This window comes from Vicia villosa, unplaced genomic scaffold, assembly GCF_029867415.1.
Source record: "Vicia villosa cultivar HV-30 ecotype Madison, WI unplaced genomic scaffold, Vvil1.0 ctg.001489F_1_1, whole genome shotgun sequence".
Lineage (NCBI taxonomy): Eukaryota > Viridiplantae > Streptophyta > Magnoliopsida > Fabales > Fabaceae > Vicia > Vicia villosa.
In genome coordinates, this window is record NW_026705639.1 from 177333 (window position 1) to 249421 (window position 72089).

General features: G+C 37.0%; 1 long non-coding RNA gene across 1 annotated transcript; it reads left to right on the plus strand.

Annotated features, from left to right (window-relative positions):
- Nucleotides 1-15727: 15727 nt before the first annotated feature.
- Nucleotides 15728-38898, plus strand: LOC131635459 (uncharacterized). The gene is made up of 3 exons (XR_009293822.1): nucleotides 15728-15832; nucleotides 15898-16017; nucleotides 38780-38898. It is a non-coding gene; the product is annotated as an uncharacterized LOC131635459 (long non-coding RNA).
- The last annotated feature ends 33191 nt before the right edge of the window (nucleotides 38899-72089 follow it).

The window sequence follows — 72089 nt, forward strand, 5'->3', positions numbered from 1 at the left end:
TATGATATAAATACATAAATATTTGACTTAATTGCAATTTTAGTCCCTTTGTTTTTTCTTTTTCTTGATTTTGATCCCTCTATTTTAAAAATAACTATTTTAGTCCCCTTTTTAAGTTTTCTGTGCAATTTTCGTCCTCCTATTTTGTTTTTTTCTGCAAAATTAGTCCCTATTTCTGTCTCTTTTTCAATAGAAAATTTAAAAGGGGGACCAAAATCGTGGTTTTATAAATGAGGGAACTAAAATCGAGAAAAAGACAAAATAGAGGGACCAAAGTTACAATTAAGCCTAAATATTTTAAGGATAATCCTATGTTATGATAAATTAGTAAAAGAATAAAAATATTGATAACAAAACTCCAATTTTATTCTATGATATAATTAACAAATTAATAGAGAATATAATTTTCTAATCTAAAAAAAGGAGACTTCAAATATTCTTAATCCTATGACAATGCTGAAGTTAGATAGCTATATTCTAGCTAAAAAATCTCAATAATGATCAATATTAGATAAACAACAACTTTCTTCTAAAAAAATCTATTCCAAAAATAATTGTCTTGTTCTATCATTGAAATAAAATCAAAATTTATGTTTGTTATAACTAAAAAAACTTAAATTAGACACCAATGAAACTATAAATTTGCATAATATGTAGTCTAATTTAAATTGCAAAGGAAGAACAAATCATTTACAGAATTTTCAAAATATTATCACCATGAAGGCATTGTTCATTTGTTTTCTTTTTTTTAGCATGGTCATGTTAAACCAGAACACATTGGTTGATGGAAATCCATATGACAAAATAAAAAAACCTGATAAAAGTGTATATGACAATTTCAAGAAGGTTTCAGAAGGAAATCGTCCTCCAGGCAGAGAGGAAGCAAATAAATACAATCGAGGTTGCTCCCATTTAACTAGGTGTCGTGGTTAATCTGATTAACCAAAAATTATGATAATCATGTATTTAAACGTATCTCATATAAATATATTTATATATACCAAATAATTATGAAATATTATTAAAATAAAAATGTAATTAACTAAAGTGTTTATATGACTTCTCTTTATGTTAAGTTTATGTAATTTTTAATGTGAGTAACTCTTATTTTAAATTGTTGTCTTATATGTAGTTATTTAGACATAGGGTATAGAAGTAATGCCTTGAATTATTCAAATGTAAACCCAATGGGGTGCTTAAAATAAGTCTATTATTGGCTTGATTAAAATAGGTTTGAGTTTCTATATAACTTATTTTAGTATCACTTTTTTAATATAAAAGAAAATATTTTAAGTGTTGTGGCAAGTGATTTATTTTCTTCAAGTTGATCTTCATCTTTCCCTTTTATTTATTTTTTTAATTTAGAAACAATTTTTTTTCAAATTTTATTTTCATTGCACTCTTATTCTAGAAACATGCACAAAAAAAATAACAATAACTACAATAAATTGAATCACTTATTAATTTATTATATAACAGTTTAGAAGACATAACTAAAAACATATTTTGTTTTTAACTTCTTAGTTCCTATAAATAAATTTTGGAGGAAAATTATAAATTTAACAGTGTACTCTTCTCCAAATCACAAAATCAAATCTTTTCAAACGCTAAAAAATTCTTTGTTAGAATAAAAACTAATATTTAGAACAATCTTGTCGGTGCTATGAATACCTTTACATTTTTAATAACTTAAATCATAATAATTAGCAGTGGCGACGCTAGGGCCCGGTCAGGTGGGCACTTGCCCAGACTCGGGGCCAATAGTTTTTTTTGAAGCCCATATATCTACAAAAACAAAAATTAAAAAAAAAACGTTTATGAGAAAGAAAAAAATCACAAACCCTTCGTTAAGAACACACTGCAATTGCTGACCTTCCACACTTCACCGTTGCACACAACCTCTTTCACATTTTTAAATATGGCTCTCGTATGATATTTATGCTTGAAGATTTTTTGTATTGTTGTATTTCATAGGGTGAGTTCTTTTCTTACTTTTGATTTCATTGTGGTGAGAAGTGATGAAATGGAGATTATTCTGATTTTTGTTTATTATTTGCTTATGGGTCTATGTATTTGTTGTTAGTGTTTGAAGTTAAGTATGCGAGTGAAAAGAATAGAGTTTTTGTTTTCTTTGAAAATGAAGAAAAAAAAGGGTCTGTTTTGTGTTTTCTGGTATTTGGGGATGTTGATTGAATCAAAGTTCTTCTTCTTATTGTTTTATTAACTATAATGAGAGATAAATAGAGACAGCATCCACCGCCCCAACTTGTCTTGGTGTGTGTTTTCTTTTTTTAATCTATTTTTTTATTAATTATATAATTGTTAAGAAATTAGAATTTTAGAGTAGATTTGGGCCATGGGCTATTCCATCTCTTTTAGCACCCCAATCCATTAGTTCACTTTCTTTCTTTTAATTTAGTTACTTTATTTGAGTTATTAATTTTATTTTATTAACTTTATTAAGTTACTTAATTTAGGTTAATTCAAGTTTGCTTCTCATGTCTTGACACCGAAAACTCTTTCTTCAAGTTTGATGTTGATAAGCTTGCTCTCTATGAAGACTTTTCTGATGGTGGTGATCGTGGAACAATAAGGGATCAACTAGAAATTTATGTTCTTCAAGTGAAAAGAAATGCTTCATTTTCTATTTGTGAAGATGTTCAATGTTGGGCTATGAAGATGGTTCAAACTGAGAAACATTTGGTATTTCTATTGGTTTATAAACATATTGAGTTAGCTTTGATATTACTAGTGTCGACAGCATCCGTTGAAATAGTCTTTTCAACAATGAAGATTATTAAGTCTAAATTACGCAATAAGATCAACGATGTGTGGTTCAATGACTTGATGGTATGTTACACTGAGCGGGAGATATTCAAGTCACTTGATGCTACTGATATTATTCAAACATTCACTGCAAAGAAGTCTCGGTAAGGACATTTGCCTCGTGAGTTTATTTAACACCCTATTGTAAGGTTACCTTTCATCTCTTTTATTCCTTTTGATGACTATTTATATATTATATACAATAAATTTGCGGTATTTAAAATTTTGCCCAGGCTTTATAACTTTTATGGCTTCGCCACTGATAATTAGAATAATATAAACATCTTGTTTCATAAAAATTTATAACTTATAATATGGAATCGATCAAATATGAATTTCAAAGAGACAAAAACTTAAGAAACCAAAATAATGGAAATGCAACCAAAAAATTGTATTTTAAGCTCTTTTTTTTCAAATAATTCGATCATAATATTTAAGTGTATATAAAAAGTTTGATACAATTTTGGTATATCCTTGTTATATTTTTATTTTAAGGTTAAAAGAATCATTTTTTTTGTAAAAAAAAAAAAAAAATTTAAACTATTCATACAAATTACATCTACCATATAAGAAAATACATACTTTTGGAAAGTCCACCTTTGCCCTTCTGTTTGCCTTGCCCATGTTAGTTATTTAATGCAATTCTGATCTTTTGTTGTCCTTCTTTCAACATTACTTTAATTCAAAATTCAAATTTATCACAACTCTTTCTCTCTCTCTCTCTCTCTCTCTACTATTCTTCTTCCTCTTTTTATCTTCCTTCCCTCTCTTACTTCTTCTCTTTCCCTTCCTTCTCTTTCTCTAACATTAATCTAAAGGGTTTTTGCGTTTCCAAAAGACATATGATTTCGGTGATGTGAAAATCGTTGCTCGGTGGATCTGGTACTCCTTTTTTTGCTTTTCAGGTATGTTCTGCTTTTTGGATTAACAAGTTTGATTATTTACATAACTTTTTGCGAGAGATATTGAGATTTGAAGCATATTGTGTTGTTGTAGATGAAACAACATGAAGACAAGTTCCCATGGTCTTTAAAGATAGTGTCAAGAATGATTTTGTCAAGGATGATCGTGTCCATATCTACTTTTCTTCTTCAAACATATTGATTTTTGCAAATCTATGGTTTATTTTCTTATTCAATTTGTACTCATTTCCTCTTTTGCATCCCATATTCAAATTTTTTTAAGGTTAAAATTGAAGATTTAAAGTATATTTTTTCTTTTTTAATTTAGATTATTCTTATTATTATAATAATTATTTGAAGTTGTATTTTGATATATTTGACGATTAATTATGTGTATAATTGAATGAACATGTTGTGGGGTTGCCATGCCTTTGATGTGAGATAGATGCCTTAGAAATTATAGAAATTAAGGTGTTGAGGGGGGTGTTTGACCAAAAGTGTAGAAACGTAAGGGTGCATGACTAAATATGTATAGAGATGGAGGTGTAGTGAGAATATTAGTGATGGTTATTTTATTATTGTAAAAATTAGTAGAATGATAGAATATTTATAACATATTATTGGATTAAATAATTATTTAATTGGGAAAGGTGTCTTTGGAATTCTAATTGGGGGTCTAAGAGTTTAGAAGAGAGAATAGAGAATCATTATTCTCAATCGATCGTAGAAACCAGAGAAAAGAAAGAAATAAAGAGAAGAGGAAGAATTTTGGGAAAAGAGACTAGGGCAAGAGATAAGCCATGGTCAAAGCTTGAGGAATCTTCAGACTAAGGTAAAACTTTTGTGAGTTTTATTCGCTCTTTCTCCCATTCCTTTTGGAAACAATAAAGCGCGGTGGAGACTCTGCTTAAAACAAATGAGCTAAGTCTTTTCCATGGCCTTAGTCTCACCAATTTCACCGCTACAGAAAAACGGTGACTCAGGTGGAGATACTGATCAAATTATTGGTGTATCTTTGGAAGGGTTGACCCTACCTTTGTTTTTTGTTATTGCTTTTGTTTTTGTACATATTTTTTGTCTTTTATTTTCCTATGTGAATATTTTTTACTTTTATTGGATTGTATTTGGAAAGGGCTTGATTCCCCCATGTATTCAGATAAATCCTAACCCGGATTAGAGTAAAACTTATGATATAGTCATTTTCATCTCGCGGGAGTAGTTCCAAAGAAGTCAATTTGAGATCCATCACTCAGTGCAGGCCTCTTTGGATGTAACTTTGTTGACCATGTAGTTAGGAAAGCATCGTTGCATTCAACTAGGTTGTAGAAGTTGGAGACCTAGAAACACCTTAACAAATTTTGGCCATTAGGAAGTAGTGTGGAAACTGGGTTTGGATTCAATTCTAGAATGGTTGTTACACGATACTACACTCAGATGAGGTTCTCTTGGGATATTATTTAAATGAGCATGTATGTTGCAAAGTTTATAGTCCCCAAGTTGAGCCGCTTGAGTCTGGGAACTTTTAGAACCTTGATCTGCAGGTACAAAATCACCATAGTACACACCTTTGGGATGGGTAGACTTTTGGCTCCATGCTCGTGACGTTGAACCCTTAAACCCTATATTTTTGCTATGTTTGCATTCATTCATCCATGCATTTTAAAACCATAATATCTTTCAAGAAATTAAAAGAACCCTTTTGTTTTGTAAACATTATAGGAATAGAACTTGAAAAAACAAAAACCAAGAAATATACTTTCAAGAGTTTAGAGGTGGAAGAATTGAGAAAGCTAGGGTCTTTGATTGTTGATCAAGACAAGTTCTGTAGCAAGTATGGAAGACTATTGTATCTCCTTAAGACTAAGATGGAAGAAGGGATCCTTTCTACATTGATCCAATTCTATGATGCTTTGTATCATTGCTTCACCTTTCCTGATTATCAATTTTTACCATCCTTGGAAGAATATTCAAGCATCATTGGGTTGCCTATTACTAGAAGGATTCCCTCCACTGGTTAAGAAAAAGATCCCAAGTCTCATGAAATTGCAAAGTTTATCCACTTGAGAAAGGATGAGATTGAGAAGAACACGGTTGGGTTACCTGTTGAGTTCTTGATTGACAAAGCCTTCACTTTGTCATAAGAGAGAAGAGAATATGACTTTGAGGATGTGTTTGCTCTATTGGTCTATGGGTTGTCCTTGTTTCCAAATATTGACAACTTTGTTGATATGAATGCTATTAAGATCTTTATGAAAGGAAACCCTGTTCCTACCTTGCTTAGGGACGCTTACTACTCCGTTCATCTAAGAAATTCCTATGGAGAGGGAATGGTTACTAGTTGTACTCCTTTGGTATACAAGTGGTACATCTCTCATCTGTCTGACACCCATGAGTTCTGGAGTCACAAAGAAGGACTAAAGTGGTCACACAAGATCATAACTCTTACCAACACTGATATTGTTTGGACTAACAATCACTTTTGTAGGATGAAGTCTTTGGATTGCTGTGGTGATTTCCCTAATGTGCCCCTCATTGGTATAAAAGGAGGAATCAGCTATAGCCCTGTTTTAGATCGTCGTCAATTTGGGTTTCCAATGGACAAGAAGCCAAGGAACATTTTATTGGATGGGTTCTTTCTTGAAGAAAGGGTTGAAGACAACTAATTTAGGGAAAGGATTGCTAATGCTTGGAACCCAAGCCATAGAAAGGAAATTAAAGATTGGAAGAAAAAAGGAGATCTCTCACTTGAGCCCTTTGATAGCTGGGTTGGTTCAAGAGCTGCTGAACTTAGGATGCCTATTCCCCCTGGGACATCTCTACCTACTGTTAAAAAGTCTCCTCCACCTGTTGTGTCCCATCCAACAATTGAAGACCTCCAAAAAGCTCTAAGGAAGATGAAGAAGTCAAGAGATCGTTGGAAAAAGAAGTTTGAATACTCTGAAGCTGGGTTGGGAATGATGGAAGAGTCTTATGGTGATATAATCAAATAGAAAGATGATCTTCTTTTTCTTCAAGATGGATAGCTCATGGAAAAGGATCTCACCATTGCCAAATATGAAAGAGAAAATAAGAGAAAACAAGAAGCATCATGCTTTTCTCATATAACTTGGATCAGTCCCAGCAAAATGCTTTTCTCACTCTTCAACAAACTTTGGAAGGATCATCATATAACTTGGAACTTGAAAGATCTGAAACAATATGGATTAATTTAAGAAGATGGATGGAGATCAACTCTGATATCATGAAATCCATATGTCGCCGAGACTGAAAAGAGGTTTGAATAATGGTTGAAAATGGTTAGGGACCAAATTGTAGTGTATTTCATATCCTTTTATTGGTCCCTTTAATCAATTTTATATGCAAATCACACGCTTTACTCACACAAATTGCAAAAATGAAATTATTCTCGTTGTTATGTGATTTGAGTAGATATGTCACTTTCTTTGTTAGTTTTGTAGGATTTTTGTACTTCAGGGATTGACAAAGGAGGATGCAAGCAGAGGTAGCAAGAAGGTGGCCAAGAAACCAACAAAAGAGCCATGATCAAACCAGTTCGCGCCTCGAATGTAACACCCCATATTTTCTAATTATTAATTTAATCAGAATTTAAATTATTAATTGGATTAGTCGGTATTTTGGTTGGATTTATTGGATTAAATTGAGAAATAGAGTTATTGGATCAATGTTGTGGTTAGTAAAAGAAGGGTGCTAAGGGTAGGCCTTTCTACTAAAAGATTTACTCTATTTTTCATAAAATAAGAGAAAGAAGGAAATTGGAAACCAACTAAGTGGCAAGGTTGTAATTATCTTTTAGTTGGAGGGTATTATGGACTCTAAATATTCCTTGCATGTGAACTTAAGGCCATGTTTGGTGGATAATACTACTTATCACATTTTGGGACTAGAATAGAGAGAGTGAATGAATAAAAACTTATATTCCTCTCCATCTTCTCCATTTTCGCAACTTATGGACAGCCTCCACTAAATCGGCCATAACTCTCTACTCGTAGCTCCAAATCAGGTATTTCTTGAATATTCAGATTCTACACGAAATTTCCTTCGATTTGATATATTAATTCGTGTCAGGGAAGTTCTCGATGAGAGAGATAAGCGGGTTTGAAGATTGGAGATTCTTGCTGAAAGTGAAGAAAAGAGGCTTACGGGTTTGATGGAGAAGAAGGGGAAAAGTCCATATTCTTGGCTAAGGTAAGGGGGGACTCTCCATTTAATCTCTATTATCGTGTTGTGAATGATGATATTGATTGGGAATGTTATTTAGATCAATAGGTTCCATATTTTGATTGTGTCAGTGTGATGATTGTGTATGTTAAAACCTATGATTATGAATCCCTAAAAGATTGAGTGGAATTATGTTTGGATCGAATGAAATAGACATGGATTAATAGACTATAGATGATAGATAATTACCATGTGTTTAGAAGTGCAGAAATTCTGGTTTTAGATCCAAATCGCTGGTTGTACAGGTGAAGTTGCGAGGAAGACGAATGGGTAAGTCGAAGGTTTTGAGAACTGTTGCCCATTTGCGTATGGTACGCGTATGATACGCGTATGGGGGAGGTGGTACGCGTATGGTACGCTCCTCGTTGTGCACTAAACTGTGTCTTTCTGCTGGTACGCGTATGGTACGCGTATGGGGCTTGGATGGTACGCGTATGGTCTTGTGGTACGCGTATGTGTTTGTTTTGTGTGGGTTTTTGACTCTGTCCGTATGCGTATGATACGCGTATGGCTTGTGTTTTGTGGAAAATTGGCTCTGTTGGTATGCGTATGGTACGCGTATGGCCAGCGTGACTTGCAGATTTTGCTGTTCTGTGATTTTAAGAGTTCGATGATGAGTAACTTTTAAAATGCTGATGAAGTTTGCAAGGAGGATTGCTGTGATGATGTTTTAGAAATCGAACTTCGGAGATGGGATGTGTTGCTCAAGTTATAAGAATGTTTGGAAGCGAAGAGATATGATAAGGGGCTGTTTGGAATGTGATTAATTTGAAGATGATGAGTTTTGGAGCGGAATTTCCGTAAGAAAAACGCAGGAAAGTTGCTGAACCGTTATGAAACTTCGAAAATTCATAACTGGAGTTCTGGACATCCGATTTGAGTTCCGTTTGAAGCGTCGGCAAGCTAACGAGATGAACTTTGTTATAAAAATGGTTGCAGCAGCTGTGACATAATTAATTGTGACAGTACGAAGTTGGAAAGAGGTGAAGTTGCAGTTACGCTTGTTCTTAGAACTAGACTTGTTTGTTGGTGCTGCACGGGATGTCGGTGTCAGAGTTCAACGAATTGAAGGAATAATTAGAAGGTTTGTTGAGAATTAATTTTAAGAATTGAATATACCATTTGAGGGGTTTTGGAAATATCGTTTAGAGTGTCGATGCATGGCGTCGGTGTTTCATTTACAGATAACGATGGAAAATTCATATCTTGAGTTCCGAGTGTCGGATTAATATGCCGTTTGAACCTACGAAGAGGAGAGATTATGTTATACCTTAAAAGAGAGTTATAAATAAGGTAGGGTGATCCTATAAAGATAAATTTTGAAGTCGGTTAAGGAAGCGTGAAACTTGTTGAATAGGAATGCCTACTACCGCGATTGTTTGAAACGAAATTGAGTAGAACATGTTGTTGATGAATAAGTTGATGAGATGTTCGGTAATAAATATGATTTGAGTGTCGATGTATTTTAGTGAGAAGTGAATTAGTAGAAAAGGTGGGATAAACTTTAGAACGGCTTAAGTCACATTTGTGATGCTGAAGCAACGACAAGTATAAAAGAAGAATTGTAGAAGATTTCTAACACCTATTGATGTGAGGAAGATTTTGTTGAGATTCCGAGTGGAATGATATTTGGACGCGAAAAATGTCATGGGGTTTAGAGTGAAACCAAGAGTATGAATGTTGTCGCGGTCTTTTGCTAAGATGAGGATTTTGATTTGGAACGAGATGAATAGTAATGTACGAGTATATTAGTGATTATGAAGTTGGAATTACTTAACAAGTGTATGATGCTAAGTGACTATGAAGTGGATTGTGTAAAATGTTTGGACGTTGGTGTCTCGCCGACAAGATCCAATGAGAGGGAAGTATGTGAGTTGTAAAGACTCAAAGTGAATTATTGGGCTATGATGATGTTAATGAGTTTGAGTGCAAACTCGGAAAGGGACACTATTATGTAGTAACGACGGTTTATGCTTAAATATGGTTGTCGACTATCTATTGACAAATTTAGGACTTGATCACCCTAAATCTCTTGTTGGTAGTAGATGGAATCATATAAAGGGGAGGGACTTGTTTTATTACCTTAATGGTATAATTTGTGATGGATATTAAACCGTGAGAATAGTCACTCACCATGATGTGTGAATTTATGAAGAAGTGGATATGAAAGAGTGCAACATATTGGACGATGACTCAAGACGAATAATCAAAGTCGCACAGCGAAAGTGTGATGTGGAGTAGTGTTATGGGTACTACTCGTGAGCAGCAAGGAATTAATATGTCGGGAGCCTACGTAGAGAACATGTATTAATCTATATGTTGGATTTAGAATCTAGTGGATGTAAAGATGTTGTGCTGGGGAATTAGAACTCTTTTGAATAATTTCCGAGATGATGAACATGCTATTATGGTTGTACGTGGTTGACGAGTATGCATTCGGCAAAGTTAAGACGATGAGTTGATACTATATGATGCTATAATAATTTTGTGCTGTTGAAAGATGTTATTGTAGATTTTCAGATATAATGAAGAATTATACTCTATGAAGAACGAAGTTGATTTAATTCTTAGAGAAGAAAAGGACTCAGTTTGAGCTATTCTGTGAGAAATGGTATATTGAGGCTGATGAGTGTGATTATAATTACTTGTGTGTACTCGTTCTGATGGTTAGAATGTTTAAATAGAGGAAGTAAATCAGGATTTTGTTTTGAGTGCGAGTAAGTATTGCTAAGTAGTAGATTAGTACCATGTATGATAAAGAAGGAATTCTTGGACGAATGAGTAAAGAGAGTCGGAATTGGGTAAAACTGATAAATCTAATTGGTAATGGTGATTATAACGAGTAATCAAAATAGTGCAGCAAAAGCGGAATGTAACGTGTTGGATAATTGCTTGTATGACTTGAGAGGAGTCAGATAGTTGAAATTCAATGGTATGAAGAATACGATTATTGAGTTTCTTGGAGGAAGCAGTTGGTGAAAAGTGTAAGTATTATTTTATCGCCCAGATGGAAGAGTGTGTCTAAGGTTGGTACGTTCAGTAGATGGAATTCTTTACTGCAGTGTTGATCGGGTGTGGTCATACCATGGTTGTGTAATTATATTACTTAGTTATTGGGCGTATTGTATGGGTTGTACCTCAATGTTCTATTGTTGTCAATCTTTTAGAGGTATAGCGAGTGGTACACCTTTTGATGGTCAAATGTGACGTAAGGGTTGAGATTTGGATGTATGAAACATGTTTTCTATTGGTAATATCAGATGGATTTGACCGACTGATGGAACTGTTACCTGGGAACTGGAGAGTCAGATGAAGGACTCCTATCCGGAACTCTTTGATTGAGGTATGTTTTCGAGGACGAAAACTCTTTTAGTGGGGAAGAGTTGTAACACCCCATATTTTCTAATTATTAATTTAATCGGAATTTAAATTATTAATTGGATTAGTCGGTATTTTGGTTGGATTTATTGAATTAAATTGAGAAATAGAGTTATTGGATCAGTGTTGTGGTTAGTAAAAGAGGGGTGCTAAGGGTAGGCCTTTCTACTAAAAGATTTACTCTATTTTTCATAAAATAAGAGAAAGAAGGAAATTAGAAACCAACTAAGTGGCAAGGTTGTAATTATCTTTTAGTTGGAGGGTATTATGGACTCTAAATATTCCTTGCATGTGAACTTAAGGCCATGTTTGGTGGATAATACTACTTATCACAATTTGGGACTGGAATAGAGAGAGTGAATGACTAAAAACTTATATTCCTCTCCATCTTCTCCATTTTCGCAACTTTTGGACAGCCTCCACTAAATCGGCCATAACTCTCTACTCGTAGCTCCAAATCAGGTAATTCTTTAATATTCAGATTCTACACGAAATTTCCTTCGATTTGATATATTAATTCGTGTCAGGGAAGTTCTCGATGAGAGAGATTAGCGGGTTTGAAGATTGGAGATTCTTGCTGAAAGTGAAGAAAAGAGGCTTACGGGTTTGATGGAGAAGAAGGGGAAAAGTCCATATTCTTGGCTAAGGTAAGGGGGGACTCTCCATTTAATCTCTATTATCGTGTTGTGAATGATGATATTGATTGGGAATGTTATTTAGATCAATAGGTTCCATATTTTGATTGTGTCAGTGTGATGATTGTGTATGTTAAAACCTATGATTATGAATCCCTAAAAGATTGAGTGGAATTATGTTTGGATCGAATGAAATAGACATGGATTAATAGACTATAGATGATAGATAATTACCATGTGTTTAGAAGTGCAGAAATTTTGGTTTTAGATCCAAATTGCAGGTTGTACAGGTGAAGTTGCGAGGAAGACGAATGGGTAAGTCGCAGGTTTTGAGAACTGCTGCCCATTTGCGTATGGTACGCGTATGGGGGAGGTGGTACGCTCCTCGTTATGCACTAAAATGTGTCTTTCTGCTGGTACGCGTATGGGGCTTGGCTGGTACGCGTATGGTCTTGTGGTACGCGTATGTGTCTGTTTTGTGTGGGTTTTTGACTCTGTCCGTATGCGTATGATACGCGTATGGCTTGTGTTTTGTGGAAAATTGGCTCTGTTGGTATGCGTATGGTACGCGTATGGCCAGCGTGACTTGCAGATTTTGCTGTTCTGTGATTTTAAGAGTTCGATGATGAGTAACTTTTAAAATGCTGATGAAGTTTGCAAGGAGGATTGCTGTGATGATGTTTTAGAAATCGAACTTCGGAGATGGGATGTGTTGCTCAAGTTATAAGAATGTTTGGAAGCGAAGAGATATGATAAGGGGCTGTTTGAAATGTGATTAATTTGAAGATGATGAGTTTTGGAGCGGAATTTCCGTAAGAAAAACGCAGGAAAGTTGCTGAACCGTTATGAAACTTCGAAAATTCATAACTGGAGTTCTGGACATCCGATTTGAGTTCCGTTTGAAGCGTCGGAAAGCTAACGAGATGAACTTTGTTATAAAAATGGTTGCAGCAGCTGTGACATAATTAATTGTGACAGTACGAAGTTGGAAAGAGGTGAAGTTGCAGTTACGCTTGTTCTTAGAACTAGACTTGTTTGTTGGTGCTGCACGGGATGTCAGTGTCAGAGTTCAACGAATTGAAGGAATAATTAGAAGGTTTGTTGAGAATTAATTTTAAGAATTGAATATACCATTTGAGGGGTTTTGGAAATATCGTTTAGAGTGTCGATGCATGGCGACGGTGTTTCATTTTCAGATAACGATGGAAAATTCATATCTTGAGTTCCGAGTGTCGGATTAATATGCCGTTTGAACCTACAAAGAGGAGAGATTATGTTCTACCTTAAAAGAGAGTTATAAATAAGGTAGGGTGATCCTATAAAGATAAATTTTGAAGTCGGTTAAGGAAGCGTGAAACTTGTTGAATAGGAATGCCTACTACCGCGATTGTTTGAAACGAAATTGAGTAGAACATGTTGTTGATGAATAAGTTGATGAGATGTTCGGTAATAAATATGATTTGAGTGCCGATGTATTTTAGTGAGAAGTGAATTAGTAGAAAAGGTGGGATAAACTTTAGAACGGCTTAAGTCACATTTGTGATGCTGAAGCAACGACAAGTATAAAAGAAGAATTGTAGAAGATTTCTAACACCTATTGATGTGAGGAAGACTTTGTTGAGATTTCGAGTGGAATGATATTTGGACGCGAAAAATGTCATGGGGTTTAGAGTGAAACCAAGAGTATGAATGTTGTCGCGGTCTTTTGCTAAGATGAGGATTTTGATTTGGAACGAGATGAATAGTAATGTACGAGTATATTAGTGATTATGAAGTTGGAATTACTTAACAAGTGTATGATGCTAAGTGACTATGAAGTGGATTGTGTAAAATGTTTGGACGTTGGTGTCTCGCCGACAAGATCCAATGAGAGGGAAGTATGCGAGTTGTAAAGACTCAAAGTGAATTATTGGGCTATGATGATGTTAATGAGTTTGAGTGCAAACTCGGAAAGGGACACTATTATGTAGTAACGACGGTTTATGCTTAAATATGGTTGTCGACTATCTATTGACAAATTTAGGACTTGATCACCCTAAATCTCTTGTTGGTAGTAGATGGAATCATATAAAGGGGAGGGACTTGTTTTGTTACCTTAATGGTATAATTTGTGATGGATATTAAACAGTGAGAATAATCACTCACCATGATGTGTGAATTTATGAAGAAGTGGATATGAAAGAGTGCAACATATTGGACGATGACTCAAGACAAATAATCAAAGTCGCACAACGAAAGTGTGATGTGGAGTAGTGTTATGGGTACTACTCGTGAGCAACAAGGAATTAATATGTCGGGAGCCTACGTAGAGAACATGTATTAATCTATATGTTGGATTTAGAATCTAGTGGATGTAAAGATGTTGTGCTGGGGAATTAGAACTCTTTTGAATAATTTCCGAGATGATGAACATGCTATTATGGTTGTACGTGGTTGACGAGTATGCATTCGGCAAAGTTAAAACGATAAGTTGATACTATATGATGCTATAATAATTTTGTGCTGTTGAAAGATGTTATTGTAGATTTTCAGATATAATGAAGAATTATACTCTATGAAGAACGAAGTTGATTTAATTCTTAGAGAAGAAAAGGACTCAGTTTGAGCTATTCTGTGAGAAATGGTATATTGAGGCTGATGAGTGTGATTATAATTACTTGTGTGTACTCGTTCTGATGGTTAGAATGTTTAAATAGAGGAAGTAAATCAGGATTTTGTTTTGAGTGCGAGTAAGTATTGCTAAGTAGTAGATTAGTACCATGTATGATAAAGAAGGAATTCTTGGACGAATGAGTAAAGAGAGTCGGAATTGGGTAAAACTGATAAATCTAATTGGTAATGATGATTATAACGAGTAATCAAAATAGTGCAGCAAAAGCGGAATGTAACGTGTTGGATAATTGCTTGTATGACTTGAGAGGAGTCAGATAGTTGAAATTCAATGGTATGAAGAATACGATTATTGAGTTTCTTGGAGGAAGCAGTCGGTGAAAAGTGTAAGTATTATTTTATCGCCCAGATGGAAGAGTGTGTCTAAGGTTGGTACGTTCAGTAGATGGAATTCTTTACTGCAGTGTTGATCGGGTGTGGTCATACCATGGTTGTGTAATTATATTACTTAGTTATTAGGCGTATTGTATGGGTTGTACCTCAATGTTCTATTGTTGTCAATCTTTTAGAGGTATAGCGAGTGGTACACCTTTTGATGGTCAAATGTGACGTAAGGGTTGAGATTTGGATGTATGAAACATGTTTTCTGTTGGTAATATCAGATGGATTTGACCGACTGATGGAACTGTTACCTGGGAACTGGAGAGTCAGATGAAGGACTCCTATCCGAAGCTCTTTGATTGAGGTATGTTTTCGAGGACGAAAACTCTTTTAGTGGGGAAGAGTTGTAACACCCCATATTTTCTAATTATTAATTTAATCGGAATTTAAATTATTAATTGGATTAGTCGGTATTTTGGTTGGATTTATTGAATTAAATTGAGAAATAGAGTTATTGGATCAGTGTTGTGGTTAGTAAAAGAGGGGTGCTAAGGGTAGGCCTTTCTACTAAAAGATTTACTCTATTTTTCATAAAATAAGAGAAAGAAGGAAATTAGAAACCAACTAAGTGGCAAGGTTGTAATTATCTTTTAGTTGGAGGGTATTATGGACTCTAAATATTCCTTGCATGTGAACTTAAGGCCATGTTTGGTGGATAATACTACTTATCACATTTTGGGACCGGAATAGAGAGAGTGAATGAATAAAAACTTATATTCCTCTCCATCTTCTCCATTTTCGCAACTTTTGGACAGCCTCCACTAAATCGGCCATAACTCTCTACTCGTAGCTCCAAATCAGGTAATTCTTTAAGATTCGGATTTTACACGAAATTTCCTTCGATTTGATATATTAATTCGTGCCAGGGAAGTTCTCGATGAGAGAGATAAGCGGGTTTGAAGATTGGAGATTCTTGCTGAAAGTGAAGAAAAGAGGCTTACGGGTTTGATGGAGAAGAAGGGGAAAAGTCCATATTCTTGGCTAAGGTAAGGGGTGACTCTCCATTTAATCTCTATTATCGTGTTGTGAATGATGATATTGATTGGGAATGTTATTTAGATCAATAGGTTCCATATTTTGATTGTGTCAGTGTGATGATTGTGTATGTTAAAACCTATGATTATGAATCCCTAAAAGATTGAGTGGAATTATGTTTGGATCGAATGAAATAGACATGGATTAATAGACTATAGATGATAGATAATTACCATGTGTTTAGAAGTGCAGAAATTTTGGTTTTAGATCCAAATTGCAGGTTGTACAGGTGAAGTTGCGAGGAAGACGAATGGGTAAGTCGCAGGTTTTGAGAACTGCTGCCCATTTGCGTATGGTACGCGTATGGGGGAGGTGGTACGCGTATGGTACGCTCCTCGTTGTGCACTAAAATGTGTCTTTCTGCTGGTACGCGTATGGTACGCGTATGGGGCTTGGCTGGTACGCGTATGGTCTTGTGGTACGCGTATGTGTCTGTTTTGTGTGGGTTTTTGACTCTGTCCGTATGCGTATGTGTTATACCCCAAAATTTGCCCGCATCTTTTTTTAAGAAAACTCCAATCTGAAAATTAAGAGTCTCATATAATCATGAATTTTTATTTCAACAAATATCCTGACATATGAAATACCTAGTTTTTAGAATTTTTCTTATACAGTAATTTGGCTTGCAGTTGAATTTATTCTTACGCAAACGCCAAATACTGTTTATTACTTCACACATGCTTTTTATTTATTTACAGATAAATAGTACTGACACAATTGGTACAGAGTTAAATCTTTTTGCAGGCGCAGAATCAGGAAACTCAGACTGTACTGGTAACAAGTAGATTATTATTATCTTTTGTTTCCCACTAATTTTGGTACTATATTCCATTATTTTCAAAAATCTTTTCAAATCTCTTTTTCAAAAATCAAATCCTAACTTTATTCTCTACATCTCTCTTTTTCCCAACACTATCATACACTTTCTTTCAAATCTTATTTCCACTTAAATTTTCCTTTTGTACGGAATCACATCATTCCCCAACGTCTCTATCCTTCTTTCCATTATATAAATACCTCTCATTTTTTCATAAAAATCTCACATCAAATTCTAATTCATCTCTCAAATTTCTACTTCATAATCCATCCTTTCTTCTTCCCCGACAAAATGGCAAAGCGGTGGGAAACGTGTTTTCTTATGGTCATCACCATTGCTACGGTGATCATGTCTTTCTTCTGTCTACATAGCCCGGAACACTGTGGACCTGGGATGCTTATGCTCCCAATCATCTACATGTTACTATTTGTAGCATGGGTTATCAATCGTCATTCTTAAAATTTGCCGTATTTCTTATTTCTTAAATGTACCGTTTATTCGTCGTACTGTTCAATATAGTACGTAATATTTGTACTGTCAGTATTAAATGTTGTACTATTTGTCATAATATTGCTTAATTACTCAGATAATATTTTATGTGTTTTCTGCCAGTCAAATATTCATTTTTCTGTGCATTAAATGATTTTCAGGGTTATTATCGGTAATTTTGCCCGCATACAGTAAATATTAGTTATTTATTATGTCTGTGTTTTTAACAAGTCATGTAAATAACTTTCATTTTTCACATAAAACAAAAACAACAAAAAAGAAAATTAACTTTGACTGTTGATTTTTCACTCTAACTGCTACGTCAATACCTGAACAGTCAGTCGACAGCCAAACTGCTGGCAGTACAATTCTCAGTGTTTTGTACCATCAATCAAATCAATCTTTCACAATTCAAAATTCCAAGATTTTTTTTATAGAAGTCTTCTGAATATCACGCGATTAGCAGAGACTCAACACTGCACAAAAATCAGGTACGCTTAACTGTCTCCTACATAAACAGTCCCTGACTAGGGTTTTCTTGTTTTTACAAGAGAAACAAGTTTTTGAGAGCTCAAATGGATTTCATACACATCCATATATCTCAAAGTACCATCATACAAATTTTCAAACTTCAGTTCACTCAGACGCACCGTCAGCAGCTCAAACAGTCAACAGACGACCCGTTTGACCACAAAAGTCAACAGACAGTCAAAAATGAAATTTTTTGTCAAAGTCCATATTTTGTCAAAGGATTCATCATTTGATCATTGGATGATCATAATTCATCAAGGAAAGATCAAAAATCAACAAAACCCTAAGATTCAAAATTAGGGTTTTTGCCTGAAAAGTCAACTCAACTTTGACTGATCATAACTCTCTCATCCTTCATCCAAAAAATTCAAACCAAAGCTCATTTCGAAGGAAATTCAATTATCTTTCAAATGCAATTGATCCCATGGTCATTGCATTCACCATTTGAAAAATATGACCAAAGACATTACAGGTCATTTTCAAAGTCAACAAAAAGACACTTTTTTCAAAAGGACACACAAGGAGCATCAAAAATCATTTTTACATGAGACCAAAGACATTGGTTAGAGGACTCTTTGAGGTTTCCAAAAAGGGCAATATCTCCTTCATATGACAAAAATTGAAGGATTTACACCTTGTTGAAGTTGGCTAAATTTTGGAAAATGCATAAAACCAACATTGCTCAAAAATGTATTTTTTCCAAATGGGGCCAAGTTTTCATGGTTCAAACATCATTTCCATGTTATTATGGGCCTCCCACGACCAAGACCAAGCCCATAATATTTTTCTCCATTTTTTGATTTAATTTTATCATTTAAGATTAAATTAAAAAAGGAAAAAAGGGAAGGATAAAGCATAGCTTATTTTCTAAGCTAAAGCCTCCACATGTGACTTAATTATGCAGCAAGGAAAGCCTAAGGCAAGAGGTGTGGAGATCAAGCAATGGTGGCTTAAATTTTAAGCTTGAAAAGTCAAGATTCCAACAAAGACAATTAAGGCTTCTTAGCTTAGTTTTTAAGCACTCCATGGCTTATAAATAGGCTAGCATACTCCAACAATCAAAGAGAACGAAATCATAGCCCAAGCATAGCATAGAAACATCATAATTCTCACAAAAATTTCCAAACTTTGTAATTTTCATTTTCATATTTCCAATCAATATCAATACAAAACAATCATTCAAATCATCCTTTGAGGTCATATAGAGTAAGATTGGTGCACTAAACAAGTCCCTTAATACTCTAAACACGTGTATCATAATCTTCATGCTCATAACTTCATAACTTTCGTTTTCCAAATTTTCACGTGAAACAACTTAATCTAATCTTTGATTTAAGTACCTGACATCATTTAGAGTAGATTCAATGTAGATCATGCAAGGTTTCACGCCTCTAACACCTTCCACCATTGTTGGGTGTTTAAACTTGAGAAGCTTCGAGTTACATCTTCCATGGACTTTTAGCAAAAACTAATGCCACTAATGAATTCAGAGGGTCTTAATTAGGCTATCTGGGTTGTTTGCAACCATTTATTTTCGTGTTTATGCAGGTTTAACGAAGAAGGAAATCTGGAACCAAAAGCGTTGCCAAAGCCTTGAAAAAACCGTTGCCATAGCTGTGAAGAAGATGATGAACAGTGATTGAGACCTGTTGACTTCCACGCGTGCATCCCTGGTTGGCTGGTCAATCTTCAGCGCTCTCTCCCTTGTTTCTATTCGTCCACGCATACATGGTGGGACCAGACTGACTCATTGAAAGTCTTTATGATCCCATGTGACCAGTCAATGCAAGACTACCATGTGTCTCAATATCTGAGCCTTCATATTCACTTTCCAGCTCATCCAACACACCTGACACGCCAGTACATATCATAGACCACACTTATCCACCACACCTGATCATATCCTTTTATATTTTCTATTTCTATTTTAATTTTCTTTGCAAAATTAATTAAAAATAGTTTTAAAAATCCAAAAAATACACAAAAAATATTTTTAGACTTCTAAAATAGTATATTATTTTCTGAAATAAAAATATTTTATTTTTCTTCAAAATTTCAATATTTTGCATAATTAATTAGTATATATTTATATATTTGCTTTTTAATTATTCTAACCAATAAAAAAATCATAAAAAAAATTGTTCTTAATGTTAAATATTGTTTATATATTATAAACTAATTTTGTACATATTTTGAATAATTTTCTCTTTAAGTTTTAGTTATTTGTATAATTATTTGTATAATTATGTATTAATTAACTTAATCAATTTCAAATCAATTCCAAAAATTCCAAAAAAATTAGTTTTGTTTTAAAATTAATTAACAAATATTTTGTACATATTTTAAACTTAATTTCTAGGTTTAAATCTATTTTCATCTTTTTTTTCTTCATTTTAATTTAATTAATCATGCATTAATCATAATTAAAATAAATCATAAAAAATCCAAAAACATGCCTTTTATTTTTCTTGCAATTTAAATTCCTAGATAAATGTATAGGATGTCAAATTCATGTAAATAGGCTAGTTTACATTTCCTGCACAATCGATGTAATAGCGTAGATTTACTTTCCGCACTTTACATTTCCGCATTTTAATTTCCAGCAAATATAAACTGCGTGTATGTCAAAGATAAAATTGAACCGTTAGATCACTAACTTCAAAGATAAAATATCTGAATCCAATCACAATCACACTTGCACCTTTTAAGGTAATCCCTTCTCATTCTTTTCAAAATCAAAGTCAAAATTCTACTGTTTCGAGTACAAAATCGAACCTTTTGTTTATATCCGGTGAAAGGATAGATTTTTAAAGGAAATAGGATAAAGACCTTACAACTCAAGGTAGACCTCCTAGTTTGCTTGCTCAAATCAAAACAAACAAAATTCTCATACACTGTTGTTTTTCAAAACAAAACTTTCAAAAAAGACAATACTTTGTATACATCCAAACACGGATTATTACAAAGTTAACGTTCTTTTCAAAACATCTTTCGAAAGATAAACAAGCATTTTGTATACATCCACACACGGATCATTACAAAATTCAATTTACAAAAGTATTTGAAACCACATACGAGCATTCTAAAGCAATTGAAAAGTAATCGAAAGACAAGTGAGCTAAGCAAACTTAAGAGCCCATGGATAACCATGGATACAAAGGGTGCTAACACCTTCCCTTTGTATAACCTACCCCCTTACCCAGAATTTCTTAAAGGTCTTTTTTCTGTTTCTTTTATAAACCTTTCCTTAATTGGATAAAATAAAAGGTCGGTGGCGACTCTGTGAATTTTCAAAAATGCGAAAGCATTAAGCGATAAAAAAGAGTCAGTTCACGTATCTCTCCAGAACAGAGGTATGGCCCGGGATAAAAAACGGAGGTCCACAGAACTGGCGACTCTGCTGGGGAGATACTTTCAAAAAACAAAATGTTTTCAAAAGGGGTTACCTTAAGAGAATAGGTCGATGTTTTCAATTGTTTGACTTGATTGCTCTATTTTTCAAAGGTTTGTTTGGGTATTTTGCTTGTGTGAAAGATTCTAACCCGAATCTCGAGATACCTTAAGTATATGACAATAGACCAAGGAAACTGTACGGCATGTACCGATACGGTTGATCTGGTAGTCATCATTAGTGCGATACTTTGGTTTATACTGATGTCCCTTGAAAACGATCAAGGAGTATATTAGGCTTCCGAAATGTCATTAAACACTAATTTGTCTTAGAACCTTTTTAGTTGAACTTGACTTATGGCCTATTAAGTGGCTAGCTTTGAAATTGATCGAAGTTAGTTATCCTCGAGGAATATTTTGATCGGCCGCTCGAGCGCCGTATTGAGATGTTACTTCCAAGGATCATAGAACCCGAATACTGTTCTAGGACAGGTTTTAACCAACTCAACTTCAGTGGGGAGGGTATCACCTATCAGCTCCATGCAAGCCTTTAAACCTAAGGCTATTGTTTGATTTGTTTTTGTGTGCCACATGTTTGCATCATAAGCATATCATTTTTTGCACCAAACACTTCAAGGATCAAAGAGTTTACCTTTGTTTTTGCAGGTAATGGCTCCCGCCACCAAAGATTACATCCGAATCAACATCTCAACGATACCATCTGAACTAAAAGACTTAGTGTCAGAATTCCCCAGGAATGTTCAATTCACTGAAAGGCATGGTCACCTACTCCATTTGGTTACCTCAAAATTTGAAGAAGACATGATACGGGTCCTGTTCCAGTTCTTTGACCCTGAACATCATTGCTTTACCTTTCCTGATTACCAGTTGGTACCCACTTTGGAAGAATTCTCTGAACTAATTGGATTGCCTGTTCGAAATCGATTACCTTTCACTGGTTTAGAAAGGATTCCAAAACCTGAAGTCATTGCTGCTGCTTTACATCTGCGGAAATCAGAAATCGAGTCCAATTGGGAAACAAAGAGTGGAGTTAAGGGTTTGCTTGCCAAGTTCTTGTTGGAAAAGGCTCGACTACTGCTAGAAAACAAAAGTTATCCAGCTTTTGAGGAAGTTATGGCACTTTTGATCTATGGGTTGGTTTTATTCCCAAATCCCGACCAGTTCATAAGTGTACACATCATCAACCTTTTCCTAATCCGTAACCCGGTACCAACATTGCTGGGAGACATTCTACATTCTCTACACACTCGTACCATGAAGAAACGAGGAACTCTCATGTGCTGTATACCACTACTGGCTAGGTGGTTTACATTTCATCTTCCCCGATCAGTGTTGAGAAATGAACAAAGAATGCAATGGTCTCGCAGGATTATGTCTTTGTCTCATTCAGATATCCGGTGGAACAACTTCTTTCAAAGAGACATTACTATCATTGATCATTGTGGAGAGTACCCTAATGTGCCGCTCCTTGGCATCAAAGGAGGCATCACTTACAATCCCTCTTTAGCTGTACGCCAATTCGGATATGCAAGGAGCAACGGTCCTCATGACATGATTATCCATGGCATTGTGTTTGATTACGAGAATGATTCTCATAGACACCGACGAAGGTTCATACATGCATGGGGCAGTGTCTATAGAATAGAAAGCAAAACTCTGGGGCAATGGAATTCTATTCCTATGGAACCCTACCTCAGATGGGTCCGCACTCATGCTCAGAAAATCCTTATGCCATATCCTGCTGTTCTACCTGTGACTATTGAACCAGAGGTCGAAGGATATGAACCTCAAGTTATTCTACACCCGGACATGCCAACTGACCTAGAAGAGTTGCAAAAATCTTGGGTTCAACTCAAAGAGGAAAGAGACACCTTCAAATCATACTGTCAAGACTATGAGAGAAGGATATTGGAGCTCACCGGACAGCTTCAAGAAAAACAGCAGATCAACACATTCCTGGGGGCAAAGAGAAAGCGTCCACGGGAGACCTGAAGGATCATTTATTTTATTTCTGTCTTGTAAGCCCAAATGAGGCAAAGAAAAAAGAAGCAAAAAAAAAATAATAATTGATTAACTAACGTTTGTTTCTTCTTTAACAAATCTAAACTCTAAGATCCTTGAAACATTGCACACACATTTCACTTCATGCATTGCATATCATACATTGCATTCATATACATTGCACATACATTTCATACATTGCATACACATGGCATCCAGTCATACACATTGCATAACAGGTTCACATGACGGATTTCTCATCTTCTCGCTGTTTATTTCAGTCAGAAGAGATGGAATCTGAAATGAGCATCAAGAATCTCGAAGCACAAAATGCCCAAGTTCAAGTGGCAATTCTGGAACTGGCAAAGGGGCAACAAGAACTGAAAGCCCTGATAATCAAGAAGAAAAAGAAGCCCAAAGGATCTGTAGGCTTGAGTCACCTGAAAAGGAAGATCAAAATCCCAGTCAAAAAGTTCAAAAAGCCACCGATCCCTGAAACAGTCGGTGATGATGAACAAGAAGACAATCAAAGCAACCAGGGTTCTGCTAAACCCTCTCTCTCTTTAAATGAAGAAAATGATCATTCTGGGGACGAACCGGATGATGAAAAATACCAACAGGTGGAAGACCGTATGAAAGCTATGGAGATACAAAAAATACCTGGCTTAGATTTCAATGATCTAGGGCTCATCTCGGATGTTGTTATCCCTCCAAAATTCAAAGTTCCTGTCTTTGCAAAATATGATGGAGTTTCTTGCCCGAAACTACATCTGAGATCCTATGTAAGGAAGATACAACCTCATACAACGGATAACAAGTTGTGGATTCACTTCTTCCAAGAAAGTCTGTCGGGTACACAACTCGAGTGGTACTACCAGCTGGAAAATACCAAGGTTCATACTTGGGAAGAATTAGCTGCTGCTTTTTACAAACAGTACCAATACAATGCTGATCTTGCGCCAACCCGTACTCAACTAAGGGGCATGTCTATGGGACCAAAAGAAAGTTTCAAAGGATATGCACAAAAGTGGAGAGATATGGCTGGAAGGGTTCAACCACCCTTATCTGATCGCGAACTAGTCGACATGTTCATGGGCACTTTAACTGGCCCTTTCTATAGCCATTTGCTGGGAAGCTCATCATCAGGTTTCACTGACCTGATACTGACCGGAGAACGTGTCGAAAGTGGCATTCAAAATGGAAAAATTCAAATAGGTTCCTCCTCTGGTACTACAAAAAGGCCCATCAGCGGGAGAAATGAGGTCAATGCAACACAAATTCAGAAAAGTCGCAAAAGTGAGCAGCATCAATCTGTAGGGGCAGTTCTGATCTCCGCATCTGCACCTCAAAAAGATCAACAGCCAAAATATACGCATCGACCAGATGCACCAAGAAGAAATTTCACCAGAATCAACATGCCAATCTCTCAGGCATTGCAGCACTTGCTAAAAGCAGATCTGATCACATTAAAAGGTCCTCCAAAGAATGTCAACACTTCCTCTCCAAATTATCGCCCTGATGCAACATGTGCCTACCACTCAAACTTTCCAGGACATGACGCAGATCACTGCTGGGCCCTGAAAAATAAAATACAAGATATGATAGATGCTGGGGAAATTGAGTTCGATCCTCCAGAAACTCCAAATGTCATCACAGCACCTATGCCAAAGCATGACAAAACTGTTAACGCTATCCTGGACACTGTTTACATCTATGATGTGAACGAATTATCAACTCCACTCTGCGAAGTCAAAGGAAAGCTAATCCGAGCTGGTTACTTCCCAGGATGTGACCCCGACTGCTTTTACTGCTCCTGCCTGCCCAATGGTTGTGAAAATCTGAGGATGGGAATTCAAAAATGGATGGATCGCCGTATCATTATGTTTGAGAGGCTCCCTTCTATGGACGTGCTGTGCGAAGTCTTTGCAAACGGGATGAGAATAGAGGATGCCTCAGTGATCTCCAGCTTACCATTCAAAATCTCTGCCAAGGCTCCATTCAAAATTTCTGCTACACTCAAAGTGGCATCAGTAGTCATTGCTAGTCCAACTCCATTTCCATACTCCTCAGACAAAGCTGTCCCATGGGGATATGACACTAATGTTTATGTTCATGGAATTAAGCAGGGTACCTCGACTGAAGAGACCGCAAAGTTAACTACTCCAACTGTGGGTAATATTGTGGGTACCAGCAAGATCACGAGAAGTGGAAGAATCTTTTCACCAGAAATTTCTCCAAATGTTGCTGCTGGTCCAGTCCGAGTCCCAGTTCCTAATCAAGATAACAACGCTCGAGGCAAAGAGCCACAAGTTGAACAAGTTCAAACCCCGGTGGAGATCACTGCTGAGGATCCATCAAAGCAAGAAATGGAGGAAATATTGAAAATCATCTGCAAGAGTGATTACAATATTGTTGAGCAACTGGGGCACACTGCTTCAAAAATCTCAATGCTATCTCTGCTAAAATATTCAGAAGCTCATGCCAAAGCTCTGATGAAGTTCCTGAAAGCTGCGCATGTGCCTCAAGAGATCTCAGTCGACCAATTTGAGAATTGTGTTGCCAATCTAACCGTGAGCAATGGTCTCGGTTTCTCCGATGTGGATCTAACCCCTGCTGGAAAAAATCACAACAAAGCCTTACATATCTCCATTGAATGTAATGGCACCACTCTATCTCATGTGCTAGTAGATAACGGTTCTTCTTTGAACGTGTTACCGAAAACAGTACTAGAAAAGCTTGACTTCGAAGGAATTGTGTTACAACCAAGTGATGTTGTGGTAAGAGCCTTTGACGGGTCAACCAGAACGGTATACGGAAAAGTGAATCTCCCAATCAGAGTGGGTTCTCAAATCTTCGATTCTATCTTTTACGTAATGGAAATTCACCCAGCCTACTCCTGTTTACTTGGACGTCCTTGGATACATGGGGCAAACGCTGTAACTTCTACCCTGCATCAGAAGTTAAAATATCCAGTAAAAGGAAAGATTGTCACAGTCTATGGCGAAGAGGAATATGTGGTTAGTCACCTAAGCAATTCCAAATATGTTGAGTTGGAGGACGAATTCATCGAAACTCCATGCCAATCATTTGAGGTGGTCTCCCCAGATGTCTCTACCACCAAGCATATTCCTGCTACTCCAACTACAACTATGGCTTCTCTCAAAGATGCCAAAGCCATGATTGAACAGGGTGATTGCACAGTATGGGGACAGCTTCCCGATATACCCTACAAGTCTGACAAGCTAGGCCTGGGCTATGATAGTGAAAATCAAAAGAATGATCAAGGTCCTCGTTCTGGAGGATTAATGTCACACTTCGTCAGCCAAGAAGTAAACGCTATTGAAGATGAAGGAGTGTTCTTGAACCATATCATTCAGCCATATCCAGATGAGATTCCACCCATTTCCATGGGAATGTGGGATGCTGTGGGAGAACCAAACGGCGGGTATAATTATCAGTATACCACACCTCAGAATTCTTATATTGCTATGGAAGACATTACCCCGACTGGATGGGGTGATCAAATTGGAAATGACGAAAGTTTCACAAGTCCCGTCACTGAGCAATATCAAAATACACCCAAAGAAGTATGGGACACGCTAGGAGAACCCAGCGGCAAATATGACTATATGGTGAAATATTCCGCTCCTCCGAGCTCACAAATTGCTATGGAGGACATTGTCCCAACTGGATGGGATGAACAGTACGATGACAATTTCGCTCTTGAAGAAGCCAGGGAAATACCAAATAACGAGGGTTGCTTTCTGTCACAATACACTCCTCATCAGGATGCACAAGTCTCTATTCAAAACATCATCCCGACTGCATGGGACGGCCTTATCGAGCATCTCGCTCAGCCAACAGAGATATCTCAGCCTGGGCTCTCGTATCCAGCAGAGTATATCCCTTATCCCGAAGGATCACCGGCTCATTTTCCCACTAATGAAATCAATGCTGTGGAAGATGAAGAAGACAACTACAACTGGAACAGCTGGGTACCCCCTGCTCACAACAGTGGATTGAACAACTGGAAAGCTGAGGATGTGATCTCCTTTGACCAGGAGTAAATGCCATTTCCTGTTTTCTTTGTGTATATTGTGCAAAGATAAGAATGGTTCCTGAACAATCGAACCATGAGCTTGAAAGCCGTGTGCCTTAGCACATCGGTCCTTCTATAAGGGCTTATCATATCATGATCATGTGCATTCAATAAAATCATGGGACGCTTGCATATTTAAATTTTATGATCCTTTTTCCTTCTTTCTTCGCTTTCAAATAGCTATGTTTTTTTCTTCACACACACTCACATAACTAACATGCAGATTCACATACACTCTGGATCCAGTCAACAACGATTCTGCTATTGCCCGTCATGACTTTGAAAATCCGATCTACCAAACTGAGGACGAAAGTGAGGAAGATTGTGAAGTGCCAAGAGAAATTGCAAGGCTGCTAGAACAAGAAGACAAGGCCATACAGCCTCACGAGGAGCCAATTGAGGTCATCAACTTGGGCAGCAACGAAGAAAAGAAAGAAGTCAAAATAGGGGCTGATTTAGAACACAGCATCAAGCAAAGACTGATTCAAATGCTGCGAGACTACGTCGAGATATTCGCCTGGTCCTATGAAGATATGCCAGGCCTTGACACGGACATTGTAGTTCATCGCCTGCCAATCAAAGAAGGTAGCACTCCAGTCAAACAGAAACTACGAAGGAGTAGGCCTGATATGTCAAAAAAGATCAAAGACGAGGTTGAAAAACAGTTCAATGCCGGATTCCTAAAAGTTGTAAGTTATCCTCCTTGGATAGCTAACATCGTGCCTGTACCTAAAAAAGACGGGAAAGTCAGAATGTGCGTGGACTACAGAGATCTGAACCGGGCAAGCCCCAAAGATGATTTCCCTTTACCACACATCGATGTACTGGTTGACAATACCGCACAATGCAAGGTATTCTCCTTTATGGACGGATTCTCAGGGTACAATCAAATCAAGATGGCACCCGAAGACATGGAAAAAACAACCTTCACAACACCCTGGGGAACCTTTTGTTACAAAGTAATGCCCTTTGGTCTGAAAAACGCAGGAGCAACCTATCAACGTGCAATGGTAGCGCTATTTCATGATATGATTCATCAAGAAATAGAGGTGTATGTCGATGACATGATTGCAAAATCCAACACTGAGGAAGAACATCTGGGTCATTTACACAAGTTGTTTGACAGACTCAAGAAATACAAGTTGCGACTGAACCCAAATAAGTGTACCTTTGGAGTAAGATCCGGCAAACTCTTAGGTTTCATCGTCAGCAGCAAAGGTATTGAGGTTGATCCCGCCAAGGTTAAAGCCATTCAAGAAATGCCTATACCTCGTACCGAGAAACAAGTCAGAGGATTCTTGGGACGTCTAAATTACATCGCCCGATTCATTGCCCACATGACTACTACTTGTGTGCCGATCTTCAAACTGTTGAAGAAAGATCAAGTGGAAAGGTGGAATGACAAATGCCAGTTAGCCTTTGACAAAATCAAAGAATATCTCCAAAAACCTCCAATCTTGTTGCCACCTGTGGAAGGCAGACCTCTGATAATGTACCTAACTGTGTTAGAAGACTCAATGGGGTGTGTACTAGGACAACATGACGAATCCGGCCGAAAGGAGCACGCAATCTACTATCTTAGCAAAAAGTTTACCGATTGTGAAACAAGATACTCACTACTCGAAAAAACTTGTTGTGCCTTAGCTTGGGCAGCTCGCCGGCTAAGACAGTACATGCTAAATCACACCACTTTCCTAATCTCCAAGATGGATCCCATCAAATACGTGTTCGAAAAACCTGCTCTCTCTGGAAGAATAGCGAGATGGCAAATGATCTTAACAGAATATGACATTCAATACACTTCACAAAAAGCAATCAAAGGAAGTGTGGTAGCTGATCATCTGGCTCATCAAGCAGTGGATGATTATCAAGCATTGAACTTTGACTTCCCAGACGAAGACATTATGCTAGTCAATGACTACAAACAACCAGGACCAGAAGAAGGACCCGAGCCAGGATCCCGGTGGACTATGGTTTTTGACGGAGCTTCTAATGCACTTGGCAATGGCATCGGAGCTGTGATCATTTCCCCCGCAGGAAGTTACACACCGTTTACTGCCAGATTATGCTTCAATTGCACTAACAATATAGCCGAATACGAAGCATGTATTCTGGGTCTCAAAGCTGCAATCGATCTAAGAATCAAATTCCTGGAAGTCTACGGAGACTCGGCCTTGGTAATCTACCAAGTCAAAGGGGAATGGGACACGAAGCACCCGAATCTAATTCCTTACAAAGAATATGTGCTGAGTTTGATTCCTTACTTCGAAGAAATCACTTTCGAACACATCCCACGCGAGAAAAATCAACTAGCTGATGCTTTAGCTACCATGTCATCCATGTTCAAAGTCTGGTGGGACAACGAGGCGCCTATGATCACCATTTACAGGCAAGATGAACCATCCTATTGCAATGAGATCAATACCGAAGGAACCGAGGAAAAACCATGGTTCCATGAAGTAAAAAGATATCTCGAAGCTCAGGAGTACCCTGAAGGGGCATCCATTAATGACAAAAAGTTTCTAAGGAGGTTTGCTGCCAAATTCTTTCTAAGCAATGGAACCTTATACAAACGCAACCATGACTCGACTTTACTTCGCTGTGTAAACAAGAAGGAAGCAGAACAGATCATGGAAGAAATACACAATGGTGCCTTCGGTACTCATTCCAGTGGACATACAATGGCTAAAAAGATCTTGAGAGCGGGTTATTACTGGTCTACCATGGAAACAGACTGCCATCATCACTCCCGAACATGTCACAAATGCCAGATATACGCTGACAAAGTACATGTACCTCCAGTTCCATTAAGCGTCCTGACGGCTCCTTGGCCTTTTGCAATGTGGGGTATTGATATGATTGGAGAAATCAAACCTACTTCCTCCAACGGACATCGCTTTATCCTGGTCGCTATTGACTACTTCACAAAGTGGGTAGAAGCAGCTTCATTTGCTTGTGTTACCAAGAATGTGGTGGCCCGGTTCATCAAATACAATCTCATTTGTCGGTACGGCATCCCTGAACGGATTATCACGGACAATGGCACAAATCTAAACAACAAAATGATTACTGAACTTTGCACACAGTTCAAGATCAAGCATCATAATTCCTCTCCATATCGACCAAAGATGAACGGCGCGGTGGAAGCTGCCAACAAGAACATCAAGAAAATCATACAAAAAATGACAGTAACCTACAAAGACTGGCATGAGATGTTGCCTTTTGCCTTTCATGGTTATCGCACATCTGCGCGTACTTCAACAGGGGCAACTCCATTCTCCTTAGTCTATGGTATGGAGGCAGTTCTTCCAATTGAAATTCAGATTCCTTCCCTAAGGATTATGAAAGAAGCCAATCTAGACGAAGACGATTGGATTCAAACACGGTTGGACCAGATAAACTTGATTGATGAGAAAAGGCTCGCAGCTATTTGTCATGGTCAGCTATACCAAAAGCGTATGATCAAAGCCTTCAACAAAAAAGTCAAAAGTCAAGCATACCAAACTGGTGGCTTGGTTGTCAAACGCATCATCTTACCACAAGGTGATCCCAGAGGCAAATGGACTCCCACCTACGAGGGACCATTCATAATCAAGAAAATATTCTCCGACGGCGCCATGTTGCTTACCACCATGGATGGCGAGGATTTCCCACACCCTGTGAATGCGGACATAGTCAAAAAATACTTCTCTTAAAAAGAAAAAAAACAGCTCGCTAAGTTGAAAACCTGAAAGGGCAACTTAGGCAAAAAAATGAGCGTCTCGGTGGATTGAAAACCCGAAAGGGCGGTCCAGGCAAAAGTTAGAGACTAAACAAATACTATCCCGGTAGGCTGAAAACCTGAAAGGGCGGCCTAGGCAAAAGTTAGGGAATGAAGCATACAACAGTGTTCCGTTCAGCTGCCTACTCACCATCAAGATTCAACACCTCAAAGACACCGATCAGTCCATTCACTTTCTTCCAACAAGTGAGGGATGAGATGCTCGAGGACAGATTGGCAATAGCAGAGTTGAAACTTGACTGGATTGTTTTCACATAGCTATTTATCTCTATAAATATTTTCCAAAACTTTCTGACAGTTTCCTACTTCTAGGATTGTTGTCTCCCTGTGCTAACCAGCCTATCATGGCTCTTTTTCAAAAATCAATGCAGCTTAGGCTCAAAAATCACCATTTTCACTTGTTCTGTTTAAATACGTAAGCGTCCCAATGATAATTTTGAATGAACATGTGCATTTGAATATGATTGATGTTTACCAGGAAAAACAGGAATATCATTCAAGAAATGTCCCAATTATCTGGACATCATCCCATCAGAAGAAAATCCCCAAGAGAAACGCATTTCTCAGCAAATTCCTCAAAAAGATTTTCTCTTCAAAAGAAGTCTTATCCCCCAGCAGGGTTGTTCCAGATTACTATCTTCAGAAGGTGTGATCCCCGCACCCGGACTTGGTCAGATAGTGCATCGGAGGATTATGCATCTTCCTCATTCCCATTTGAAAGGGCATCAGAACTTCCAGCTACCTTTCATTCTCAAGAGATATTCAAAGATCCTTCAACAGAATACCAGGGTTCTCAAAGAATTTCCCCAGCCAAGGGTACTCAAACAAGACAAAAGATCATCAACGATCACAATATAGTCATATCCAGATGACTGGCGGAAATTTATTTTCCCAAATAAAATCTCGACATCTCACATTCATACATCACATATTCATATTCATACATCATATTCATACATCATATTCATACATCATGCATCATGCGCATATTCATACGCATATTCATACACAACATCACATGCATATTTCTCCGGGAATATCTCACACTTACATGCATCATAAACATTGCATATCACTAACTTGATTTTTCAGGTAGACGGATATCTTCAACAAAGATGTTCTCAATCACATGCAGTGTTCACCTGAATTCCATGAACAGTTCTCTCAGATATAATCAAGCCGAAGATTCATTCTGATCACTTACCAACTCAAAAACAGACATTGCAGATCTAAAGTTGATACCTCAGACGGTTCCAGAACGATCTAACATCGCAGATCTAAAGTTTATACCTCATACGGTTCCAGAACGATCTAACATCGCAGATCTAAAGTTGATACCTCAGACGGTTCCAGAACGATCTAACATCGCAGATCTAAAGTTGATACCTCAGACGGTTCCAGAACGATCTAACATCGCAGATCTAAAGTTGATACCTCAGACGGTTCCAGAACGATCTAACATCGCAGATCTAAAGTTGATACCTCAGACGGTTCCAAAACGATCTAACATCGCAGATCTAAAGTTGATACCTCAGATGGTTCCAGAACGATCTAATATTGCAGATCTAAAGCGATACCTCAGACGGTTCCAGAACGATCTAACGTTGCAGATCTAAAGCGATACCTCAGACGGTTCCAGAACGATCTAACATTGAAGATCTAAAGTCGATACCTCAGACGGTTCAAGAATGATCTAACATCAAAGATCTAAAGCTGATACCTCAAACGGTTCCACAATGATCAACTTTCAAAATCTAAAGCAGAAAAAACTTTGGGCAAGTTCCGTAGCAATCATCCTCCAAGACTTAAAGCCGTAACCTTGGACGGTTCCGAAACAGTCAACACAAAGACTTTCAAATCCTTCATCAAGATATAATCAATGGATTCATTCTAATGAACAAACCCTCAACTCATTTACCAGGTGGCATCTAAAAGCCCATCTCAGGTAATGTTCCAATCTGCCAACAACATTTCGAAGACGACATTCAAATGCAACTTCCAACATCTCTTCTGATCAAGGTAAGTGCAAATTTTCAGGGCATCTAAATATTCAATCATCTTCTACCTTCAGATTTCAGACAATCTCTTCAGGTTTAAGAAGATTGAATAGGGGCAACTGTTATACCCCAAAATTTGCCCGCATCTTTTTTCAAGAAAACTCCAATCTGAAAATTAAGAGTCTCATATAATCATGGATTTTTATTTCAACAAATATCCTGACATATGAAATACTTAGTTTTTAGAATTTTTCTTATACAGTAATTTGGCTTGCAGTTGAATTTATTCTTACGCAAACGCCAAATACTGTTTATTACTTCACACATGCTATTTATTTATTTACAGATAAATAGTACTGACACAATTGGTACAGAGTTAAATCTTTTTGCAGGCGCAGAATCAGGAAACTCAGACTGTACTGGTAACAAGTAGATTATTATTATCTTTTGTTTCCCACTAATTTTGGTACTATATTCCATTATTTTCAAAAATCTTTTCAAATCTCTTTTTCAAAAATCAAATCCTAACTTTATTCTCTACATCTCTCTTTTTCCCAACACTATCATACACTTTCTTTCAAATCTTATTTCCACTTAAATTTTCCTTTTGTACGGAATCACATCATTCCCCAACGTCTCTATCCTTCTTTCCATTATATAAATACCTCTCATTTTTTCATAAAAATCTCACATCAAATTCTAATTCATCTCTCAAATTTCTACTTCATAATCCATCCTTTCTTCTTCCCCGACAAAATGGCAAAGCGGTGGGAAACGTGTTTTCTTATGGTCATCACCATTGCTACGGTGATCATGTCTTTCTTCTGTCTACATAGCCCGGAACACTGTGGACCTGGGATGCTTATGCTCCCAATCATCTACATGTTACTATTTGTAGCATGGGTTATCAATCGTCATTCTTAAAATTTGCCGTATTTCTTATTTCTTAAATGTACCGTTTATTCGTCGTACTGTTCAATATAGTATGTAATATTTGTACTGTCAGTATTAAATGTTGTACTATTTGTCATAATATTGCTTAATTACTCAGATAATATTTTATGTGTTTTCTGCCAGTCAAATATTCATTTTTCTGTGCATTAAATGATTTTCAGGGTTATTATCGGTAATTTTGCCCGCATACAGTAAATATTAGTTATTTATTATGTCTGTGTTTTTAACAAGTCATGTAAATAACTTTCATTTTTCACATAAAACAAAAACAACAAAAAAGAAAATTAACTTTGACTGTTGATTTTTCACTCTAACTGCTACGTCAATACCTGAACAGTCAGTCGACAGCCAAACTGCTGGCAGTACAATTCTCAGTGTTTTGTACCATCAATCAAATCAATCTTTCACAATTCAAAATTCCAAGATTTTTGTTCTAGAAGTCTTCTGAATATCATGCGATTAGCAGAGACTCAACACTGCACAAAAATCAGGTACGCTTAACTGTCTCCTACATAAACAGTCCCTGACTAGGGTTTTCTTGTTTTTACAGGAGAAACAAGTTTTTGAGAGCTCAAATGGATTTCATACACATCCATATATCTCAAAGTACCATCATACAAATTTTCAAACTTCAATTCACTCAGACGCACCGTCAGCAGCTCAAACAGTCAACAGACGACCCGTTTGACCAAAAAAGTCAACAGACAGTCAAAAATGAAATTTTTTGTCAAAGTCCATATTTTGTCAAAGGATTCATCATTTGATCATTGGATGATCATAATTCATCAAGGAAAGATCAAAAATCAACAAAACCCTAAGATTCAAAATTAGGGTTTTTGCCTGAAAAGTCAACTCAACTTTGACTGATCATAACTCTCTCATCCTTCATCCAAAAAATTCAAACCAAAGCTCATTTCGAAGGAAATTCAATTATCTTTCAAATGCAATTGATCCCATGGTCATTGCATTCACCATTTGAAAAATATGACCAAAGACATTACAGGTCATTTTCAAAGTCAACAAAAAGACACTTTTTTCAAAAGGACACACAAGGAGCATCAAAAATCATTTTTACATGAGACCAAAGACATTGGTTAGAGGACTCTTTGAGGTTTCCAAAAAGGTTAAGATCTCCTTCATATGACAAAAATTGAAGGATTTACACCTTGTTGAAGTTGGCTAAATTTTGGAAAATGCATAAAACCAACATTGCTCAAAAATGTGTTTTTTCCAAATGGGGCCAAGTTTTCATGGTTCAAACATCATTTCCATGTTATTATGGGCCTCCCACGACCAAGACCAAGCCCATAACATTTTTCTCCATTTTTTGATTTAATTTTATCATTTAAGATTAAATTAAAATGGAAAAAAGGGAAGGATAAAGCATAGCTTATTTTCTAAGCTAAAGCCTCCACATGTGACTTAATTATGCAGCAAGGAAAGCCTAAGGCAAGAGGTGTGGAGATCAAGCAATGGTGGCTTAAATTTTAAGCTTGAAAAGTCAAGATTCCAACAAAGACAATTAAGGCTTCTTAGCTTAGTTTTTAAGCACTCCATGGCTTATAAATAGGCTAGCATACTCCAACAATCAAAGAGAACGAAATCATAGCCCAAGCATAGCATAGAAACATCATAATTCTCACAAAAATTTCCAAACTTTGTAATTTTCATTTTCATATTTCCAATCAATATCAATACAAAACAATCATTCAAATCATCCTTTGAGGTCATATAGAGTAAGATTGGTGCACTAAACAAGTCCCTTAATACTCTAAACACGTGTATCATAATCTTCATGCTCATAACTTCATAACTTTCGTTTTCCAAATTTTCACGTGAAACAACTTAATCTAATCTTTGATTTAAGTACCTGACATCATTTAGAGTAGATTCAATGTAGATCATGCAAGGTTTCACGCCTCTAACACCTTCCACCATTGTTGGGTGTTTAAACTTGAGAAGCTTCGAGTTACATCTTCCATGGACTTTTAGCAAAAACTAATGCCACTAATGAATTCAGAGGGTCTTAATTAGGCTATCTGGGTTGTTTGCAACCATTTATTTTCGTGTTTATGCAGGTTTAATGAAGAAGGAAATCTGGAACCAAAAGCGTTGCCAAAGCCTTGAAAAAACCGTTGCCATATCTGTGAAGAAGATGATGAACAGTGATTGAGACCTGTTGACTTCCACGCGTGCATCCCTGGTTGGCTGGTCAATCTTCAGCGCTCTCTCCCTTGTTTCTATTCGTCCACGCATACATGGTGGGACCAGACTGACTCATTGAAAGTCTTTATGATCCCATGTGATCAGTCAATGCAAGACTACCATGTGTCTCAATATCTGAGCCTTCAGATTCACTTTCCAGCTCATCCAACGCACCTGACACGCCAGTACATATCATAGACCACACTTATCCACCACACCTGATCATATCCTTTTATATTTTCTATTTCTATTTTAAATTTCTTTGCAAAATTAATTAAAAATAGTTTTAAAAATCCAAAAAATACACAAAAAATATTTTTAGACTTCTAAAATAATATATTATTTTCTGAAATAAAAATATTTTATTTTTCTTCAAAATTTCAATATTTTGCATAATTAATTAGTATATATTTATATATTTGCTTTTTAATTATTCTAACCAATCAAAAAATCATAAAAAAAATTGTTCTTAATGTTAAATATTGTTTATATATTATAAACTAATTTTGTACATATTTTGAATAATTTTCTCTTTAAGTTTTAGTTATTTGTATAATTATTTGTATAATTATGTATTAATTAACTTAATCAATTTCAAATCAATTCCAAAAATTCCAAAAAAATTAGTTTTGTTTTAAAATTAATTAACAAATATTTTGTACATATTTTAAACTTAATTTCTAGGTTTAAATCTATTTTCATCTTTTTTTTCTTCATTTTAATTTAATTAATCATGCATTAATGATAATTAAAATAAATCATAAAAAATCCAAAAACATGCCTTTTATTTCTTGCAATTTAAATTCCTAGATAAATGTATAGGATGTCAAATTCATGTAAATAGGCTTGTTTACATTTCCTGCACAATCGATGTAATAGCGTAGATTTACTTTCCGCACTTTACATTTCCGCATTTTAATTTCCAGCAAATATAAACTGCGTGTATGTCAAAGATAAAATTGAACCGTTAGATCACTAACTTCAAAGATAAAATATCTGAATCCAATCACAATCACACTTGCACCTTTTAAGGTAATCCCTTCTCATTCTTTTCAAAATCAAAGTCAAAATTCTACTGTTTCGAGTACAAAATCGAACCTTTTGTTTATATCCGGTGAAAGGATCGATTTTTAAAGGAAATAGGATAAAGACCTTACAACTCAAGGTAGACCTCCTAGTTTGCTTGCTCAAATCAAAACAAACAAAATTCTCATACACTGTTGTTTTTCAAAACAAAACTTTCAAAAAAGACAATACTTTGTATACATCCAAACACGGATTAGTACAAAGTTAACGTTCTTTTCAAAACATCTTTCGAAAGATAAACAAGCATTTTGTATACATCCACACACGGATCATTACAAAATTCAATTTACAAAAGTATTTGAAACCACATATGAGCATTCTAAAGCAATTGAAAAGTAATCGAAAGACAAGTGAGCTAAGCAAACTTAAGAGCCCATGGATAACCATGGATACAAAGGGTGCTAACACCTTCCCTTTGTATAACCTACCCCCTTACCCAGAATTTCTTAAAGGTCTTTTTTCTGTTTCTTTTATAAACCTTTCCTTAATTGGATAAAATAAAAGGTCGGTGGCGACTCTGTGAATTTTCAAAAATGCGAAAGCATTAAGCGATAAAAAAGAGTCAGTTCACGTATCTCTCCAGAACAGAGGTATGGCCCGGGATAAAAAACGGAGGTCCACAGTATGATACGCGTATGGCTTGTGTTTTGTGGAAAATTGGCTCCGTTGGTACGCGTATGGTACGCGTATGGCCAGCGTGACTTGCAGATTTTGCTGTTCTGTGATTTTAAGAGTTCGATGATGAGTAACTTTTAAAATGCTAATCTATTTGGAATGGTGTTTGATTTATGATGATTAGAATGAGATAAATCGTATGATTGATTGATATATGATTTTATTGAATGATGCAATTGTATATATATATTGAACATACTTATTAACGATGATGATGATGAATGATGATGATGAATGAGTATAGATGATGCTACTCATAGTATGATGATGATGATAGTATGTTATATATATTGTTTGCATGCATTCATAATCATTGATGAGGGCTGTATCCTAAAGATGAGAGGATTCAGTGAAGGGCAATATTCCCATTGTGTGGAATCTGTGCTGGCAGGGCCGTATCTGGATGATGATAGATCGGTCGGTGGGTTTCCCCATTGATGATGTTGGTACCACATGCATAGTGTCAGTTTCATACGTATGCATGATTTGTTTTATAACATGATTAATATATGTTATGTGATGACTTGATGTCTGTGGATGTGTGATGATGATGTGTTTGAATATGAAACAATTGGGTGAATGATGTAACTATGATATATTTTTATTTATGATGCAATAACATTGGTTAACTATGGTGAGACTCACCCTTACTTGTTGTCATTTTCAGATTGAGGGTAGCGGCGTGACTTGGTGAGGATTAGCTCATAAGTCGGTTTAGTTGTTGTGTCGGTGTCATGCTCTGATAGATGTAACACTGGGAACGTGATGTTTTGAGTTTCGATTATAACTCTATTGATTTATTTTATTTGAAGTCTGATACATTAATGATGTAATGTGGACTTGATGATTCAATTCCGCTGTGTAAACATGATTTTTATCTAATGAGTTATAATCAGATGTTTTCAGTGAATGCATGACATATGCCGAACGTGTGTTTTCTTTTATTTATGAATTGTGGCACCTCTTTACATGTTACTCTGATAAATAATTGTTTAATTGCCGCGGGGTATTAGAGGGGTGTTACATCGAACATTTGGTTGCGCCGCGAACTGATGAAACAATTGAGGTGTCCAACTCAGCTCAGTTGGCGCCGCGTCCAGCCTGTTGGCGCCGCGAACTGAGCGTGACCAGGATGGGTGTTTGGGCTTCTCAAGTCTGACTTTGGAGACACACTTTTAAGGAAAAACGTGAGAAACAAAAAAAGACACTTTTTGGGTTATCCTATTCTATTGGTGCTGAAAGGAGGCAAAAGGAACTTCAATCATTAGTTTTTGTTTTATTAGAAAACCAAAATTGGGGTTTTGATATAACTTAGATTTTGGAGAGAGAGAAGAAACACACTCTATATGCTGCAGAAAGCAAAAGAGAGAAAAGAGGAAAAAAGCCAAAAACGAATTTCATCATTCTTGTATGCTTGCAACCATGGTGATGAGGAAGTAAACACTTTTCTTTGCTAAGATTAGAGGTAGCTATTCCTCTACTCTATGTATTCCTATTGAACAATCTTGTATGTGAATCTATTTGAATGAATGTAGAATGAATCTTTTGTGTTAACGCTCTTATCTTTGATTTATATTATTGTAGAAATAGGTAGTATAAATATTGCTCTAAAGGTTCATTCAAATGGTTTATAAATCCTAGACATAGGTTTATGAAGTATTTTTCTATTTTGTATTGATAAGAAAAAGATTGTTGAAATGATGTTTTGAGTTAAGAAATTGCCAAAGGATTGTTTTAACAAGTTTCACAATTTTGACTTAGACATAAGCATTATTGAGAGGATACTAGATTATGTTCATGAAATTAGCATTCACATACTTGGTTTGAGAAGATACATGAGTTGGAATAGTGAGACCTAATCTTGGCAAAGTTTCATTTTTAATTGAGAAAATTACCTTTTACTATTTTGCTTTATATGTGAAAAAGTCAAGAACAATTCCAAAGCAACCCAAACCACTTTTTAATTGTCAACTTAAAACAATCACAACTATAGAACGGCGGTAATATCACCCAATCTCTGTGGATACGATATAAAAAATATCTGCCGAAAATATACTTTTCAACAAAAATCTTCTCAAATCCTCCCTTAAGTTTGCCTGCTCCAGAGGTTCCTATTTCCAAGCATGAACAACCTGTTGTTATTGTTACTACTAGGTCGCTAGAAGCTGTTACTGCTGATGTTTCTAGTGTTGAAAGATCTCTTGCTGGTGATCAACCTTCTAGTTCTGCTATGGTGTTGACTGAAGGTCAAACGTCTGGCTCTAAGGGTAAATAAGCTATGGTGATTGAATACCAACCAACTGGGCTGCAGGCTATTTCGGAAAAATAACAGGAAGAAAATCATCACATCCATCAACAATTGGATAAGTAGGATGAAACGATTGCAGCTAAGGGTACTACATTGAAGAAGATGTCTTTACTGTTGAAGGAGTTCACGACAAAGTTGGAGAAGAAGGATGTTTAGACCATACCCCTTTGTATTAGAACTTAAGAATAGTTTTCTTTTGTTTTTGAAAAAATTGTATCTTTATCCTTTATTTTCATTGAAATTTTATTTTCTTTGTCTAAAAGTATTTTTGATCATGACAAAGGGGGAGAAAAGTAATGATTTAGATGATACCTAATCTAATGCTCAAATCCCAAACATGATATAAGATGCTTTTGCTACTAAGCCATGTTTGATGTTTGATTCAACAACTTAGCAAAAGTTCACTAGTTTTCATATACAGGTTATATGTATAGCTATAAGAAGATCATTGTCATACCCCAAAATTTTTCCACACTATTTCTCCTATTCAAATTCAAATCAAGATACAAAGCTCCAAGACACTCTCCTAAGCAAAAGATCAGAAACTAGGGTTTGGTTTGTTCAAAGGAAAATCAATGAATCAATGGATCCAAGGCATCCCATATGGCCCAAGATACCTCATATTACCTCTATAACAAGTATCAAGTCTCAGCTTAAAGGATTGGTCACTCAATTGTTCAGAAAGTCAATAGTCGACTGGGTTAACCTAAAAGTCAACTGTGGTCAAAGTAAAGTCAAAACTCCTGATTTTTTGTCAAGATCCTCATATTGAAGTATCATTCACAATTTGATCAAGAATTGATCATGGTTTATCAAGTAAAGATCAAAAATCAACAAATCAAAAAGTTTCTAAATTAGGGTTTGAGTAGGAAAAGTCAACTGAACTTTGACCAGCCATAACTCCTACATGGAACATCAGAAATTTTCCATCCAAAGCTCATTTTGAAGGAAATTGCATTCTCTACAATTTTTTCTCTCACATGCCAAGTCTAAAAATGCTTCAGTTGGAAGATATGGACCAAAACATTATAGGTCCTTTTCAAAAGTCAACAAAAAGTCACTTTTTTCAAAAGGACACACAAGGAGTATGGAAAATTATTTTGATATTAGACCAAAGACACTGGTTATAGGACTCTCTAAGGTTTCTAAATAGTCCTAGAACATTTCCATACCTCAAAAATTGAGAGAGATAGACCTTGTCAAAGTTGGGCTATTTTGGAGGGAAAAATGTGAAAGAATTGAATTATTTTTGCAAATGGGCCCAAGATATTTTGATTCAATCTTGATCCAGAAGTTATCCAAAGCCTAAGAATCAATTGTCACGAATTTACTTGAATTATCTGATTTATTAGGAATTTTTATTCATATTAAAAATGATTAAAAATCAAATAAATCATATAATTAGAAGAAATTTGATTTTATTTTATTCATAATTCATTCCAATCATCAATTAACACAAAATATTGATTCAAATTCGTGGAAAATAGATTGGCATAATATTGGATCATATTGGCTAATTTTAGAAAGGATCCATGGCATATTTTCAATCAAATTTTCATCACATTCAATCTTTGATTCAATAAAGATTTGATCAATTTCTCTTGACCTAATCATTCCTCTATATATACTGATCAAGTCCATAGCACAAGGGTTACGAATTTCTGCTCTCAAAGAACCCTAACCCGAGTTTCAAAAAGCAAGAAAATCTTGAACATCAATTCTGCAGTGCAAGCCAATTCAAGGTTTCTAATCGATCTCAATACGTTCCTTGGGAGTTTCTGGAGCGATACCAATCATCACACAAGGGCAATACCTCCAGAATCATCTTCTGCAAGCTCTGGTTTGTGCCACTTTAAGTTTGCTCGATTACACTCTCTCACGCATCATAAACGAATTTCATTCATATATTTGTGTTTGTTATAATGTTATGGACGATTCTGGATGTTTAATTGCTATTATGTGTACGATTGGGGGGTCTGCCATTGTTAGGGTTTCAAAATCCCAATTGGGGTTTTCTGTTTCAGGTAAAATTAGGCTTAACCATTAGTGCTAACAATCTCGCAAGGTCTGGACGATCTTAGTTATGGGGTCGCGAAGAATTTTTGTATCGTTTTGGTAGGATTCGCTATTTTGTAGGGCTATGGCAACGATGAAGCAACCGTCGCTAAAGGCATGAACACCTAAAACGACGGACGGAGGTTGAAGAAGGGTGGCGTGTCACCTCCCTATTGGCTGAGGCTGCGCGCGCTTTTGGTTCAAACCTCAGACCAATCCAATGCATTAAGACGCACACGCGTGCCATACTCCTTCGCTGATCCAACCACCAGATCTCTCTCTCCCCAGATCCAACGCACAGAGGCTGCGTGGCCACCATGGACCCTCAGCGCGCTGCCACATGGATCACCTAGTTAAGTTTTCAATTTTTTATATTTTTAATTATATAATTCTTTTATTTATTTCTTTTCATCGATATATATATATATATATATATATGTATATTTGTTTTATTTGTTTTTTCTCTTTTACTAATAAAACTAGTTTTCTAAAATCCTTTTTTTAATAATAATAATACTTATTTATTAATACTTGTTATATTTATATTATTTATATTATTATTATATTTATTTTATTCACTAATATTTATTTATTTACTCACATTTATCTTATTTTATTTATATTTATTTATCCTGTTTATTTTATTTATAAACTTATTATATTTATATTTTTTATTTTATTTTTTTATTATTATTTAAAATTAGTTTAATAAAATCATATTAATTTTATTTAACGCCCGAATCAGGGTTCACAAGAACACTGCCCTACACTAAAAAATGTTATTTTTCTGTGTCCTTTTCTGAGTTGACTTTTCAAATGTCTTCCGGTTACGCGCCTGATCAAATCCAAAGCTAAGTATTCAATTTAATTATTATTTTAAAATTTACTTTGTTTCCTTTTAATTAGGGTTTGCCTTTAAATCAAATCTTGCCTACATTCACTTTCTTCTTTCTTTTTCTGCCTTTGCCAAATATTTTCAGGGTCAACCCCCGACTACGAACCATACTAGATCAAATTCAAAGCTAAGTATTTATCTATTTATTTTAATTTCTTTTATCTTTTTATTTTTGATTAGGGTTAGTTATGTCTGCCTCTGAACTGATAATGCGCTCAACCTACTTTTGCTTGCTATTTTTCTCACCTTTTCATGGTTTGCCAACCGTCAAAGCTCGAATAGTCGGTAACCCTAAACTTTAATCTCCTTTATTCCTCCGCTTTTAATTATTATTTATAAACCCGCTGGCTTCATTCCCCCTTTCCTCCGCTGGTTTCTTTTTCCCTTCCCCGTATTGCTTTAATTATATTCGTTTATTAATTGATGTGGTTAGTAATTTTAGGGAGTGCAACTCTGAATTAAATTAGAATCACTTAATTTTACAAGATAAATAACTGAATTTAATCACATGATTGTTGCACCCACGCACACTTTTTGGGTAACCTCTTTGCTGCCTGTTGCCTGTTGCCTTGTTGCCTTGTATTTTTGCAGAATAACCATTGTCCCTCGAATACGAGGATACCTCAGCCGTGCTGCCTCGATTATGCAAAGTTCATAAGACCCTAATGATGCTGCCTTCGATACACTAATATGACCTCGACCCTCGGAAGTTTCCTACGAAAAGGCTGAGGACTCCTCTAGTTGCCTAAGAAAGGCTATTCTGATACTTCCCTTAGACTACCTGCCTCTCTATGGCATGGGACAATCTTATGGCGAACGACATTGCGACGACCCTTCAACCTCCAAATGAAAGGCTTCCTGCCCTCTTAGGGCATGGATAGACCCTTTCGCCTTGAAAGGCTAAAAGAATGTTCTTTTTCAAATACTAAGGTAATTGCTCCTAATTGCCTTGCTCTGGCTAAAACTTTTTTTCATATTCTTTCTCATAAACCTTCAAAATGGCTACGCTCATTTACGAGCTAAAGTCCGTATTCACTTCTTCTACATTTCTTTTCAAATAACGAGCAAAGCAATTAAGAGCCCATGGATAACCATGGATGCAAAGGGTGCCTTACACCTTCCCTTTGCATAAATCACCCCCCGAACTCAGTTTTCTTTTAAAAGATTTTTTCTGTTTCTTTTAGCCTTTCTGAATATTTAGATAAAATAAAAGTCGGTGGCGACTCATGCTTAACCGCGACATTTTTCGATATAAAATTCAGTTCACCGTATTACAGAACTGGCGACTTTGTTGGGGATTTTCGAATAAAAGTGGGGTTACCTTAAAAGTTTAGGATTCACTTAAATGTTTTCTATTGTTTACTTTGTTTGTTTTATTTTTCAGGGGCGTTTTGGGAATTAAATGAAGGACGAATCATATTCCCGGATTCAAGAACACTTAAGATTAAGAGTGACATAGTCATGGCGACCTTTTTCACATATGTGGGAGATGAGTCAATGTGAAGTTCACGCTTGAGTTAGGACTCCATAGCATATGCACACCTTTCTCAAATGAGGGAGGTCTATGTATGTGTCTACGGGTGCGCCGAAGCTCAAGAACCTTTAGTTACCCTTAACCCATCCTGACCTTTAGGAACGTAGTGGGGGGGGGGGACTACTCTTGACAAATGTTAAGAACTAGTCACTACCCGATGCTACAATTCAGATAGGTCCTTTCTCAAAGTATCATTGCATGGTGCGAATGTATCATGTCCGAGGGTGCTTTAGAAGGGCTGACAATTCTGGATAACTTGTAGAACCCGTTGCTGAAATCTCCTTATCCATAGAAATACCCTTGGGAAGGACACCTGATCAGACTCCATGCAAGCCTTAAGCCAAAATTGTGTGATGTGTGTGGACTTGTTTTTCTGTGATGCATCATGCATACATGCATTCATGACATGACTAACCCATCTCAAGGAGAAAAAGGTCTTTTAACCATAATTTGTTTTGTAGGTTATTTGAATATGGGAATTCTAATCCGAAAGCCTTTCTTTCTCAACTTCAAGAAAGTACCTACTGCACTAAAACTCTTGGGTGATGACATTACTGGTTCTCTCGTTCTCACCGAGCCTCTCAACAAACTGATAAGTTTAATGCGAACCAAAGTGGATGAAGCTCTTCTCAATTCCATGATGCAGTTTTATGATCCTCTTCTCCGTTGTTTTACTTATAGAGATTTCCAACTGGTACCTACATTGGAGGAATTTTCTCATATAATGGACATCCCCATACCTAATCAAATCCCTTACAATGGTGAGGAAGTAGGGCCTAAGTTGGAAGACATTGCTGCTGCTTTACACCTACCAAGATCAGAAATCAACGATGTTTGGATCAATAGAAGAGACTATTCTGGAATACCCGTGGATTTCTTATACGAGAAAGCCAAGATCTTTGCTGAAGCTCTAAGCATGGATGCCTTGGAAAGCATTCTAACTCTAATGATATATGGACAAGTTCTGTTTCACCGTTGCGACAAAGTTGTTGATAGGACTGCTATCAAAATTTTCCTTAGCAAGAATCCTGTTCCTACTCTACTTGGTGATCTATTGCATTCCATTAATTCAAGAGTGACAAAGAGACGAGGTTGCGTTCTAGGATGCATTTCCCTTCTGCATAAGTGGTTTATTTCTCACTTACCCCGATCAGCAATAAAGAATGAAGAAGGTTTGACTTGGATTCAGAGAATTATGGAACTTTCGTACGACGACATCATTTGGTATCCAAAAGAGTTCGAGGGAGTTCAGTTATTTGATCGTTGTGGAAAGTTCCCTAATGTGCCTCTTCTTGGCACCCAAAGAGGAATTACTTATAATCCTGTACTTGCTCGACATCAGTTTGGTTTTGCTTTGAAAGATAAGCCTCGCTCCATATATCTTAGTGCAGAAAGTTTCGACTATGGTTCAGGTACAACCGAAAAGAAGAATCGCTTCATTAAAGCTTGGTACGAAGTAAAAAAGGTAGGTGCAAGAGATTTGGGAACAAGGATCCATACTGATTCATATCTTTAATTTAAATGGATTTATGACCGAGTCGTCGAGTTTGGCATACCATATCCATCTGACACACCTGTTGTTCCAAGGATCACTCCTCCAGAGGTTCACGTAGAATTGGAGCCTTACGTACCCGCTCCGAACGAAGACCTTGGTACCACAGTTGCTCATTTAAGACAAGAAAAGGCTAATCTTGAAAAGCGTCTACAAAAGGTTGAGGCAGAAAAAGCAGTATTAGTGGCTAATGCTAAAGAACGAGATAGTATGCTTGAGTATTTCTCCCGCAAGTGGAAGATTGAAGACTTTATCTCACCTGATCAAATAAAGTCATGGGAGCGAGAGATTGATAGACTTGTTCAAGAAAAGAACGAGATGGTCAAAGCCCATAAAGAAGAAATCAGAGGATTGAAGAGGAAGCGCCGACTTGAAGAATGATTTTTTTTATTGTATTTTATTTATTATTTCTTTAGTATTTCCTTAATGTAACTTCAAAAACATAAAATACATTGGTTTCTATTTAAAATAATTAACTTGTTTTGTTTCTATTTTCTTTTTTAAATGTGTTAAAAAGCCTTTGACTCCTTGAGATCATTGCATACACATAAACATATCATTCATAAACATCACATTACAAGTTTCATAAAAACAAATGCCTCATCTTTCCGCTGTTTATTTCAGTAAGAAAGATGGATCTCGAACAATCTGTCAAGAATCTCCAAGCTCAGAACGCTGAATTTCAAGCCTTGATCCTGAACTTGTCCAAGGGGCAAGATGAATTGAAAGCTCTCCTGACTAAGAAGACTAAGGCTAAGAAACCCAAAGGAGTTATCAACATGGGAAGAAGGTTCAAAGGTCGTCCTAAGAAGGTTGAAGAAGCTGAAATTCCTAAGAATGAGGAAGAAGAAGAGCATGATGGCGACGCTGAAAGTAATATGGGCTCTGATGGTCAAGGTGAGGAAGAAGAAGAGGATCCTCAGGACGAGGATGACGCTGAAGAGAAGTATAGGCTACTAGAAGAGCATCTGAGAAGCGTGAAAATTCAGAAGGTACCTGGGATGGATTTTGAGGAGCTGGGACTCATTCCTAGGGTCGTTATTCCTCCAAAATTTAAAACTCCCGCCTTTGCTAAGTATGATGGAGTCTCCTGTCCCAAGATGCACTTGAGGTCTTATGTAAGGAAGATTCAGCCTCACACTGCTGATAAGAAGCTATGGATCCACTTTTTCCAAGAGAGCTTATCTGGAACTCAACTCGAATGGTACTATCAACTGGAAAGTACTAACATCTGTACCTGGGAAGATTTGGTTGTTGCCTTTTACCAACAATATCAATACAATTCCGATCTCGCACCAACTCGCATGCAACTACAAAGCATGTCTATGGGACCTAAGGAAAGTTTCAAGGAATATGCGCAAAAGTGGAGAGATCTAGCTGGAAGAGTCCAACCTTATTTGACTGATAGAGAATTGGTGGACATGTTGATGGGCATGCTAAGTGGGCCGTTCTATAGTCACTTGTTGGGTAGTTCCTCGTCTGGTTTCACTGATCTTATACTGACTAGAGAACATGTTGAGAATGGTATTCGAAGTGGGAAGATTCAAGTGGGTGCATCTTCTGGTACTGTAAAGAAGCCCTACCACGGAAGAAATGAGTCTAATGATGTTCATAGTTAGAAAGGCCATGGTAAGAATGATCAGAATCAGTCTGTTGGCGCCGTCCTCATCTCTACTCCAACATCTCAACAAGCTCCTAGACAAGGGTATCATCGTAGGCCAGACACACCTAGAAGGCAATTCACCAAGATCAACATGACTTTATCTCAAGCCTTGCAACATCTATTGAAGGCCAATCTGATCACCATAAGAGATCCTCCAAAGAATGTCACCACCACTTCTCCAAAGTATGATCCTAATGCTAAATGTGTGTATCACTCTAATAGCCCTGGACACACTGCTGATAATTGTTGGGCATTGAAAAATAAGATCCAAGACATGATAGATGGTGGCGAAATCGAGTTCGACGCTCCAGAGACTCCTGTAGTGATCACCATTCCCATGCCTAATCATGACAAGACTGATTGATGTCTAAAGGGATGAACTTTTGATCATTAGTTCTACTTTCATTTGCAATTTCTCTTCTGTTTGTTTAAACATTCGACTCATGATAGACATTATCTATTTTAATAATCATCATCAGTGCATTGCATATGTTTGTCTTGAATAAATTATTTCGCTATCACTCATCTTAAATTATGTCTTTACTTTGCATATGTTTTGTGATACTCGACTCCTGCTAAAGCTGTATGCCTTTTGAGGGAGGATGACGAAGACGATACCGCAACCTCTTACAGTAATGCTTTTGAACGGACTATGCTAACGATGTACAGGCATTATTTCAATTCCTAAACAGTGGAGATATAAGGGTGTTAATCCCTCGTCAACCCCTTTGAGCCTAAGGAGTAGAAGTTTCTTTCTTGTACTAATTAAAACCCTTGATCATAACCTGGGGCAGGGTAGTTCTTAGTTTAATTTGGCTGTGCATTCTGTTTTAAGAGAATCATTTAGTACACCTTTCAACAAAGGTTTCAATCACAGGCGTTCATCCGCACACATCAAAGAAGTGGTGGAGATGTCAATCAAAAGCCAATGATGGTTCATCAATCATTAAACAAGGAAGTCAATATCTTTCAAAAAGAAAAAAAATGAAAAAACATGTATACAAGGAAAAGCCTGCTAAGTCAAAAATCAAAAAGATGACTTAGGCAAAAATCAAGGCATCCCGCTGACTGTAAGCTCAAAATAGACAGTTCAGGAAAAAGTTAGGGATATCAAAAGGATGAAGAAGAAAAAAAAAGTCAATAAATTCCTGAACAACATAATGTTGTGACTACCAAAAGGAAGAAGTGACTGACATCTCAAAAGTTCTCTTTGCTTGTGAACCATCATCATTATCAAAGGTGCAAATCCAAAAGTCTCTTGGAACCTGAATGCATAAGTTGAATCAACTGAGCTTAGGACTGAAGATCATCACGAAGAGGGGTGGGTACAAATAAACTTTGAGCCTTTATCCTTTGTTTCTTAAACCGTGAACCAAGTCATGTTACAACCCTTGAAAGTCCTAATTGAAGCATGGTTAGTTCGAAAAGCATACTGTCACCAAAAAGGTATCCCGACTCCTTAAGGTTTACTAAAATGCTGAGTTGATATTTCGTTTTTACAAACATCACATTTTTACAAAAATCACGTTTTACAAATATCACGCTTTTACATCTTTTGTTTTAATGTTTTTCAAAAGTTCAAGGCAAACGTATGCATTGCATCTCATGACTTCATTATTAAACAAATTCTACTACATAATTTCAAATGTTAGCATCAGGAAGATTTGCACATGGTACAAATAATGACCGAAAGTTATCCCGACAAACAAGATTACTCCAAGAAGCAATGTCTCCTACGTATACAAGGGGCATGGCACGCTTTTCCCAATCAATCTGGGGCAATCAAGTCAAGATTCCAAGAATCTCTCAAAAGCCAAACAGTCAGGGGCATCATCCTAAGTTTACGATTACTAGGGGCATGTCGCCTACAGTACACACTTCATAAAGTCCTCGCAAGGTGAATCTCTTCAAGTTCCTACTAGCTGGGGCAAAGTTATACAAGGCATGATCAATGCTCCGATCAATATTCATTGGTGTTTTCCAATCAATACGAGTACAGGAATGGCAGGTGCTATAATTCTAGGGGCAACATTCATGACCTCCATGCCTTCCCACAACTTCGATTTCACAGGATCATATCCCCACAGAGTAATCCTCAAAAAGATATCTTCAAACATACTCGTCCAACAAAAGACATAGCTCCTCAACAGAGTTTACCTCTTCAACATTGCCGGTTCCCCGACACCTTTCTCTTCTCCAACATGGTTAACTAATATCTTTTATTCCCAATCAGGGTACATTAGGTTACTGATCATCCCCTAAGCAGAAATCATAAATCCCCAACTGAGCATCTTCAAGACAAGATCAGACCATAAAATCACAAGGATATAAAGATTTATCTTCTCAGTCGAGACAACATAAATCATATTCACATATCACATGTCATAAATATATTCATACATCGCATACATTACCTCATAATGAACGCATGCATAACATACAAAGTTTCTCATTTATTTTGAGGGACTCATTACATAACACATGCATCATGACATTGCATAAAGATTAACCTTACCTTTTTTAGAATACAGGTTGTAATACGGTGAACTAACTTTATTCGAAATGTGCGGATAGCAAGAGTCGCCACCGACCTTTATTTTATCCAATTGGAAAGGCAAAAAGAACACGAAAGACCTTTGAAAGATTTTGAGTTCGGGGGGTAGGTTATACAAAGGGAAGGTGTAAGGCACCCTTTGCATCCATGGTTATCCATGGGCTCTTAATTGCTTAGCTCACTTGTTTGAATGTTTGAAAAGTTTGAAGTGTCGTGTGTGAATAGTAAAAGATTTCGTTTAAAGGACTTTAGCTTATAAATAAGCGTAGCCTTGATTTGAAATTGTTTTGAAATAGAAGGTGTGAAAAGCATTTGATTTTTGAACTGATTGTGAGCAAGCAATTAAGAACTACCTACCCTAAGTTGTCTTTCTTGTTCTTTAACTCTTTCGGGCGAAAGGATCTATCCATGCCATGAGAGGGCAGGAAGTCTTTCAATTGGATGTGTGGGTCATCGAAAATAATCGTTCGCCACAAGACTGTCCCTACCATAAAGAGGGCAGGTAGTCTAAGGGAAGGATATAGTAGTCATTTAGGCAACAATAAGGATACCTTAGCATCTGAAAGGACTATCACCATTTAATCGAGGGACAAGATCGAGGGACAGGATCATTTTGTTCGTAGGCAACTCGAAGGGACTATGATCTTTTATTCCGAGGGACTATGATGATTTTAATTCATAGGCAGCAAGCTAAGGTATCCCTACGCTCGAAGGGACTTGACTATTTGATCGGAATCGAAGGCAGCAGGCAACAAGAGGGGCACCCTAAAGGTGGGTGTGTGTAGCAATCACGTGGTTTGAATTCAGTTATGTTATCTTGATTTAGGTGAGCTATCGTTCAATTAATTAGTCTTGTCACTCCCTAATTTACTAACCACGCAGTTAATATATTTACAAGAAAATAAAAGTGCGGAAATTAAATCCTAAGCTATTACATGGCTTCGGGATTGGGGGCAACATAATAAAAACCGGGGGATGCGGAAAACAGAAATTAAATCCTAATTACTATTACATCCAAAAATGTGCAACCTATACACCTTCTAGAATTTAAAAGACGGAAATTAAATAATTTAAATAAATAATTAAACAATAGCGAAATTAAATAAAAGACGGAATTTAAACAAATCATGCGACATTCAAGAGTTTTGAGATGAGAAGAGAATCGTGGCTTGAAGAAATTCAAAGTTTAATCACAAAAGGTATTCATGGTGATAAATCTTAAATCTTAAGGTTAAAAGAAAACCTAAAACTAGGATGATAATTAATTTTAACACAAATAAAAATCAAAGTTAAATATTATAAACCTAACAATTAAAATAGCTTAAAAATACAATTTGATTAAATAAAAAAAATTAGTTTATTAATGTAAACCTAAGTTTTTATTTAAAAGAAAACATTATATATTTGTTTTTTTAACAAAAAGTAATAAAAAATAATAAAAAACAAACAAAAGAAAATAAATAAAATAAGATGAACCTGGGCGTGCGATCTAGTGCTGCTGGTCCTCGAGGGTCCATGGTGTGTCAGCGTATCTCCACGCGTTGGATCTGCATGTGTGGGAATCCAATGGCCAGCATATGAAGGTGCATCGTGAACCTGTGTGTGTGGGGCGTACTAAATCTGCAGATAAAACATTAGAAAAAAATGTGTCATCACTGGGACTCGAACCCACTCTCTTGCAGTCAATCACTTGCTTTCTTTTCCAGTTGTACTGCCCAATGCTTCTTGTCAATGCAATAGCGTTATAGCAATAAATATAAAATAACAAATATAATGGAACAAGTCAAAAAAGAAAAGTCAGATGGGCCCCCCTGTATGCGCGCTGGCCAATGAAATTGAGAGAGAGGGCATTTGGAAAATTGACTGGCCAATAGTGTTTGTTGAACGTGCCACGCGTGAATAGAAAGAGAAACGGCATTACGATTGGCCAATGAGGATGAGGTAATGTGCGGTCAAACCTTCCACGCTCCTATTCATCATCGTTCTCCTTGTTTCCTACGGAATCTACTGCGGAAATAGCTACGCTTTTTCCTGCGGATTTCTCTCCCAATTCTTCTCCTTCCATGGTTGTATCCTAAAACCTGCGAATTTCCATTCAAACACAACCCAAGACTGCCCAGATCACCTAATTAAGGTGCTATGAATTCAATGGCATTGTTAGTTCCCAAAAATAAACACCCTAAGTATGAAAACGAAGAATCATGAATCCTATGCCCTAACTATGGCAATTATATATCTACACGTCAAAACTTCATAACAAGGATCCAAACATGCTTTAAACACCTTCATGATCATACATATATATTCGAAACACGTTAATTATGCAGGAATTAGTACAATCGAAACTTGATAAGTTTTAAACAAACCGTGCTATGAGTGATGATGATTCACGATGCTGCAGCGCTTAAGGACGGTTGGAGAATCATCAGGAGAGTCCCAGGATTCCTTATTGATCGTCAGAAAATCTTGACCTCCTCTCCTAGCGTGAAACCGATGCCTCTTTTCTTTTGAATTCTTTTGCAGCTGTTTTTTGTGTTCTCTAGGGCCGGAATCCTTGTCCTCTCAGGCTGCCCATGTTACATACATATATTGGAGTAGATTAGGTCAAGTTTTGTGGGCTTGGATCTTATGGTTTTGAAAGATTGATTTTTTATTGAAAATATATAACACTTTCTATTTTTTGCCACAAATCTCTTTGCACCATGGACCAACGAATTCCTTTTACTTTAAGGCTTATTTTTAGGCTTTTATATGATTGGAACTCAACCCTAAAACAAATCTTTAATATTTTTCTCATTTACTTAAATTAAATTGAATTTTTAATGAATAAAAATCCAATAAAATAAAGATAAAAATGATAAAAATGAAAGTATGAATTTTTGTGCTTCTAATAGGCTCACTACCATGTTGGCGTATCAAAACTTGAGCTAATAACTTAAAAGAGTCTAATTTGCTCATTTGAGTCTTCATGCATTTCTCAAATTTTGGCCACGTTTAGCAATGCGTATCTCCCTCAATTTTAACCCTATGAAGGTGTTATCGATCATTTTGGAAAGCTTAAAATTTCCTCTAAATCCTCCTTTTGGTTTCATCTCAATTGAGTTTACCATGTTCAAGTTATGAGCTTTGACCCAAAAGGTATTTTTGTTGACTTCCAAAAATGACTTGTAACCTTTTGATCCATATCTCTAAAATGAAGCATTCTTAGACTTGGCATGTGAGAGGCAAAGTTGTATATAATTCAATTTCCTTCAAAATGAGCTTTGGATGGGAAATTTATGATGTTCCATGTGGAAGTTATGGCTGGTCAAAGTTCAGTTGACTTTCTCCTATGAAAACCCTAATTTAGAAACTTTTGAATTTGTTGATTTCTGATCTTTTCTTGATGAACCATGATCAATCCTTGATCAAATGGTGAATGATACTTCAAAATGAGGATGTTGATAAAAAATCAGGAGTTTTGACTGTACTTTGACCACAGTTGACTTTTAGGTCAAATCGGTCGCTTGTTCACTTTGTTAGCAATTGAGTGACCAACCTTTTGAATTAGAGTCTGACTTTTGTCATGGAGGTAGTTTGGAACATCATAAGCTATATGGGATGTATTTGAGCCTTTAATTCATTTATTTTCTTCAGAGAAAGCAAAACCCTAGTTTAGGAGTTCATTGTTTAGGAGAGTGTGCCTTTGAGTCATGAATTTTAGTATATGCTTGAATAGGGAAATGAGATGGGAAAATTTTGGGGTATGACAGCTGCCCCTGTTCAATCTTCTTAAACCTAAAGATGTAGATTGGCCTGTGTGCCTGTCGGAATCTGAAGGTAGAAGAGGATTGAACACTAGAATACCCAGGAATTTGCCCTAGCTGAAGTAGGGTCCTTTGTCGGAGATGGGCTTAAAGATGCCATCCAGGTGTTTGGAAAAGATGTATGATTGAGATGGGCTTAAAGGTGCCATCCAGCTTGATAGACTTGAGAGTCAGAAATACGTCGTACGTTAGACCAATTCTTTAGGTTGAGTCATACGTAAGTCTGGGTCTAGTTTGCATCAGCAGATGTCTGGAAGGCCGTGCGTTAGGCTGAAGGATGTGTTGTACGTCAGATCAGATCCAATTTGCATCCGTAGATGTCTGGAAGACCGTGCGTTAGGTCGAAGGATGAGTCGTGCGTTAGACTGAATCCAAATTGCATCGGTAGATGTCTGGAAAACCGTGTGTTAGGTTAAAGGATGAGTCGTGCATTAGACTAATCCAATTTGCATCGGTAGATGTCTGGAAAACCGTGCGTTAGGTTGAAGGAGCTCAGTATGTTGAGAAGTGTTGTTGAATGTTAATCGTGTCATTTCTGTTCGTAGTACAGAATTTAGACTTTGACAGTTGATTACGTCTACCTCGCTTGTGATGATAGAGCTTTGATCGTGTCAGCACCGTCTGTAGTAACTGAATTAGATCTTATAAATAGAATACCATAACGGGTCATACATTAGTCCATATATGATAGAGGACGTCAAAATGAGTCATGCATTAAACCATATCTAAGGGAGAATATTAGATCATATCTGTTGGAGGGTGTTAGAACGAGTCATACATTAGACCATATCTGAGGAAGGATACCAGAACGAGTCGTACACTAGACCATATCTGGAAGTAGGACATCAGAACGAGTTATTCATTAAACCATATCTGAAGGAGAATACCAGAACGAGTCATACATTAGACCATATCTGATGAAGGATGTCAGAACGAGTTATTCATTAAACCATATCTGAAGGATAATGGCAGAACGAGTCATACATTAGACCATATCTGCTGAAGGATGCCAGAATAGGTCATACATTAGACCATGTCTGATAGAGAATGCTTGTCGAGGCGGAACCTGAAAAACAACGTTAGAAATATGCAACGTCATGATGCATGTATTATATAGTAATGTATGCAATGTATGAATATGATGTATGACTGATGCTGTCAGGAGTGTTTTTGAGAAAATAAATCTCTGTATTGTTGTGATTTTGTTATCTGATCTTGTCTTGAAGATGTTCAGCTGGGGATTTATGATTTCTGTTTGGGGATGAGAACCATTTGAATGGTTGATCTTGATGTACCCTGATTGGGGATACGAGAGATGAATAACCCTGTTTTGAAGAAGAGGAAAGTGTCGGGGAACCGGCAGTGTCGAAGAAGTAAACTCTGTTGGGGAGATATGTCTTTGTAGGACGAGTATGTTTGAAGATATCTTCTTGAGGGTTACTCTGTGAGGATATGATCTTGTGAAGTCAGGAAGGCATGGATTCCCTGAACATTGCCCCCAGTATTATAGTAACTACCATTCCTGGATTCGTATTGATTGGAAAACACCAATAAATATTGATCGAAGCGTTGAACATGCCTTGTGTACTTTGCCCCCAGCTAGTAGGAACTTGAAGAGATTCACCTCGCGAGGTCTTTATGAAGTGTATATTGTAAGTGACATGCCCCTAGTAATCGTACACTTAGGATGATGCCCCTGACTGTTTGGCTTTTTGAGAGATTCTTGGAATCTTGACTTGATTGCCCTAGATTGATTGGGAAAAACGTGCCATGCCCTTTGTATACGTAGGAGACATTGCTTCTTGGAGTAATATTGTTTGTTGGGATAACTTTCAGTCATTAGTTGTACCCTGTGCAAATTCTTTCTGTTGTTAACATTTGAAATTATGTAGCAGAATTTGTTTAATAATGAATTCATGAGATGCAATGCATACGTTTGTCTTGAGTTTTTGAAAAACATTAAAACAAGAGATGTAAAAGCGTGATACTTGTAAAACACTATTTGTAACAATGTGATGTTTGTAAAAACAGGATATCAACTTAACATTTGTAGTAAACCTTAAGGAGTCGGGATACCCTTTTGGTGCCAGTATGCTTTCGAACTAACCATGCTTCAATTAGGACTTTCAAGGGTTATAACGTGGCTTGGTTCACGGTTTAAAAAACAAAGGATAAAGGCTCAAAATTTGATTGTACCCACCCTCTTCATGATGATCTTCAGTCCTAAACTCAGTTAATTCAACTTATGCATTCGGGTTCCAAAAGACTTTTGGATTTTCACCTTTGATAATGATGATGGTTCACAAGCAAAGAGAACTTGTGATATGGCAGTCACTTCTTCCTTTTGGTAGTCGCAACATTTTGTTGTTCAGAAATTTATTGACTTCTCTTCTTTCATCTTTTTGATATCCCTAACTTTTGCCTGAACTGTCTATTTTGAGCTTACAGTCCGCGGGATGCCATGATTTTTGCCTAAGTCATCTTTTTTATTTTTGACTTAGCAGGCTTTTCTTTGTACATATATTTTTTAATTTTTTTTTGAAAGATATTGACTGCCTTGCTTAATGATTGATGAACCATCATTGGCTTTTGATTGACATCTCCAACACTTCTTTGATGTGTGCGGATGAACGCTTGTGATTGAAACCTTTGTTGAAAGGTGTACTGAATGATTCTCTTAAAATAGGATGCACAGCCAAATTAACTGAGAACTACCCTGCCCCAGGTTATGATCAAGGGTTTTAATTAGTACAAGAAAGAAACTTCTACTTCTTAGGCTCAAAGGGGTTGACGAGGGATTATCATCCTTATATCTCCACTGTTTAGGAATTGAAACAATGCCTGTACATCGTCAGCATAGTCTGTTCAAAAGCACACTGTATGAAGTTGCGGTATCGTTTTCGTCATCCTCCCTTAAAAGGTATACAACTTTAGCAGGAGTTGAGTATCATAAAACATATGCAAAGTAAAGATGCAGTTTAAATGAGTGATAGCGAAACAATTGATTCAAGACAAACATATGCAATGCACTGATGATGATTATTAAAACAGATAATGTATATCATGAGTCGAATGTTTAAACAAACAGGAAAGAACTTGCAAATGAAAGTAGATCTAATGATCCAAAAGTTCGTCCGTCGAGACGTCAATCAATCTTGTCATGACTAGGCATAGGAGCGGTGATCACCACAGGGGTTTCAGGAGGGTTGGATTTGATTTCTCCGTCATTGATCAGATCTTGAACTTATTCTTTAATGTCCAACAATTGTTTGTGTAATGTCCAAGATTGTTGGAATGGTACGCGTACCTCGCATTGGGTTTATAGTAAGTGTTAGAATTCGTTGGCTCGATTGCCCTGAGCGTCTGGATCATATGAGTGAATTGATTGTTGTGACTCAGTTGTCGTGATTCCATTATCGTGACTCAGTTGTCGTGACTTTTTTATCGTGATTCCATTATCGTGACTCAGTTGTCACGATTCCATTATCGTGACTCAGTTGTCGTGATTCCATTATCGTGACTCAGTTGTCGTGACTTTGTTGTCGTGACTCAGTTGTCATGATTCCATTATCGTGACTCAGTTGTCGTGATTCCATTATCGTGACTCAGTTGTCGTGATTCCATTATCGTGACTCAGTTGTCGTGACTTTGTTGTCGTGACTCAGTTGTCATGATTCCATTATCGTGACTCAGTTGTCGTGATTCCATTATCGTGACTTAGTTGTCGTGATTCCATTATCGTACTCAGTTGTCGTGACTCAGTTGTCATGATTCCATTATCGTGGTCTTTTCTGATTTGAGTGTCATGATTAAATCTTTAATCGCACGCTTCAGCGGTCTACCATCCTTTACACCATGACCAGGATTGTTTGAATAATAAGCGCATCTCGCATTGTAATTGTACCCCAAGAATAGGAGTGCCTTCAATTCTTCTTGCCCCTTGGGTGAGTTCAGAATCAAATTATGGGATCGGGTATTCCGAGCCTGGAGGTGTTTGACTGATTGCTCGAAATCCATTTATGCCGAAGTAAACAACAAGAGAGGATGAGAAACCTGCTATGGAAACTTGTTATGCGATGTTATGAATGCAAATGCAATGTTTTCAAGGATCTTTAGGAATTAAGTTAGCAACATTTAGAAAATGATTTGGTCATGTCTTTGTCTGAAGAAATCTAAACTTTGTCTTTGAACGTCTTTCTTTGAGAACCAAGCTCACCATATCGAGTGGGTCATCGCCTCTGATTCGGGATACCTCTGATTTTGAAAGTATATGGCTAGAGGAAAATAAATCCTCTTGCCCCTTGATAGGTACCGAGTCTCTGAATGGGAAGACATATGGCCAGAAGAAAATAAATCCTCTTGCCCCTTGATGAGAATTTAGTCCTTTGATAAGGGCACCTGAAATTGTGCGCCTTAAATCCCTAAGATCCTTGAAAGGGTTAGTTAAATCATGTTATGCTATGATGTCATGATGTCATGCGGATGTAATGTATTAAGTAAAGCATAAAGGTGGTAAGGACAAGTATGTCCTACAAAAAAAACCTGCAAAGAAATATAAGGGTAAAGCATAAGGTAATAAGGAAGAAGTGTCCTACAAGCAAATCCTGCAAGGAAACGAAGGTTAGTAGCAAACACAAACAAGTCACACAAGTCACACAATTTTTTGCTTAAGGCTTGCATGGAGTCTGATCAGGTGTCCTTCCCAAGGGTATTTCTATGGATAAGGAGATTTCATCAACGGGTTCTACAAGTTATCCAGAATTGTCAGCCCTTCTAGAGCACCCTCGGACATGATGCATTCGCACCATGCAATGATACTTTGAGAAAGAACCTATCTGAATTGTAGCATCGGGTAGCGACTAGTTCTTAACATTTGTCAAGAGTAGTCCCCCCACTATGTTCCTAAAGGCCAGGATGGGTTAAGGGTAACTAAAGGTCCTTGAGCTCCGGCGCACCCATAGACACATACATAGACCTCCCTCATTTGAGAAAGGTGTGCATATGCTATGGAGTCCTAACTCAAGTGTGAACTTCACATTGACTCATCTCCCACATATGTGAAAGAGGTCGCCATGACTATGCCACTCCTATCTTAAGTGTACTTGAATCCGGGTATAGGATTCGTCCTTCATTTATTTCCCAAGCAACCATGAAAAGTAAAGCAATCAAAACAAACAAAATAGTGATCTAAGACCTAAGGTAAACCCCTCTTTAAAGACTCCCCAGCAGAGTCGCCAGTTCGGTAATACGGTGAACTGACTTTATTCGAAATGTGCGGATAGCAAGAGTCGCCACCGACTTTTATTTTATCCAATTGGAAAGGCAAAAAGAACAGGAAAGACCTTTGAAAGATTTTGAGTTCGGGGGGTAGGTTATTGATCGGTCACGATTCTCACTATGTCTTTGCCACTTTCCTGATGATAATCCAGGTATTCTGCATTGTTTAATGTCATAGTATAGTCTTTTTAATCGGTTTAAGCAAGTTTGTTTGTTTTTGCAAGTTTTATCCTTTTGTTAGTTTTCGAGTTTATTTTCCCATTTTATGCGTTGGTTTGGTTGTTCAATGGTACTTCAGATCTAGGAAATTCTTTACGCGAACCTGTGCAAGAAATGTCAGACGTAAAGAGCAAAAGAAAGAAGAAAAGAGAAGATCAGCAGTGCAACACGGGCGCCCGTGTTGAGGAACACGACCCGTGTTGCTGAACAGTCAAGAAAGAAGAAATGGAGAAAAGCAGTGATGCAACACGGGCACCCGTGTTGCCTAACACGACCCGTGTTGCTGTTACTGAGCGCAAAGTGTTTCTTTGATGGATCCAGAGGACCAACACGGGCACCCGTGTTGCCTAACACGACCCGTGTTGGGTGGTTACGCAGATTTTCATGTTTTTATGATTTTCACTCAAAAAGTGATCCAGAAGGGCGTTTTGGACTTTATGATTTAAAAAGAAGGGTTTGCAATATATAGTGAGGAATTGAGAAGAGAAGGGGTATCTTTTGACACAACCAAAGAAATTGAATCTGAAGCAGAGCAACGTATGAGATTATTGGAGAAGAGAGATCATTCATGAGCAAGAGCAATTGAAGATCACAAATTCCCCAATTATCTGTAATGTTTAACTTTGATATTTTTGAATTTCTTTTGAACAATATGAGTAGCTAAACCCCCCAATGCTAGGGGGGTGTCCCTGATTTGGTTTGTAATGACTTTTGATATTCTGATTTGATCAACTTCATGTTTATGTTATTCAGTTCAATTTTATACTGTTCTTAATGCCTTCTTTATCGGACCAATAAAGATTGTTCTGTGATTAACAAATTGCTGGCTCGCGATTGTTAAGGTTTGTATTAAATTGAACCATAGTAGATATCACCTAGGACTAGGGATACCCTATGGTCACTACGAATTCTTGATAGAAAACAAGCTTGGTTTTATCTGTTCTCTCTAAGGACTTAGGTTTGTAGATGAAAAACCAAAGGTTTGCCCAATAAGGATTTAGGGGCAAACACTCTAAAGATGTAGTAATTGAATACCATGAACTTGTTGAAAAGATCTCAAATAAGGATTCAGAGTTATTACAGAGCAAATTACACACCTTGCCTTGGCATTTACTCATATTAGTGAAAAAGCTCTTATTTATTTTCCGCTATTGTTATTTTAAATTTAGAACTTATAAATCAATCAAAAACACCAGTTGCCTTTTTGTTTAATTGAATAATTATATAACTCATATTCCAACGCAGTCCTCGTGATCGATACTTGGTTTTCAACCTTTTATTACTACTTCGTAAGAATAGTACACTTGCTATTTTTCCGATCAAGTTTTTGGCGCCGTTGCCGGGGACTGCCAAATATAAGTTAAATAATAATTCAATTGAATTTTTGTTGCTCTGCAACCAAAATTTTTCTTTTTATATTTTGATTTATTGCTACTAATAATTGTCTAATCTGTGGATGCGAGGTAAGACCTCAGCTGAACTTTTTTTTGACGCAGAACCAGAAAGATCATTGCATACCCGACTCCGTGAAGCCAGGCAAGAACGACCAGAAATATCAAAAGCAACACTGACAGATTCTGAATCTGAAGAAGAGGAAGTAATTTTGGTTCATTCTGAACATTCAGACACCGAGTCTGAAACCATGGCTGCAGATCCACCTCCAGTGGAGAGACTTCTGGGTGATTATGGAGGAACAAATACTCCAACTGGACGGTTGACAATAGTAAATCAACCGGTCAATGTTGCTCATTTTCAGCTACACCCAGCAACAATTCGACAGCTGGAGAAGAAACCATTTTCAGGAAGAATAAATGAAGATGCTAATAAGCATTTACAAAGGTTTCTTACTATGACAACATCTCTGAAGATAGAAGGACACTCTGAAGAAGCCAAGAAGTTGGTTATGTTTCCATTCACGTTAGCGGATGACGCTGAAGAGTGGTTCTACTCATTACCTGCTGGGAGTATTACCACATGGCAACAAATGGAGTCAACCTTTCTGAATGAGTATTTTCCCGCTGCTGTTTATATCCGTAAGAGGTATGATATTGTTAATTTTAAACAGAAGGAAGGAGAATCACTTGGAGATGCTTATAAGAGATTCAAGAGGTTGTTGGTGGCATGCCCAACTCACAACATGGATGTCACTGAACAAATGCAGAATTTTCTGAATGGTCTTAAAATGAAGACTAAGCAATTGATTGACACAGCTGCTGGTGGCTCATCTAACTTTTCAACAGCCACTGGTGTTAAAAAAATCATAGAAGCTATTGCGGCCAATGAACACTTGGAGTTATATGACAGGAGTGTTAGCCAACCTGAAGGATTAGTGGATATGAAATTGTCAGCGCAAGTTGTGAAAATAGAAGATCAGGTAGCTGCAGAAGTTGAGCGGAGATTAAAACAGATGGGTCTTGAAAAACAAACAGTAGCACAAATTAAACCGGCTCAAGCAAGTCAACCGGTGGGGTGTGAAATATGTGGAGGACCTCATTTTACTGTTCAGTGTGTTGCTACAGCTCAGCAAGTGGAGGAAATAAAGTTCTTGAAGCAAAACAACCCCTACTCAAATACCTACAATCCAGGGTGGAAAAATCATCCAAATTTTTCATGGAAGGATCAACCAGGGAATGCTCCTAAACAAGAGGTTATTCCATATCAAGGTCAGCAGTCGCAGCAACAATATAGAACTCCTCAACAACATTATCAACAACCTCAACAACAGGCCCCCAGAAAAGCAGATTGGGAGATTGCCATCGAAAAAATGGCAGCCCAAAGCTCTCAGTTTCAAGAAGAAACAAGGAGTAATTTTCGAAACACGGGTGCATCCATCAAAAATCTTGAGGTTCAGATGAGTCAGATAGCACAACAACTCGCCAATGCTCAACCACAAGGTGCCTTACCTAGTGGAACTGTTACAAACCCAAGGGAGCATCAGAATGTGAATGTCATCTCAACAAGAAGTCTGAGGAGATCAAAACCAGAAGAAAAAAATGAAACCGAGTATGATGATATCATCGAAGTAGATCTAGAAGTGAGAGAAAATCCGAAAGAGCCTGAAGTAGTGATATCACCGGTTAAGCCGCTGGAAGAGAAAAATAAGAAAGAAACTAAACCGGTGGTCAAATTACCATTCCCCTCTAGAGTGGCCAAGAAGGATTCAAAAGAGAAGGATTTTGAGAAGTTTGCTGCAATGTTCAAGAAGTTAGAGATTAACTTACCCTTCTTTGAAGCACTGGAGAATATGCCTTTGTACAAGAAATTCATGAAAGAAGTGATTTCTAAAAAGAGACCTGTAGGAGGGGAGCCTGAAGTGGTAACTGAAAAGTGTGGTAGAGTCTCACCACAAAGGAGGATCCCAATCAAGAAGAAAGACCCTGGAGCAGTGGCAATTCCTTGCACTATCAATGATAGATCGTTCAAGAAGGTATTAATTGATTCTGGTTCTAGTGTAAGTTTAATGCCATTGTCTATTTTCAAAAAGCTTGACATTGGAAAGATAAGCGAGAGTGAGACAAAGTTGAAATTCGCTGATCATACCATTAAGCAGTCATATGGGATAGCTGAAGATGTATTGGTAGAAATTGATAAGTTTGTCTTTCCAGTTGATTTCCACATCCTGGACATTCCTGAGGATGAAGAGACTCCAATCCTTCTTGGGCGACCATTTCTGCTTACTAGTCGCTGCAATTTGGATATTGAAAAAGGGGAAATCATAGTTAAATCATTTGATGAGGAGGTAACACTGAAGGTGTTAGAAGTCAAAAAACAAGCTGCTGGTAGGAATAATCAATTTAAAGTTGGTATGATCAGAAGTGAGGGAGCCAACAAAAGTCCACAGTATCCTAAAAAAATTTCAAGTATCATCTCTAAGGTGGCCTCAGCTCATACACCTATAAAAATTCCTGCGGAAATTCAAGAAATCAAGAAGAAGAAAACAGTGGAAAGTAGAGGTGAAAAGATGAAAGTGGGTAGTAACTTGAAGAGAAAAGTGGTCCATACTTTTCAACTTCATAAGTTTGTGGTTACGGAAGTGACAAGCAACCAAGTTTGGAGGAGGAAGTACCCTCCTTAATAAAGGGTATTGGACCGTCGAGCCATGCGACGTTAAACGAAGCGCTTCGTGGGAGGCAACCCACGGTTTTAATAATGCGGTTTACTTTTTGTTTTGTTTTCAGAAGAAAAAAATGGGTCTCTCCGGTGAAAGCTAGGAAGCGGCAGCTGGAGTCGCAGTACCCTCTGTGAGTTCACCCTCACTATCTTGAATTTAAACATTGAGGTCAATGTTTAGTTCAAGTGTGGGGGGAGTTCTATTTATCGCTTTCAGTAGTTTCTTTTTATTTCGTATTTCCTTTAAATTTATCAGTACTTTATGTTAGTTTGTGTGTTAGCTATGACATGTCAGTGCAGGATGCTGATATTGTTAGCAGGACAAGTGACGAGAACCTGAGATAGTGAACCGAATTGCACCTCACAGTGATGAAAGGAACCTCCAAAGAGTTGGTACTGTTGAGTTTAATGATCGGACGCACTTCTAAGCTTTGGACCAGACGATAGACCTGTAGAACTGATGAGGCGATAAAGTTGTACCATACAAGAAGTGTTCCTGGATCCTGTGAGCTTGACCAAACATGGTGAGGATTATAAAAAGCCAAATACAAAATCATCATGAGAGTTGTCAGGTATGTCATCGTCACTTTTGGTTTGTGTAAGTATTTGTTGGAATTTCTAATGCACATGTTTACACACTGAGGCACTTGTTTGTTTTACACTTGAGCCTTTCAAGCCAACCTTTTCACGTTATCCCTTGTTCACCCCGTTTGAGCCATATAGCCTTTTGTTTGTTTGATTACATGCATGAATTAACCAATAACCCAAACACTTCCTCACCCTGCTTAGATAAGAGTTGTTATGGTTGCAAGCTGTGAAACAATTTAAGTTTGGGGTCGGGCACCGAAAGCAGAAAAGTAGGTAAGTGCAAAAGAACCAAGCTGTGAAACAATTTAAGTTTGGGGTCGGGCACCGAAAGCAGAAAAGTAGGTAAGTGCAAAAGAACCAAAAAGAGAAAAAAAAAAAAAAAAGAGAAAAAGAAATGATAAACAGCAAAAAGGGGCACTTACCTGTAGGAGAATTTGATCTGATAATAAAAATGCGAAAGAAAAGAGATGCTCAAAGAAATACAGGAGTAGTCAGTGAAGGATCTCAAGAAACGGTGCCCGACATTGGTAATTGTGAACTCCATACTAACACAGTGAGCGAAATAATAACTCTGATTCTAAGCCAAAAGCCACTAGTTCTCCCATTTGTTTGTTGATCCCACCTTGTCCCTTAGCCCCGTTACAACCATAAAAGACCTCAAAAAGTGTGCTTCTTGTGTGTAGGAGATGAAGATAAATGTTATACAAACCTATGAGCTGACGTTGCATACTTTGATATTTGAGTGAAAACACTTTAACCCGAGAGTTTTGGTGAGAGTGTGAATAAGCTTACAGGTAAAGAGACATCTCATTGTGGAAGTATGGCTGAATCGCTAAATTCAGGGAAGAAGGAATCGATTGAAAGGCCAACGAAAAGAAAGTTGCGAAAGATCTCAGCAGTACTGTGGTACGATATCTGCGGATAAATTGGGGGATCCTTGCTAGTTTCTCGAGCATCACTTGAGGACAAGCAATGAAGTAAGTTTGGGGTTGTGATCGGTCACGATTCTCACTATGTCTTTGCCACTTTCCTGATGATAATCCAGGTATTCTGCATTGTTTAATGTCATAGTATAGTCTTTTTAATCGGTTTAAGCAAGTTTGTTTGTTTTTGCAAGTTTTATCCTTTTGTTAGTTTTCGAGTTTATTTTCCCATTTTATGCGTTGGTTTGGTTGTTCAATGGTACTTCAGATCTAGGAAATTCTTTACGCGAACCTGTGCAAGAAATGTCAGACGTAAAGAGCAAAAGAAAGAAGAAAAGAGAAGATCAGCAGTGCAACACGGGCGCCCGTGTTGAGGAACACGACCCGTGTTGCTGAACAGTCAAGAAAGAAGAAATGGAGAAAAGCAGTGATGCAACACGGGCACCCGTGTTGCCTAACACGACCCGTGTTGCTGTTACTGAGCGCAAAGTGTTTCTTTGATGGATCCAGAGGACCAACACGGGCACCCGTGTTGCCTAACACGACCCGTGTTGGGTGGTTACGCAGATTTTCATGTTTTTATGATTTTCACTCAAAAAGTGATCCAGAAGGGCGTTTTGGACTTTATGATTTAAAAAGAAGGGTTTGCAATATATAGTGAGGAATTGAGAAGAGAAGGGGTATCTTTTGACACAACCAAAGAAATTGAATCTGAAGCAGAGCAACGTATGAGATTATTGGAGAAGAGAGATCATTCATGAGCAAGAGCAATTGAAGATCACAAATTCCCCAATTATCTGTAATGTTTAACTTTGATATTTTTGAATTTCTTTTGAACAATATGAGTAGCTAAACCCCCCAATGCTAGGGGGGTGTCCCTGATTTGGTTTGTAATGACTTTTGATATTCTGATTTGATCAACTTCATGTTTATGTTATTCAGTTCAATTTTATACTGTTCTTAATGCCTTCTTTATCGGACCAATAAAGATTGTTCTGTGATTAACAAATTGCTGGCTCGCGATTGTTAAGGTTTGTATTAAATTGAACCATAGTAGATATCACCTAGGACTAGGGATACCCTATGGTCACTACGAATTCTTGATAGAAAACAAGCTTGGTTTTATCTGTTCTCTCTAAGGACTTAGGTTTGTAGATGAAAAACCAAAGGTTTGCCCAATAAGGATTTAGGGGCAAACACTCTAAAGATGTAGTAATTGAATACCATGAACTTGTTGAAAAGATCTCAAATAAGGATTCAGAGTTATTACAGAGCAAATTACACACCTTGCCTTGGCATTTACTCATATTAGTGAAAAAGCTCTTATTTATTTTCCGCTATTGTTATTTTAAATTTAGAACTTATAAATCAATCAAAAACACCAGTTGCCTTTTTGTTTAATTGAATAATTATATAACTCATATTCCAACGCAGTCCTCGTGATCGATACTTGGTTTTCAACCTTTTATTACTACTTCGTAAGAATAGTACACTTGCTATTTTTCCGATCAGTTATACAAAGGGAAGGTGTAAGGCACCCTTTGCATCCATGGTTATCCATGGGCTCTTAATTGCTTAGCTCACATGTTTGAATGTTTGAAAAGTTTGAAGTTTCGTGTGTGAATAGTAAAAGATTTCGTTTAAAGGTCTTTAGCTTGTAAATAAGCGTAGCCTTGATTTGAAATTGTTTTGAAATAGAAGGTGTGAAAAGCATTTGATTTTTGAACTGATTGTGAGCAAGCAATTAAGAACTACCTACCCTAAGTTGTCTTTCTTGTTCTTTAAGTCTTTCGGGCGAAAGGATCTATCCATGCCATGAGAGGGCAGGAAGTCTTTCAATTGGATGTGCGGGTCATCGAAAATAATTGTTCGCCACAAGACTGTCCCTACCATAAAGAGGGCAGGTAGTCTAAGGGAAGGATATAATAGTCATTTAGGCAACAATAAGGATACCTTAGCATCTGAAAGGACTATCACCATTTAATCGAGGGACAAGATCGAGGGACAGGATCATTTTGTTCGTAGGCAACTCGAAGGGACTATGATCTTTTATTCCGAGGGACTATGATGATTTTAATTCGTAGGCAGCAAGCTAAGGTATCCCTACGCTCAAAGGGACTTGACTATTTGATCGGAATCGAAGGCAGCAGGCAACAAGAGGGGCACCCTAAAGGTGGGTGTGTGTAGCAATCACGTGGTTTGAATTCAGTTATGTTATCTTGATTTAGGTGAGCTATCGTTCAATTAATTATTCTTGTCACTCCCTAATTTACTAACCACGCAGTTAATATATTTACAAGAAAATAAAAGTGCGGAAATTAAATCCTAAGCTATTACATGGCTTCGGGATTGGGGGATACATAATAAAAACCGGGGGATGCGGAAAACAGAAATTAAATCCTAATTGCTATTACATCCAAAAATGTGCAACCTATACACCTTCTAGAATTTAAAAGACGGAAATTAAATAATTTAAATAAATAATTAAACAATAGCGAAATTAAATAAAAGACGGAATTTAAACAAATCATGCGACATTCAAGAGTTTTGAGATGAGAAGAGAATCGTGGCTTGAAGAAATTCAAAGTTTAATCACAAAAGGTATTCATGGTGATAAATCTTAAATCTTCAGGTTAAAAGAAAACCTAAAATTAGGATGATAATTAATTTTAACAAAAATAAAAATCAAAGTTAAATATTATAAACCTAACAATTAAAATAGCTTAAAAATCCAATTTGATTAAATAAAAAAAATAGTTTATTAATATAAACCTAAGTTTTTATTTAAAAGAAAACATTATATATTTGTCTTTTTAACAAAAAGTAATAACAAATAATAAAAAACAAACAAAAGAAAATAAATAAAATAAGATGAACCTGGGCTTGCGATCTGGTGCTGCTGGTCCTCTAGGGTCCATGGTGTGTCAGCGTATCTCCACGCGTTGGATCTGCATGTGTGGGAATCCAATGGCCAGCATATGAAGGTGCATCGTGAACCTGTGTGTGTGGGGCGTACTAAATCTGCAGATAAAACATTAGAAAAAAATGTTTCATCACTGGGACTCGAACCCACTCTCTTGAAGTCAATCACTTGCTTTCTTTTCCAGTTGTACTGCCCAATGCTTCTTGTCAATGCAATAGCTTTATAGCAATAAATATAAAATAACAAATATAATGGAACAAGTCAAAAAAGAAAAGTCAGATGGGCCCCCCCCTGTATGCGCGCTGGCCAATGAAATTGAGAGAGAGGGCATTTGGAAAATTGACTGGCCAACAGTGTTTGTTGAACGTGCCACGCGTGAATAGAAAGAGAAACGACATTACGATTGGCCAATGAGGACGAGGTAATGTGAGGTCAAACCTTCCACGCTCCTATTCATCATCGTTCTCCTCGTTTCCTACGGAATCTGCTGCGGAAATAGCTATGCTTTTTCCTGCGGATTTCTCTCCCAATTCTTCTCCTTCCATGGCTGTATCCTAAAACCTACGAATTTCCATTCAAACACAACCCAAGACTGCCCAGATCACCTAATTAAGGTGCTATGAATTCAATGGCATTGTTAGTTCCCAAAAATAAACACCCTAAGTATGAAAACGAAGCATCATGAATCCTATGCCCTAACTATGGCAATTATAAATCTACACGTCAAAACTTCATAACAAGGATCCAAACATGCTTTAAACACCTTCATGATCATACATATATATTCAAAACACGTTAATTATGCAGGAATTAGTACAATCGAAACTTGATAAGTTTTAAACAAACCGTGCTATGAGTGATGATGATTCACGATGCTGCAGCGCTTAAGGACGGTTGGAGAATCAACAGGAGAGTCCCAGGATTCCTTATTGATCGTCAGAAAATCTTGACCTCCTCTCCTAGCGTGAAACCGATGCCTCTTTTCTTTTGAATTCTTTTGCAGCTGTTTTTTGTGTTCTCTAGGGCCGGAATCCTTGTCCTCTCACGTTGCCCATGTTACATACATATATTGGAGTAGATTAGGTCAAGTTTTGTGGGCTTGGATCTTATGGTTTTGAAAGATTGATTTTTTATTGAAAATATATAACACTTTCTATTTTTTGCCACAAATCTCTTTGCACCATGGACCAACGAATTCCTTTTACTTTAAGGCTTATTTTTGGGCTTTTATATGATTGGAACTCAACCCTAAAGCAAATCTTCAATATTTTTCTCATTTACTTAAATTAAATTGAATTTTTAATGAATAAAAATCCAATAAAATAAAGATAAAAATGATAAAAATGATAAAAATGAAAGTATGAATTTTTGTGCTTCTAATAGGCTCACTACCATGTTAGTTTATCAAAACTTGAGCTAATAACTTAAAAGAGTCCAATTTGCTCATTTGAGTCTTCATGCATTTCTCAAATTTTGGCCATGTTTAGCAATGCGTATCTCCCTCAATTTTAACCCTATGAAGGTGTTATCGGTCATTTTGGAAAGCTTAAAATGTCCTCTAAATCCTCCTTTTGGTTTCATCTCAATTGAGTTTACCATGTTCAAGTTATGAGCTTTGACCCAAAAGGTATTTTTGTTGACTTCCAAAAATGACTTGTAACCTTTTGATCCATATCTCTAAAATGAAGCATTTTTAGACTTGGCATGTGAGAGGCAAAGTTGTAGATAATTCAATTTCCTTCAAAATGAGCTTTGGATGGGAAATTTATGATGTTCCATGTGGAAGTTATGGCTGGTCAAAGTTTAGTTGACTTTCTCCTATGAAAACCCTAATTTAGAAACTTTTGAATTTGTTGATTTCAGATCTTTTCTTGATGAACCATGATCAATCCTTGATCAAATGGTGAATGATACTTCAAAATGAGGATGTTGATAAAAAATCAGGAGTTTTGACTCTACTTTGACCACAGTTGACTTTTAGGTCAAATCGGTCGCTTGTTCACTTTGTTAGCAATTGAGTGACCAACCTTTTGAATTAGAGTCTGACTTTTGTCATGGAGGTAGTTTGGAACATCATAAGCTATATGGGATGTATTTGAGCCTTTAATTCATTGATTTTCTTCAGAGAAAGCAAAACCCTAGTTTAGGAGTTCATTGTTTAGGAGAGTGTGCCTTTGAGTCATGAATTTTAGTATATGCTTGAATAGGGAAATGAGATGGGAAAATTTTGGGGTATGACACAGGTACAAGCAGATAAACAAAATCTCCTATCTTCAAAGATCTAATTCAGTTGCTACGAACGGGACTAACACGGTCAAACTCTCAAAGATATAATTCTATCATCACGAACGGTGAAGACACGATCACCCTTCCAAGATCTAATTTATTTACCACGTACGGTGGTGACACGATCATTTTCAAAGATCTAATTCAGTTACTACGAATGATACTGACACGATCAGAGATCTAATTCCATCATCACGAACAGTGTGGACACGATCAATTATCCTCCTCAGTCTAATTCGGTTACTACGAACGGTGCTAACACGACAAGAGAATCTAATTCTATCATCACGAACGATGTAGACACGATCATCTCTCCAAGATCTAATTCGGTTACTACGAACGGTGCTGACACGATTGACCAAGAGAATCCAATTCTATCATCACGAACGATGTAGACACGATCATCTCTCCAAGATCTAATTCGGTTACTACGAACGGTGCTGACACGATTGACCTTTAAAGAAACTAATTCTATCATCACGAACGATGTAGACACGATCACCTCTCCAAGATCTAATTCGGTTACTACGAACGGTGCTGACACGATTGACCTTTAAGGAATCTAATTCTATCATCACGAACGGTGTGGACACGATCATCTTTCCAAGATCTAATTCAGGTATTACGAACGGTACTGACACGATCAACTTCCAAGGATATAATTCCATCATCACGAATGGTGTGGATGCAATCAACTATTTCCTAAGTCTAATTTAAGTATTACGAACGGTGCTGACACGACCAATTCTCAAGGATCTAATTCATCTACTACGAACAGTAATGACACGATCAACATTCAAACAACTACTTCTCAAACACTGCACATATAGTCTAATGCATGCTCAACCAGATGGCATCTTTAAGCCCATCCCCATCATACATCCTTTCCAAACACCTGGATGGCATATTCAAGCCCATCTCCGACAAAAGTCCCTTCATCATCAGCTAGGGCAAATTCCCGGGTATTCTAGTGTTCAATCCTCTTCTACCTTCAGATTCCGACTGGCATACAAACCACTCTACATCTTCAGGTTTAAGAAAATTGAACAGGGGCAGCAGTCATACCCCAAAATTTTCCCACACTATTTCTCCTATTCAAATTCAAATCAAGATACAAAGCTCCAAGACACTCTCCTAGGCAAAAGATCAGAACTAAGGTTTGGTTTGTTCAAAGGAAAGTCAATGAATAAATGGCTCCAAGGCATCCCATATGGCCCAAGATACCTCATATTACCCCTATAACAAGTATCAAGTCTTAGCTTAAAGGATTGGTCACTCAATTGT